The sequence below is a fragment of the Momordica charantia genome (genome assembly GCF_013281855.1).
Source record: "Momordica charantia cultivar OHB3-1 chromosome 8 unlocalized genomic scaffold, Mcharantia_2.0 BLBB01000008.1, whole genome shotgun sequence".
NCBI classification, from domain to species: domain Eukaryota; kingdom Viridiplantae; phylum Streptophyta; class Magnoliopsida; order Cucurbitales; family Cucurbitaceae; genus Momordica; species Momordica charantia.
The window spans coordinates 9,240,950-9,295,643 of NW_028275166.1; the positions used below are offsets into that span (position 1 = coordinate 9,240,950).

At 33.0% G+C, this 54,694-nt stretch overlaps 4 protein-coding genes and 4 long non-coding RNA genes across 10 annotated transcripts; 4 read left to right on the forward strand and 4 right to left on the reverse strand.

Moving 5' to 3' along the window:
• Positions 1-586: 586 nt before the first annotated feature.
• On the reverse strand, positions 587-1,719 carry LOC111016962 (uncharacterized). Its single transcript, XR_002602241.2, has 2 exons — positions 1,154-1,719; positions 587-967 (listed from the first exon to the last, which is right to left on the reverse strand). It is a non-coding gene; the product is annotated as an uncharacterized LOC111016962 (long non-coding RNA).
• A 10,995-nt stretch (positions 1,720-12,714) lies between these two features.
• On the forward strand, positions 12,715-14,591 carry LOC148209477 (uncharacterized). Its single transcript, XR_015792976.1, has 2 exons — positions 12,715-12,930; positions 13,308-14,591. It is a non-coding gene; the product is annotated as an uncharacterized LOC148209477 (long non-coding RNA).
• Positions 14,592-18,882: 4,291 nt separating this feature from the next.
• Positions 18,883-22,913, forward strand: LOC111016898 (delta(7)-sterol-C5(6)-desaturase). Its single transcript, XM_022292459.2, has 4 exons — positions 18,883-19,538; positions 21,073-21,378; positions 22,188-22,522; positions 22,610-22,913. The coding sequence occupies exons 1-3, from the start codon at positions 19,313-19,315 to the stop codon at positions 22,478-22,480; spliced, it is 825 nt and encodes a 274-aa protein (XP_022148151.1). The 5' UTR covers positions 18,883-19,312; the 3' UTR covers positions 22,481-22,522; positions 22,610-22,913.
• A 656-nt stretch (positions 22,914-23,569) lies between these two features.
• Positions 23,570-31,520, reverse strand: LOC111016899 (alpha/beta-Hydrolases superfamily protein). The gene is made up of 5 exons (XM_088127106.1): positions 31,029-31,520; positions 27,913-27,949; positions 25,159-25,395; positions 25,038-25,085; positions 23,570-24,243 (listed from the first exon to the last, which is right to left on the reverse strand). Exons 1-5 carry the CDS (start codon positions 31,331-31,333, stop codon positions 23,842-23,844), a joined length of 1,029 nt encoding a protein of 342 aa, XP_087983232.1. The 5' UTR covers positions 31,334-31,520; the 3' UTR covers positions 23,570-23,841.
• On the forward strand, positions 25,402-27,667 carry LOC148209478 (uncharacterized). The gene is made up of 2 exons (XR_015792629.1): positions 25,402-27,244; positions 27,415-27,667. It is a non-coding gene; the product is annotated as an uncharacterized LOC148209478 (long non-coding RNA).
• Positions 31,521-36,714: 5,194 nt separating the features above from the next.
• On the reverse strand, positions 36,715-43,950 carry LOC111016973 (LEAF RUST 10 DISEASE-RESISTANCE LOCUS RECEPTOR-LIKE PROTEIN KINASE-like 1.3). The gene is made up of 5 exons (XM_022292588.2): positions 42,961-43,950; positions 40,049-40,084; positions 39,634-39,954; positions 37,979-38,877; positions 36,715-37,187 (listed from the first exon to the last, which is right to left on the reverse strand). The coding sequence occupies exons 1-5, from the start codon at positions 43,865-43,867 to the stop codon at positions 37,161-37,163; spliced, it is 2,190 nt and encodes a 729-aa protein (XP_022148280.1). The 5' UTR covers positions 43,868-43,950; the 3' UTR covers positions 36,715-37,160.
• On the forward strand, positions 43,315-45,043 carry LOC111016974 (uncharacterized). Of its 3 annotated transcripts, none has more exons than XR_015793120.1 (4): positions 43,315-43,448; positions 43,533-43,831; positions 43,944-44,337; positions 44,533-45,043. It is a non-coding gene; the product is annotated as an uncharacterized LOC111016974 (long non-coding RNA). The 3 variants fall into 3 exon arrangements; XR_015793122.1 differs by having other exon boundaries at positions 44,047-44,337; XR_015793121.1 differs by having other exon boundaries at positions 44,052-44,337.
• A 974-nt stretch (positions 45,044-46,017) lies between these two features.
• LOC111016937 (phenolic glucoside malonyltransferase 2) lies at positions 46,018-48,601 on the reverse strand. Its single transcript, XM_022292533.2, has 2 exons — positions 47,855-48,601; positions 46,018-46,960 (listed from the first exon to the last, which is right to left on the reverse strand). The coding sequence occupies exons 1-2, from the start codon at positions 48,487-48,489 to the stop codon at positions 46,180-46,182; spliced, it is 1,416 nt and encodes a 471-aa protein (XP_022148225.2). The 5' UTR covers positions 48,490-48,601; the 3' UTR covers positions 46,018-46,179.
• Between the last annotated feature and the right edge of the window lie 6,093 nt (positions 48,602-54,694).

Here is a 54,694-nt window from a genome sequence, read left to right on the forward strand (position 1 = left end):
TTTGATTAGAGGTATATACCAATTACCGCTTAGTTATGCTCGTTTTGGCAGTATAAAAGACTTGCTCATTAATTTTAGGTGAAAATTGTTGCAAAAGTAATACAAAATTAGAGCGGCTATTAGTGTAATTGATTTTTCAAGATCACCATATAAGTGATACCTTAAAAATTAATTTAAAATGATTTTAAGTTTTCCTAAAATCAATTTTTTAATTTACCATAATGAAAATTGAAGTGATTTTAACAATGTCAAAAGTGATTTACTCTTAGACACGTCTTTAATACTTATTAGACTTTGGTATTAAGGATAAATTTATCTTTAGCCAATTGAAAGATAACTAAGTGGATTAACACAAATTATATTTTAGGGTGAAGACTCGACCTTTTGCTCCACAATTGTAATGATAAAGTAAAGGTACTTCTCTAAAGGAATTAAAAAGGAAAAATCAATTCACACTTTATCTAAAGGTTCCTAATAGTATCATTTGTGTGCATGATGTAACATGTTAATTTTATAGAAAAAGTATAATACAATATCGACTTCGAGTTTGAAGCATAAAAAACTCATTGTATCTTGGTATTGATACTTCAAGGAATGAAAATATGGACTGATATATTGTCAGTATATCGATAAAGTTGTAATATATCGATACTGAAGTGGAGAGAGTCGTTTCTACAGAAAATTGGAAAAGGGATATATTGGTGAAAAGTTGGTAATATTTGCAATATTTTACCGATACTGACTCATATATTTTGTTGACGTTTTATCGATACTTACTTACCTATGCTTATTGATATTTCACTAATATTTGATAATTGAAGTATTCACCTAGGTATAGTTGAGGTTATTCCCATGTTGGAAAGGGGAAAAAATCGAGCACCTATGAACTCGAGGTAAAGATGATTTTTGGAGCATGTTGATGCCGATGCAGGTGCCACCTACATCTTCATCTTTAAGGTATTGATGCCTGCATACATAGAAATCTAAATCAGTGTGGTGCTCTGTTAAATGCACTCTGATGTTTAAGTTAGAACTCAAGTAGGAAGCAGATGGGTAAAACAAATGGTAAGAAGACACTAATCTTGAAGGTGAGATTTTGTGTGAAAATGTGCGTCAAATCCTCATCAGAAGTATGTAACGAAATGTGGCTTACCTCAATTAAGGTTGTTCTTTTCCTTACATATGGAAGGAAAGAGTGGTGGAGCAAGATGGACAACCAATTGACGGTATGGGGACCCCTCCTGACATTCTGCCTTCTTTTTCCTAGCTACTGTAGAGTTGGTGAGGCGGCATCTAAGGTATGCTCTAGATACTATGATAGACACTTGCTGAGCGAGTTTGTTAGCACCTCTAACCACGTTTGTGGTATCTGTACGGTGCACTCGACGTCCCTTTTCGGTGCGCTCGACATCCTTACTCTTGATGTTATCTCGATGCACCTCTATACACCCACTCTGCGAGTGGAGGAGAGACTAATGTGTTTCTTCAATATATACATCCACACATGACGTCTAGTGACTTCTCCTCAATAGAGCCTAGACGTTGTAACATGTAGCCTATTACATTTGAATTTTAAGTTATGTTTTTTATAGGAAAAGGGGGATCGGATTGAAGGAGGTAGCAGAGGAAGAAGTTTTATAGGCAAAATCTTTCTTCTTTTCTTTTTATTTCTTCTCATTATTCGATAGATTCTAGCTTAAGTTTGTGTTAGATTTCGCTTCTAAGGTTACATGATGTATCCTAAACTTTGAACTCTTGGATTTCATATTCTACTTTTTATTAGCAAAATTATTTCTATCGTTGAGTGTCTTTTTGTCAGTACAATATGTTGGGGAGGGAATCTGAACTCACACCATTTTGGTTGGAGACATATACCAAATACTACTTAGCTATGCTCGCTTTGACATTTCTATCGTTGAGTTATCATTCTTGGTTTAAATCCCATAATTGTTTGATCACCAATGACATGATTTTAGACTTAATTTAATATCAAGATAAGATGAAAATTGAATTAGACCTTAAATATTTTATTTAGCTATAAAATCACATTCCTAAGATAGAGATATTTACAAATTTTTGTGTAGCACATTCATGAATCTTGTGCCTAATGCTTTTTAATAGGTTCTAATTCGTAAGATTTTTGTTTATGAAATATTTGCTAATACTTGGAAAAACTTAATAATGGAATAGAGCGAATTCACCATGATCAATGTAATAAATAAACTAATTTTTTTTCTTTGAGAAAAGTAAATTTTACAGCAAAAAAAAATTTAAGAGAGATTTACGATACGAAAGTTAAGACGTCTAAGCTTTTATTTATTTGATTTAAATCATCTTTCTTTAGTTTAGTCATTATCATCCTCTTAGATTAAAGTTAAATTTTAGTTGGTACGTAATTATCGATCAATTAACAATATTTATAGAGAAAATAATTTATTCACAATATTTACAGAGAAAATCATTTATTCACCTTATTATTTATAATGATTCGTATACTTATAAAAATCACTAAACAATATCTGTGATATTTTTCACCAACTTAAAAAGATAAATGTCAAAGTGAGTATAACTCTACGAAAATTGACATATATCTTCAATCGCGAGGTTGTGAGTTCAATCTCCTACCCCAAAAAGAAAGAGATATCTTATTATTGTTAAATGATATATTTGTTTGCAGGCACACGTTTATTTGCCCATGAATCAGCCAAATTGACATTGATTATTATTAATTTTTGTAATAATGCAAAGGTTTGACTTCTTTCTTTAGAAAATTTCTGGTACTAGAGAAATATCATATTTCCTCCCATTTACCTACTAAATAGAAGAAATATATCCCACAACATTTTTAATAAATTGTTGACGTGTCAAGCAATAAATGTAAGGGAGTATGGTACATTGTAGATCCTTCTTCTCTAGCCTACATGTGAAGGTGAGGAGGATAGATCCTTTATTTTAGCTCACGTGTAAATTTTCAATTTAATGAAATCACCTCTTTTGGAACGATGTTAATGAGATATGTTCGATTTTTTAAAAACTTGTTATTATAACTTTGAAGTGATGTAGCTATTATGTGAAATTACTTTTCGATCCTCCCCTTAATCATGTTCTTTCTCTCACTTCAATCTTGTCCATTGGTTTTTTAATTATTTTTCTCTTCATGTCTTATTTTTCTCTTTCTGTTTTCTTCAATTCCTTATTTTTCTCTTACAAGTTTTGTCCGACCTTGATTTCTTATTTCTCTCTTTCAATTTTTTTCCGACTCTAATTCCTTATTTCTCTCCTTCAAATTTTTTTTTTAACTTTGATTCCTCTGTTTTAATTCTCCCTGTATCTGTATCTCTACTTAGACATCTGTATTTACCTCTACCTATATTTATACTGTGTATTTCTATCTCTACTTTAGCTCTACCTCTACCTATATCTATGCTTTATTTTTCTCTCTCAAAATTTTCCAACTCGGATTCCTTATTTTCTCTTTCATTTTTTTTTAACTCTGGTTCCTCATTTATCTTTCAATTCTATTTGTACCTCTACCTCTACCGGTAACTCTACATCTACCTCTACCTCTATCTGTATCTATATTTGTATCTTGACCTCTAACTCTACGTGTATCTCTATTTGTACCTATATCTATACCTTATTTTTCTCTTTCAATTTTTATCCAAACTATGATTTCTTATTTTTCTCTTTTGGTTTTTTTCCAACTTTGTTTCTTTTACTTTTCTTTTTCAAACTTTTTCTAAGATTCCAATTTTGTCATCTCCATCATTCAATAGTACACAAAATATAGGAGGATGACTATTATTCTTCTTCTTCGAATACAGGTTGAGGTAGAGGTAGAGACATATATAGATATAGGTAGAAGCAGAGATATCTCTAGAGATAGAGGAAGAGGTAGAGGTAGAGGTAGAGATACAGAAGTACAATTATAGGTAGAGATATATGTAGTGATAGAGGTAGAGATAGATCTAGAGATATAGATATAGATATAGATAGAATTGAAAGAAAAATAAGGAATCAAAGTTCAAAAAAATGAAAGAGAAAAATAAGACGTAGATATAGGTATTGGTAGAAATACAAACATGGATATAGGTAGAGGTAGATATAGGTAGAGATATAGATATATGTGTGTATATATAGAGACAGGTAGAGGTAGAGGGTAGATATACGAGGAAAAAAAGAAAAAGAAAACTATTAAGAAAAATGTGAGAGAGAGAAGCGAAAAGTGAGTATTCGAGTAGAAAAAATAAACTCGAGATTTTGATTTTGAGAGTAGAGAAAAAAAAAGGAAATAAAAGTGAAAAAAATGAAAATGGAATAAAATTAACCGAACAAAAATTGTGTTATTACGTGTAGAAATTTGAGTTGAAAAAGATGAACTCAAAAGGAAAAAAAACGAACAAACGTTAATAAATAAAAATGGATAAAATTCACCGAGAAAATAGCCAATAAATTTTGGGAAGAAAAAATTGGAGATTATGGGAAAAAAAACTTAACTAAAACAAAAAGGAAAAAACAATAGAGAAATAGTTGAGAGGAGGAGGGGTAAAATGTAATTTCACAAATAGATGGCACATTGGAATAACAAAATTTTACAAAATGAGACATATCTTATTGGTACACAAAAATTTAGACCATCCAATCCAATTTCAAGTTTGATTAAGAAATTCACTACAATTCTATATAAAATTTTGGTGATATCCATTATTAGTCTCAAAATATCCATCAATATCTAGATAACCCTCTTAAATTTTTATTTTATTTTATTTTATTTTTTGAGAAAAAGATATATATCCTTAAATTTGAGTTATACCAATATTAACATGACATTTTTTTTTTAATTTTCATCCTTGTATACGATAAATGATTGCTCCCTTAAAAGTTAAAAGAAAATATTAAAAGCTTAGTCACAAACTAATATAATATAGATTATACTATAAATTTAATCATTAAACTTTGATAACTGTGTCTAATTAGTCTCGAGATACTAATTAAAAAGTTTTAATTTTTTTAGACAAAAAAGTTTCAATTATATATCCATCAACTTTTAGTTTTGATTTTAACAAGTCCGTGTCATGAACATCATTACTCACACTTACTAATAGGTGATATTTTAGTATAGTTGAGAATAGATGAGTCCAATAAAATACAAGTGAGCAAGTTAAGGAAAGATAGATAATAGACATAGAACATACTATTTTTTTCTCTTTGTTTGCTTGCTCGTACTTATTTTATCAAGCTCACATACTCTTTTGTGGTACATTGTATCGAATAATCACGTGTCAAATTTACACAGACTTACTCTATTAGGCATGCAAAATTAACAACTGAAATACGTAATTGAGATTTTTTCAAATTCAGGAGATAAATAGACATGCAATCATCAAATTTAAAAATTAAATTTGTAACCTAACTTACATGTATTATCCTATATCCTTATTTATTTATTTATTTATTATTATTATTATTATTATCATCATATATTTCTTTTTTAGTCTGTGTGTAATTTTTGGTAGATATGTTTGAAAAACTGTTTTGTTTTCAAATCTTTTTACCTTTTTGCTGAAAAGGTAAAGAGTGACTTATTCAATTTGAACATTTATTATTGCATGATCTTATCCCCAACTAAGCTAGCTAGTAGTTAATACATTAAATGTAAGATATTTCAAAGCTAAAATTACTGAAAAATTCAATTCGAGAAGTATGATAAAGACATCTAATAAGTCACTAAACATCTAAATAAAAAATTTAATTTTAATTATTTAGAATCAATTTAGTTTCAAAATGGAGAATTTTAAAATCAAATTTCAGATTTGAGCCTAAACGAAAACTCAATACAAATTATAATTGTTTACAATCTATCGATAACATATTAATAATTGTTTAGCATCGACCGAAAATATCTTCTTATTATTAAATGATATATTTGTTTGTAATCACACGTTTTTATTTGTCAATGAATCAATCAAATTGACATTAATTAGTATTAATTTTTGTATTAATGCAAATGTTTGACTTTGTCCTTAGCTCACGTGTCTCGTTGAGGAGATAGATTTTGTATAGTAGCCCATGTGGTAATTACTAATGTAATGAAATATTCTTTTGGCCTGGAAAAGAAGGTTCATATAACTGACCTAAGTTTGACGGTGTTGATGAAATATGTTTGTTTTTGAAAAACTTGATATTCTAACTTAGAGTGACGTGGCTATTACATAAAATTATTTTTCACTCCTCTTCCCAATCGTATTTTTTCTTGATATTCTGATTATTTATTTATCTTTCAATTCTACATCTCCACCTCTACCTCAACTTTAAGCAGAGGTAAAAATACATGTAGAGATATAGGTAGAGGTAGAGATACATGTATAGATATAGGTGGTGGTATATATATTGGTAGATGTAGAAATTAAATTGGGAAAAAATTGAAAGAGAAAAGCAAGAAATTAGAGTTGGAAAAAAATTTAAAGAGAAAAATAAGGTAGAGATGGAGATACCATGTATAGATAAAGATAAATAAAAATAGAGATATAGGTACAGATGGAGGTAGAGATGCATGTATAGTAATAGATAGAGATACAAGTAGAGATAGAGATAATGATAGAGGTAGAGGTAGAGGTAGAGATAGGGATAGAGATAATGATAGAGGTAGAGGTAGAGATAGGGATAGAGGTAGAATTGGAAGAGAATTAAGGAATCTTGGTGTAAAAAAAATTGAAAGAAAAAAATAAGAGCTAATTTGATAATCATTTCGTTTTTAATTGTTGGTTTTTGATTTTTAGTTTTTGAAAACAGGGTGGTTTCATAACCAATTCAATTTTCTGTTTTTTTTTTTAAATTCTACGTAAATTTCAAAAAAAAAAAAAGTTGTATTTAGATTTCTGTTTTTCAAAATCTGATTTTTTCTTCTAATACTCAATTTCTTTTCTTTCTCATATTTATCCCTAAAAACTTTCTTTCCAACTCTAAAATTTTTTGTTTTTAAATTTCTCTGTACGAAATTTATTTTTCTCTCCTTAAAATTTTCATATTTTGAATATTTATTATTTGATCCTTTTCCTCGTTCAAGAATCTCCTCCCTTCTCCCATTCCGTCCCAAAGAGTGAATATTTGTCTCTCTCCAAAATTTTCATGTTTATGTTTTTTTATTTTTTTTATTTTTTTCCTAACAGATCAGTTTCGTTTCTCTCCCTAAAAATTTAATATTTTTCTGAACTTTTTTCTGTCTAAAATTTCGGCGTTTTCTAACTTGTATTTCGCTTCCTAATCTATTTTTTCCTCTAAAATTTATATCTTCTTTTCTCGTTCAATTTTCTTTCACAGTAACTTTTGTTTATCTCTATATTTATTTATTTTATCTAAAAATTATATTTTGAATCTTGCTTTTATCTCTAAATTTTTTTTTCCACTATAATTTTTTCTCTTTCTTTCTAATTTCTTTTTTTTCTCCTTTAATATATATTTTCCTCTCGACTTTACTTTGTTCTCTAAATTTTTTCTCTCTTTTCTCTTTTGTCTTTAATTTTTCTTTCACTAATTTTTTCTAAATCTTTTTATTTATCCCTCTAAAATTTATCTTCCAAAACTTTATTTACATCTCTTTAAACTTGTATTTTCATGTCTCTACATCAGGGATGACAAAAATTTTCGCTGGATTGGTCCCCAAGAATAGGAAATGCATGCCCCGACCCCGTCCCCAATTCCAGTTCTTAAATAATGAATATATATTTATTATTATTTTAATTCTAAAAATAATTAAAATCAATTATAAAACCGATAATTTTTCTTGAGAACATCTTTCGGACCAAAGAACGAGGTAACGACGGGAATTAAAAAATTTTACAAGTACGAGAAAGGGAGAGAGAGCATCCTTACTCGCACCCACACCATTGTCATCTCTACTCTACAAAGAATTTTCTCTCTAATATGTATTTTCAACTTAAGTTGTCATCAGTTGGACAAAATATGAATGAGTAAGCTAAACAAAGATAGATAACAGACATAGGTACTTACAATTTTTTTCCTACTCCTTTATGGTACATTATATCAAATAATCACATACCGCATCTGTAGACTTACTCTATTAAACAAGCAAGATTAAAATTTTGAAGACGTAATTAAATCTTTTAAAATTCAAGAGCTGGATAGATACGCAATCATTATAGTTTAAAGATTAAATTTTCCTAACTTTTCCTAACTTACACGTATTATCCAATATCATTATTTAGGTTGTTTGTTATTATTATTATTATTATTTATTTTTTGTCGGTGTGTAATTTTTGGTACATATGTTCGAAAATTTGTTTTGTTTCCAAATCTTTTTACCTTTTCCTTGAAAAGCTAAAGAGTTACTTATTCAATTTGAACATTTATTATTGCTTAATCTTTATCCCTAAGCTAGTCGTTATTACATTAAATGGATGTGCATATTTCAACGCTAAAATTACTCCATAATTCAATTCAAGAAGTATGATAAAGACATTCAATTAATAAATCGTTGATTTCTATAACCAACTAAACAAAAGCGCAGTTTAAAAGTTTAAAATCGGCCCAATTCTTAATTTGAGCCTAATTTAGTGGATGAAATATTCTATACCTTTTCTTTATAAGATTTGATTTCCATGGCATTTATTAAACTTGAAGAAGAAAAAAAAAAAAGAATATTGATCCAACTTCTTAATTATTTAATATTATAAAAATAAAACATATAGAATAGTTACTTTACAACTTATATACAAACATTTTCTAAAATTTTTAAATTCATCCTTTGTGTTTATGTATTGATTTTTTTTTCTCAATCAAGTGGTTACGATTTTAAAATATAAAAATATATTGACAAAACGATGATATGATGTAAAAAAAAAACTTTTTTATTAATTGAGTTGAAAAAATATTATTTTGTATTACCATAGATTTTGAGAGGGTAGTATGTGTCTTATCCAGACACACTATATTTTAATTTAATAAAATAGACATGCCCACAACTATAAAATACGAAATCTACCATTTTAAATTTACACGTCATCTTTTGTTTTCCAATTAATTATTATCTTGCTATTTGTATGTTTATTCTGCATATATAAATTTTAAAGAACCACTTCAATTTTATATAGAACCACTTCAATTTTATCTATTATATGAAATATATGTGAATATTTCAATTTTGACACTATTGCATATCAATTTTTAAAAGTATCATTTATGCTTAGGAATTTATACGTGCTAAATAATCGTAAAAGAAAGGGAAAAAAAAAAGTCAATTTCACCATTTATTGAAAACTTGTAGAACATAACATCTAATTAACTTTTATATCTTTTCTCAAAGATAGAAGGTTTAAAATTCACGCTATATTTATTACATGAATAATAATAAGAAGAATAGAGTGGGACCCTCAAACAATTAAAATTCGTATCATAAAATTTTACACTCATCCTAATGTAGTCACGTTCTAAATTTAATTTAACTTTTACTTAATTAAATTATAAAAAACTTATTGATTTAATGGCAAAATGAACATAGTCTAATGGTGATTGGCACCTCAAATTAAGAGACTATGAGTTCGATCCACTGCCCTATATTTTACTTCTATATTTTACTAAAGAAAAAGGCTTATTGATTTAGCTAATTCCAATTTCACTTGAGAAATGGGTATTATTTAATTACTATTAGATGAAACAAGTTAATTTTATCATTTTGCATTACGTGTTTTTTTCCCTTTTTCGAGATAGCCTATTACATATGTTGGTGTATATTCATTTACTTATGTGTTGTACATACTTTGAGTAAATGTGTACCCAAAAAAAATGAAAAAATGAAGTAAGAGAATATATATAACCAAAATTAGAAATTTTCTTTTTAAGATATAAAAAATAAAAACTTTACTCAATAGCATATTTCATATTGCAAAATTTCACTCCATAACGTAAATTTAATTTGTATTTTTAAAATTTCCACATTTTTCAATCCTTTTCAAATAGAAGATAAATTTGACTTTTTATTGTGTTTTTACCCGAGGTTTTAAATGTTGATTTTGATAGAAATGTCGGTAAAATATCGATGTTGATGGATAATTATGAAAATATTAAAATAAATAAAAAAAATTAATAAGAAATATTTAAATTAAAAAATAAGCATCATTTCTAAATAAGTTAAAAATGATTAATATTATTATTACGTCTGATATTTTACAAATATTTTTCATATTTTTCATATTTTGTCCTTTTACCTTTTGTAATATTATGGAAATGTCAATTTATCCCCTATGGACACATGAGAATGTCGATGGGATGTCGACATGTGAATGAAAATTTATTACCCTTGTTTTATATTATATTTGATTTTGACTTTAATTACATTATTTTTGTAAAGTTTTAAATTTTCTCCTTAATTTGAAAATACATATTTATTTTATGTTATTTAAATACCTCTCATTAACCTGTATTCTAAAAAATCTCAAGTTTTTTTTTTTCAAATATATATTGCATAGGCATGACTTTTTCCTTTCTACTATTTTTATAAAATTTTAAACTTTTTACTATATTTGGAAATATTACTTATTTTATGCTATTTATATAAACATCTTCTAACAGAAAATGACTTATATAATCGAATGTATATCTATTGCTTTTAGATTACCCCTAAAACTCTAATTCCACATCAAACCTAATTGCATCAAAGTTGACATTATATTATTGTGTATCAATTATATATTCTTCTTAAATCTTTACCTAGTACGTATGCACTAAAAAAATGAGCTCAAAATTTGTTAGATATGAAAACCCCCAATAAATTAGAATCTGGAACTCTTTGGTTTTATGGATCCCTAACTAACTCACAAGCACTAAAATTCTCAAATCGAATCGATTTCGACGATAAAGATTAGGTTAGACATGAATTGCTTTAAAGATCAAAGCTCTCTAGACAAAGGACAAGTTCCTTGGCCCAACAGTCGAACACTTCGCTTCTTCGAAGCTCTCAGTTGAGAATCCTCTCTCGCCTAGCAAGTTCTCTCCTTCAACTCTTCGAAGTGCTCTCAGCATCAACAAATCGCTCATACTATGGCTCTTCTACAACAATCTTCGCTTTTCCCTTTCTACTGTCCTGGGCACCCTCTTTCTTCTTTTCCTTCTCAGCTTTCTCTTTTACCTTCTTTTTCTTTTCAGCTGGCTGTTTGGACAAAGCCTTTCTCTTCCTAGGTGATTTTCTTGTAGGCACTGGGGCTGCTTCTTCCTCTTGCTCGCTCTGGAACTCCTCATTCTCTTCCTCAATTCCTTATGTATTGTTAGCCCCACTTGGCTCATCCACCTTGTCAAAACCCATTAATATCCGCTCATTCTCAGATAGGGTACACACAAACTCCTCCACCACCTGCCGTGTTTCAGGAGAGAAGGTCGGAGCTTCGTCTTCGTTCCTTTCTTCAAGCAGTGCTTCCTCGTTTACAACAGGCTGCTCTTTTGTGAGGATTTCTTCCTCTGGGGTTACTCGCTCTTCCTCTACAATGGGTTCTGGAGGCAGCTTTACTTTGGCAGGTTTTTGCCTCCTTTTTGCTGGTCTTTTCTTCTTTGGAGAAGAGTGTTGGGTTTTATGCCTTAAACTCGTGGTTTGTAAACATAAAACAAATATTTATTCAATAAACTTGTTATTGATGTTTCATTTAGAATTGCATTAACCCAAATCCAATAAACTAACATCCGAGGTTATGTCATGTAACTGGAACAGTATATAATAGATATACTGTATATATTTAATATACAACGTATATATTTGATATACAGTGTATATGTATACAATATATATTTGATATAAAGGTGAATACTGTTCCAGTAATAACCTAAAGGCTCTATGGTATATGGGTAAGGTTGGTACCTTATCCTAGTAACACTGTGGATACGACTCACTTTGTAATAGTTACAAATGATTGGATCCAGGTCGTTCGTGTGGAGACATACGAGTGAGGGTATCATATACGATGAGTTTGTATAAGACCGGACCACGAAATAATTAATCTTTAGCTGTAACACCGTTGGCTAATAGATTAATATTTCAATAGGATGACCAGACAACTCAATCTCAATCCTGAGTGAGTTACGGACTCTTGTCTGTTAAGACTCGTGAAGGATTGACTTACCGTTAATGGTCGTACATCCGTGGACACGAAAATATTCTGCAGTGAGAAGAGTGCAACTGCGGATCTTTAGTGAAGTGACCCACCGTTAACGAATGTTGATTAACTCAATTAATGAGTTTGACTGATTAATTCCGTATCGTTGGAGCTTCTGATCTGTAGGTCTATTAGGTCCCCTTACTAGCTCACAACGGGTAAAACGAGGATCAAAATTATATATCAGGGAATATATGATACATTATATGTATAATTTATTTTTTAATAAATATTCAATAATTAGACTATATATTATGAGAGAAATATTTGAATAGGATTCAAATAATTAATATGAATTTGATTCATATTAAAACTACACGTTATACAAGAGAGATGCATTTGAATATGATTCAAATATATAGTTTTAATTTAATTAAAAGTTAAATAATTAATAATTAATTATTTATTTAATATTTGGATGGTAATTAATTAATTATTAATTAGATTAATAATTATTAATTAAATTATTAATTGATTTAATTAATTAATTTATTATTAATTAAAGTTAAGAAGAAAATATCGTGATGCCTTGGGATTTCTCCTCGATTCAAGATATCCTATATCGAAAAGATAATATGGGTCTTAGGATTTTCTCTTCCATAAATATAACATTAAACTAAACCTAAAGGATGCTAAAGGCTTAAAATCTCTCTCTTACCCTCTCAATCCTTTGTAATTGGATCCCACAATCTGGATTCTCGACCGAGAGACCTAGCAAGGCAGATCAAGTGGTGTTATCTCATTGGGATTTCACGAACAAGAATCTTCAAAAGTAAAATCCAACATTCTTCCTTGTTTTATATTTTTTTGTGTTTTTAATTTCAAAAGAAATTCAAGAACGCTTCCTATTGCTTCCGCTACGGGATTCACATCCCTTAACGTCCTTAATTAAGCAATTAACGTCAAAATAACCATATCATCAGCTCAACTCCATTCAAAACAAGTATATTGAGAATTCTAAACAACTCAGATTCCTGGTTTGCTAAATTCTATTCTTTTCTTGCTATTTTATCAAGGACCCTCACATTTGCACACCAATATTACATAGCTTATACCACAAAATACTCTCTTATCAAAATTCTTATATTTCTTTATTTTATTGATTTTTTTAAATTTCTCGGTTATTTTTTTTTATTATTCTCATGGTAGAAGTAGAAGATTTTTTCCCATCAAAATGTGTGGTCAAAATTCTCAGAGATCCAACGACATACACTCACACTCAAGGTTGGAGTTAAGGCCTCGTTCTCTCTCTGTTTGGCGAAGCAGACGAGGCATAAGGCGATTTCTGCCAGAGCCGATGAGATTCTTGTCAATCGATTCCTCGATCGGGAGAGGTACAACTTTGAGCGGACAACGACTATCGAGCTCATTTGCCGAAGGTCCAAAAGGCTGACTCAAACTGCTGGATTTCTTTTGGGTTTGTAAGGTGATTGCAAACAAAGTCTCACATTGACTAGGGAAGGAAACGATCATGAGTATATAAAAGAGAACAATTATCTCCATTGGTATGAGGCCTTTTGGGTGGGGTACCGTTGTCCTTAACTGATGGTATCAGAGCCATGGTCTAAAACCTAGCTGTATCGGTGAAATCCTCGGGTGCCGAACAAAGAAGTTGTGAGCCTCGGAAGAGTCACATTTTCCAACTGCTAAACAGGTATCAAATCAGTTTAAGCTTAGATTCTCATTTCTCTCTCTCTTTTTTTTTTATGGAAATCTTCTTTTCTTCGGTGGATAACCTTTTTTTTTTAATTAAGAAAACCTTTTTTTTTTAATTCAATGATAGTCGGAGTAAAAATTCGAATATCAAATCTTTTGATCAATGATATGTCTTAATTACATATTGTATACTCAAGTTAGTAAAATGGTTCTATGTTAAAATATAGACGATGAAGCACAAAATTTATCAACTCTTTCAAAATTAATATATATATAATTTTTATACAATTGGATGAGGGTTTGAACCTTCGATTTCTAAGATGCCTTAATTGCTAAGCTATGTTTATGTTGGCAAAATGATATGTTTTATACATATATAAATTAATTCATGAGCAAAAAAATACTTTACAAGTTACTGAAAACCAATTAAAGTTTTACCATACTGCATAAATGTTAAGGATAACAATACCTCAAAGTATTTCCACAATAGTATGATATTGACCATTTTGGAATTAACCTTCATGGTTTTGCTTTTGGTTTACCTAAAAAGACCACGTACCAATGGAGCTAATTGTCTCCATCTATATACCATAGATCACCTACTTTCTTAATTAATATGAGACTTTGTTTGCACTTATTGCAATCATAACAATAAATACTTATACTGTGTAATGTATTAATTTGTTATGATTTGTGTATCTAAATGTTTGTGATGGCCAAAACAAGCATATATATGGTATATATCTCCAACCAAAAAGGTTGTGAGTTTGATCTCCACCCAATGAAGCATATGGTATGCCAAAACGAGCATATGGTACCAAAATGAGCATATGGTACTGAGAAGAACTTACGACATTTTTTAATCAAAGATAGATCTCTTAACCAGTTATGCTTAGGTCGTTATATTTTTCATTCTCGTTAACTAATATGGTAAACCAAGATATTCTTTTCCATTAAATGTAAGCCACGTGGCTCAATAGTTTCCTTTAATGAAATTGCTATTAAAAAAAGTCTCTCACAATAAGGTGTCGTGTGAGAGAAATAATGGTTTTCCTTAACAACCTTCCTTTCTTCCTTTATTATGAGTTAAAACAAAATTTTATTATCATTGTTTAGCAATGAAGATACATTATTTAAAGTAACATTTACTGTTATAATCAACTTACCATTAATAAGTTAATAAGTATATGTGAAAAAAAATTGATCAACATCAAAATTGTTGTAAATCATATTCAAATATGTAAAATAGATTTTTTTTTTTTTTTTTTTTATAATTGAGGTCATCAATTCTATATAAATTAATTTGATATGTATTTAGATACTAGTTGATTTTTAAGTTTGGTATTAAACTTTAAGAGTTATGTGTATTTACTCAGACTTTTTAAAAGTTCTTCTAAGTTGCTAAAGTTTTAAAGTTGGTCATGCTTGTATTTAGAAAAGTTTCTAATAGTCATTCCACTCTCAAATTTTAACTTATAAAAGTATGTGCAACTGAAAAGTAAGAAAAAAAAAATCAATAATATATTGACAATTTATTAAGATTTTATCAAATAACATAAGTTTTTTTTTTGTTCTAAATGTTAATGTTGTTGGAAATACAGGGATATCAAATTTATAAAAATTTTAAGATACTGATGTTGTTGAATATCTTTAGGAAACTTTAATAAATTTATTAAAAAAAAAAAAATTTAATTAACGAATAAACATTTTATTCTTTTAAATATGTTAAAATTTCGTATTATTTTTTTTTATGAGTACAAAATTTATTGTTATTAATACTATGTTCACCTGGGTAACCGTTTATTAATATTTTATCGGTGTTTTAATGATATAATAAAAACGTTGATTTACCCTTTCTCTCGATGTCTTGATATTATGAAAATATTCACTCTCATTTTTATTACTTATCATGAAATGACATGTTACTTTGTGGTTAGTAACAATATTACATATACATAAATCACATTTTTGTATCAAAACAAACATAACTCAGCGGTAATTGACATATACCTAAAAAACAATCGTATCTTTAACATTTCTTAAACTGTCGCCCAATCAAAATTTATTTTCAAGACCCATTGTATAGCAATCTTTTTATTTTCATTTATTAAAAAGTATGTTTATTTACTATCTACTTTGTTAATTTTTTAATCTATTGATGTTAAGTATTGTTAAAGTATACAAAACTTTTTTTTATATATATAGAAAACTATTAAAAAGTATATAGAAAAGTAATTTTTAAATTTATTTTTTTGTTTCTAAAATTCGTTTACTCGTCTATAATTAAGCATAATTTTTTTAAAACCCAAAGATGGAAATTGTATCTGTCAACTGAAAGAGAAATTTTGCCTAATATTAATTAAGGCACCTAATCATACATGATACAAGTAATGATTTCCAATTTGTTAACGATTTTATTTCAAGAACTCATTTGAGATTCATCTTGTTTTTTTTTTCCTCTTTTTTTAAACTACACTTGTTCCTTGATAATTTTATTTATTTTGTAATCAATTCTTAAATATGTTTCTAAAATCTTAGACAAATTTTAAAACAAGCAAATAAGCATAATCTTTAGGGCACAATTATAGCGTTTTTAGTTTTTAGTTTTCGGTTTTTTGCTTTTTAAAAATTATACTTATATTCTATTGTTTTTTTCTTTGTTTTCTAATATACTTTTGAAATCGTTTGTGAAATCATAGGAAAAATTATTAAAAATTTCAACATTCAAAAACCTATTTTACATATGGCTCTTTAAAAATATATTTCTTTGATTTCGAAATGAAAAATGAGATAACAGAGAGGATAAGATCAATTTCTATCTATATAAGATATTTTCTATTTATATAAAAAAGATTTGAAATGTAGTTTTTTATTCCATGGACAAAAAGAAACACTTTCTGTTGTTATTAAATGGGACCTTGAAAATTAAAGATGAAAATTGTATATCTAATAAGATTTTTAGTTTCTCTTTTTTTTAAAAAAAAAATGTCAAGGTTGTGTGAGAATTTGAACTAGTTATATATATCTTCATGGCAGGCTAAAATTTAAAATGGTGTGTTTAATCATTTATTTAAAGTTATATTATTTAATTTTATGAAGTGTGAGGATTTTGGACCAGTTATATATATGTCAATCTTCATGACAGGCTAAATTTTAAAATTTTGTGTTTAATCTTTTATTTAAAGCTATATTATTTAACTTTAAAAGTTTGACTATGTTTTAGAAACGATTTTTAAAATAGCAACTAAATTAACATAATTTTTTAAAAATAAAAATTAAAAACAAGATGGTTACTATTTAAGGCCACCCATTTTCTTTTTTCTAAACTGATCCGTCTAAGGGATAACTTTATCATGTGGGCATCATGTAGTCGATAAAATTTCTCTTAATGTTTAACTTTTTTAATTTTTGGATAATTACATTTTTAGTGAGTGAAGTTGGACTTGATTTTTATTTAGTTAATGGAAATTTTAAAATTGGCTCTTTATAGTATTTGGGGTTGAATTTAGTTTTTATTTATTCTTCGTGATTTAAAAGCGATACTTTTTGGTCACTAAAATTTAGATTTGATTTTTACTTGGTCTCTGAATTGAGTTGACTCAATAGGAAAAACATATGATAGCTCATATGATGACGTGGATTATTGATCTCGCGTCACTATTATTAAATCCACCGTTGAATCTTCGTTGTCATTAATGTTCCAAAAGAAGTAAGTTGATGACCTTGTCATGAAAAAAAAATAAAAAATCTTTCATTCCCATTGAACATTCCTTAGAAACACAATCCAAACCTCATGAACTAAAATTATCACTTGAAAATTTTGAAAGACTCCTAAATCCAAACTTTAAGGGCCAAACGTGTTATACCAACATTTAATTCAATGATAATTGACACTTACCTCTAACCAAGAGATCATGAAAAGATCAAATAAAAGCTACATCCAAATCTCAAAGATAAAAAATGTCGATTTTGAACTCTCAAATACCAAACAGAAACTAAGTCCAAACATAGGGACTAAAAATATAATTTATAAATTAATGCAAATATCAAAACAGTTTTTAGGTTAAAATATTATTTTGATTCAATACTTTCAATTTTGGTTCATTTTGGTCTTTATACTTTTAACATTGGTTCATTTTAATTCTACTAGTTTCAAAATGTTCGTTTTGGTCCCTATTTTCAAAATTTTAATAAAAATTTTATACATAACGAAAATTGTTTAATATAAACTATGGTTACATTTCAAGAAATAAATTGAGTGTAGTGCTGTCTTAAAATTGTGATAGAAAAATGAGACTAAAAATAAATTAAGGGACCAAAATGATAACTTTTTAAAAATACATGGACTAAAATGAATATTTTAAAAATATTAGGACTAAAATAAAGTACCATAACTAAAATAAACCAAAACTGAAAGTATGACCTAATTTTCATTTTAAAATTTGGGGGACTAAAGTAAATATTTCAAAATTCAAATATCAAAATAGATAAATTTAGTTAAGACACTTATTTTTAATGGAAATGTTATGAATTCGAATTTCCAACCCCACGTGTCTCTAGAAGAAGATAAATTTTGAAACCATAATAAAACAAACCTAAAATTTATTAAAATTTGAGTGGTTAATAAAAAAAATATGATAATTATTATTATTTAGAAAGAAAAATAAGTTCAAATTAGAGTGATCTATTTTTCGAGGTACAAAATGTGAGAATTTTTTATATTTTCCCTTTAGTTTCTCTGTCACATGAACTGCCCAAATCTGCGAGGCTTTGACGTTAACATGTGGACTTCCAATCCTTCAACTTCAATTGGCCTTTTATTTTTCATTTTTTATTTCGAAGTTTGACCAACACCAAAAAACAGAACTGCCCATTAAAACCATGAATCAAAATCAACCGTTTCTTCTCATCTGAGATAAGAACGAGAAAGAAAGAAAACAAATCAACAGAGAAACAGCATTGATTTCTAGTAAATCGCAAATCCCATTTCCCATTTCGTGTAATAATTGCAAATACTTATAGGCCATGGCTGGCACCTTCCTACTCTACAGAATGCGCCCACAGTGTAGAAAGTCGAGCCCCGGGAAAAGGAAAGAAACCCCAAAATTACCATCTGCTAAGAAAAATGGAAGAAGGAAAAAAAGGAAAAATTTTGAAATCTTTTTGGTGGAATTAGCGAGTGAAATTTGAATGGAAAAATGGGGAAGCGATTAGAAATGGAGGGTCGGCTCTAATTTGGTCTGGTCTGGTCTGGTCCGGTCCTACCGGCGGCAGAGTGTAATAGCGACTAGCGAGTGATTTTCAATCTCTCCTCAATGTAGCAGCAGAGCACTTTGTGGATTGTTTTTAAGGCTCCTCTCTTCGTATAAATACCCTCTCCGATTCCACCTCAGATTTTATCTGTTTTCCCTTTTTTTCTCTGTCTGGAATAGCTCTGTCTCTGATTTGACTGTATTTCCTCTGTTTTCCGGTGACCGGGCGGGGAAATTTCGACGGCCATGGGCGGCCGGCCACCGTATCTGGAGCTCTTTCTGGAGGAGACCACTTTCTACAACCGCATTATTCTGGGTTCTATTTTCCCGGCCTTTGCTTCTGACCAACTTCCTCATATTGTTCAGACATGGCTCCGCAACTGCATTGGTGGATTCTTAATTTACTTCTTCTCTGGCTTTCTTTGGTGCTTCTACATCTATTACTGGAAGCGAAATGTCTATGTCCCTAAAGGTGTTTCCCTTTTTCTTCTTCTTCTTGTTCTCTCTCTGTTTACTCCCTTTAGTTGTTTCACCCCTCTTTTGTTTCTCTATCTCAACTTACTTTCCAATTAATGAGTTCCAATTCTGGTCATTTGGGTTCTGTTATTTCACTTGGTTCTTTGATGGGTCCCTATTTTTTTGATCTTCTTAGTGTATCTCTAATTGTGCAACAGATTGTGTGTCGTTGGGGAGAATCTGGATGTGTGTATCTCTTTTTACTAATTTGAGCCACTCCTGCCAGATTGATATAGCTGTATTCTTGAATTCTTTGTTCCTCTTCTTTTATTTTACTGCATACTGCATTCTGTATCTGAATCATTTTTGGTTCTACTGATTGATTTAGTTTTAGAAAGTTGAGATAAACTTGACATATCTTTGATGACGCAGTTTCCTCCTTCTGAGATGCTGATGTTGCTTGTCCTTTCTAGGATGGAGTTCAAATAAATGATTCGTAAGCACAATAATTTTGGATCATCCATAAGTTCTTGTCAGAAAGACTTCTCAAAAAGATTGTTTTATTTGTGCAAGCTGATGGTTCATCTTTCATGTCGTTTCCTAGATGAATTGTAAGAAAAAGAGCTGAAATAACTAACATATAGCCATAATACTTTAGAACTGATGGATGGTATGTTATGTTGGGATTCTTACCTATAGGATCTTCTCAGTCAAGACTAACTAAAAAGAGGGTGTTTTATTTGTTCAAATGGATGATTCTTCTATTCATGAACATATATATATATATATAAATAGGGCTTATTTAAAACGTTAGAATTGTAAGGACTTGTTAATCTTTGGTTCAATTTTTACCTTTCTCATGGCCCTGTATAGTCATTGGTATTAGTAATATCTTTATTGTAATTTTACTTAGGTTCTCATAAACTTTTTCGCCTGCCTATTATGTAGTTTCCTTTTGATAACCTTTTTATCATATAATTTCATTTAAATAAATATGCTAACATAGTATTTCATTAAAGAATCTTTGTAAATCAAATATATATGTTCTTTCAGATATCCATATGTTTGTGATTTGGATATATCTTTTTTACTATATGGTCTCTAGACCATCTCAACTAATTTCATGAAACAATTGTTTATTTTGTGTACATTTGAAATTAGGAAACTTGTGGAATATTTGAGATCGTAGGTCGGTGGCTATTTTGAACTAAATGTTAAATCTACTCTATTTTGAAATATTGAACTTGTTGAAGTCGGCACGCTATTGAATTGGAAAATTTTCTCAAATGAATAACTATTTTTTCCAATTCAATACTTTTGTATGAATGTTATATGCCATCTTTTGTTAGCACTCATTTTGGGATAATTCGGTTTAGTACCATTTAAACTCATAAACTTCAGAACTCATTTGTTGATCATCTATCTGTCTGAAAAGATGTTGGGACTTTAGACTAACCATATCCTTCGTGTCATGCCAACATTTATAAGTTACAAGTGTCTATGGCTCAGCGCTTGTATAATTATTTGACCTATCAGGCACTTTTTTGCAGATTCTATCCCGTCTAATAAATCGATGCTCTTGCAAATCTATGTAACAATCACGGCCATGCCATTGTACTGCATCCTCCCGACGTTTTCTGAATACGTGGTCGAACATGACTGGACAAAATGCTATCCAAGAATACGTGATGTCGGATGGCTTGCATATGCCTTCCATATAATTTCTTATCTCACATTTGTAGAGTTTTCTATTTATTGGATGCATAGGGGGCTGCATGATATAAAGCCTCTTTACAAATATCTTCATGCGAAACATCATATATACAACAAGAAAAGTACTCTCTCTCCCTTTGCTGGTAAGTTCTTGTCCTACAATCTCAATTTTTGTAACCACTTGCTATTCATGTAAAAATATCTTCTTTGAAAGGACTGTATGTCATATGTCATTCTTGTTTGATTTCCTTCAGATGTGTTGAACTTTATATGAGAAACCGAAATAAGAACCAAGAACCGGTCTTGTTTGAACTATTTTCCATTTTTACAGAAAAAAGAAAGTATACTTAGCGTTAAGTTGTTGTGTAAACTGTTAGGACAGTAGCAAGTGTTAAAATAAAAGGTGCTAGAGCACTTTTGTCTCCTTAAAACCTTGTGAATTTCTGAACTATGCCGATTGGTGAACGATATTGGCCTTCCATGAAGGTCAGGAGTGGCGATGAGTCACTTGCCTCTGTAGGAATCACATTACCTCGCATGAACCCGACTTTTGCCGTGCTTTCATGTATCATTTTTGCATACCATGTCTGTGGGCTAGGACTATAATTTATTTATGTAAAATGGTAATCTTTTATTTTTAAGATGAAAACGTGCAGTTAGTATAAGTCGCTTCATTCTGAGAGAAACTTCAGGATCTGCTCATCTGCTGGCTGATGTGGCCAGATAAATATGGCCATTTTGCTGTCCATGTTATAAATAGAAATTGACTTGGCATATGACTGACTATATTTTGATGATTAAGTTTATGAAATCCCAAAATATACTGATGCTGAGGATACCTCTCTGCATTCTGAAGTAGTTGGGAGATCTATCAAATAGCATCATTTCCTCTTTGGTTTGGTTTCTCATTATTATGAAAAATAATCTGATAAATGTTCTCTTTTCATGTCAGGTCTAGCATTTCACCCTATCGACGGGATATTGCAGGCTATACCTCATTTGTTTGCTCTATTTCTCATTCCAACCCATTTTAGAACACATGTCGTGCTGCTGTTCCTCGAGGTGGTATGGACAACGAACATTCACGATTGCATCCACGCAGAGTTGTGGCCAGTTATGGGTGCTGGCTACCACACCATTCATCATACAAGATACCGCTACAATTATGGCCATTACTCCATATGGATGGACTGGATGTTTGGGACGCTTCTTGACCCAAAGGACACAGAAGCCAAGGTGTCGTGATCGATTGCTTTGACGTCGTCTCCTGATCCGTCATAGTCTTGGGTGATTCTTTCTGTTCCTAATGATATATTGATCTTCTAAATGTAAATCAAGGTGGTTATTGATAAGGTGTCATGTCTTCTGGAATAGTTGCGATTGCAGGGCACTTGGTGAAGCCACCATCAAATATTCAATCTCAGAGTTTAGGAATCCACAGGGCCTGTGTTCTGCTGCTGCTTTTGTTGGTAAGTAAAATTTGTGGAGGAATTTGTTGTATCTTTGTATATCATAATTTGAATGAAAACTTGTGGTGTGACAAAATATCAAATGATCATATTTGGGGAATGGAATTCATGATTTCCCCAATCTTCAACCTGTGCAAGTTTTCAAATGTAATTGTACTGAAATCAGAAAAAACAACAGCTAGTAAGTAATATTACTGTCCTTCCAAACACTCCCAGTTCCAGGCTCGTTTCGCTCATTAATTTCTCGAAGCCGACCTTTGGGTGGGTGAAGCCTCCTTAAAATTTAGTAAAAGGTAGGTTATAAGCATAGAGTGGGACGCTCATACTCTCGTGATTTAAAATAAAACAAAGTAGCAGTAATCTTTTGCAGCTTAAGTGTAAAGTACAAAAGAAAGAAAGCTTCCTCATAACATAAAAGCAACCCTAAAATTAGGCCATCTCCTGCCATACATTACAATGTGAAATGAGGGCCACAGAATTATGATTAGCTACAACTTTCTGCAACTGGGAAAGAGGAAAATTCAACTAAAAGCAAAAGCAAGTAGAACAGTAAAGGACAATGACAACTTTCTCTTTTCCATCTTTCTTACTTTTCAAAACAATACCACATTGTCCAAAACAATCAAGACCTCCCACCTTTCAATGACAAAAGTATTCATTCACTTCCAGTACAACAAAATAACAAGTGGTGCACACAATTCTGACATTAGAAAAAGGTGGTGGGCCCACCTCCCAAGACTTCCAACTACTAAATGAAAATGCTAAAAGTTAGATACAGGGAATTTAAAGCTCATCATGGTACAACATTTTCAGCCTTCATAACCTACCATGTGAATGTGCAGAAGGAAATTCTCTAAGCAAATAATTGATCAGCAAAAACTGCAGAGATTTTGCTCTTATCTTGTTGCTGTTTGTACAAAAGTAATATCAAATGAAAAGGGTTCCTCCATCTGTGAAAATACATAAAGATGAAAAAGGGGGAAAAAGGAGAAAAAAGCAGAACCACACACAATTGGTACATTGCTGGTAGAATGGATGCATCATTATACAGGGGGAAAGTAGTACCTCCTTCCCCCAACCGCCACAGTTGAGATTAGTGCATAAGCTTATTTTGAGATGAATTTCAATATAATTGGATTACCAAACTAGGCCCTTTCTTTTCCTAAACCTATCGACACGATCAGTGCTCATCCGAGATTTCTCAGGCTTGTTTAACTTTTTCGACTTCTCAAGCCGACTATCCAAACTGTTCCGGGAAACTTCTGGAAGATCAGCAGCTAATTCAAATGTATCTGAAGGCCCACTTTCAGATGGTTTGTTCCGACTGTCGATTTCTACTTTAGATTTCTCAGAACCATTTGTTGATGCTTTTGATTTCCCAAGTGACTGTACAAATTTCTTTAAATGTTTAATGAACTCAGGGTAGAGCTCAAGATTACAATGCCCACCTCCACTTAGCCATAGGGGTTCATATTTTTGCTTGCAAAGCTCCCAGAGCTGCTTTCCATGGGACCAATCAACAACTTCATCAGCTGTCCCCTGCAAGACAAACACATTAGGCCAGTAGTCAATTTCTTTCTGCTTATAATTTGAAACTATTAAGCCAATAACCATTGCAGTGGATCTGAGGAGACGCAATGATTGGATTGGATGGGTAACATGATTAGGGAAAAGAAAGATATCATTGCACAATCAAGAATATGGGCTGTACATAAAAAGCTACGTGCAAGTCCCCTGTTGCCACCCCATCCCCACGACCATCTAATAATCTTTAATTGTTTGCTTCCTTCCCCTGATATAAGTTTATTCGAGTGAGCACTGTGAGGAATCATTCCTACATGATGATACTATAATAACTGTGTGTTTGGATTTTGGAATGCCTTTTGAAAAAAATTATTTTTAAGTGAAACACCAACTATATGAGCACTTTTGGGAGAAAATAGTTAAATGCTTCCTTCCTAAAATCACTTTTAAGTATTTTTTATCCGTGTAGAATTTCTCAAACCAAAAAGCAATTTTATGGATCAAAAGCACTTTCTATCACACTCCAAAATTTTAACCAAAACCCAACAAAATTTCTAAGAACACTTTTAGATCCATGAGCACTTTAAAATACAGGCCAAACACACATTAAATTCAATTTACATGACTGCTTCTGATCTCACATACAGATTACTGATCTCAAAGCTTTAGTGTTTATTAAACCTATACAATGCTGTAAAAGAGGACTGCCTTAAAGCTAAAGTGTTCATAGATTTAACCTTCCTAATCATGCTCATCTCTGTATGTATGTGAGAGATAGAGAGGAAGATATTTAAAAATGAGAGACTTACATGTATGATTAAAACAGGACAGTTCACCAGCCCAATTTTGTCGATGTTCTGAACAAGGAAACAGAACTATAAGATACTATATTCTGAATCAAATAAGTGATAACAAGGTAGAAAAACAGACCTTGTAGATATCGAACCAATAAGTCCGTTTGACGGGGTACAATACCCTCAATCCAGATAAAATTGGGCTGTGTAAAACTACACCTCTCAAATTTGACAATCGTGAAGCAAGATCAAGCGTAGGGCCGCTACCAACTGACTGACCATATAATATTAGTTGTTCATCATTCACCCCATACTTCTCCTTGAGGCATTTATATGCAGCATCAATGTCTGCATATGTGTTATATTCAGTTGGCTGTTTCAAAAGAAAAGAGAATGACAAGTTTCTTTGTAAGGATTATTGAGAAGGGAAAAACCACGCTGCAGTCATCAGATTGACAATCCCAGTACATAAGTAGAGCTAAAGCAAAGTCATATTACAAAGGTTTAATGTTTTAATTTTAAGTTTCCTTTATCCAAAATATCCAGATCTCGTGGACCTCTACACTACTCCAATCAACAAGACTTGAACATTGCCTGTTCAGGATTAGTAATTTGTAGGCCTCTTTTGATTCAGCATAGTAAACATGGCTGAATAACATAGTACGACTGACAAGAAGCATCATTGAGATGCAATGCTACACCAACATTCCATTAACGAGGTATTTTCAAATCGGAGCAATATATTATTTGGCAAATAGGTAGTTAAGAAACTAAAGCCGTAACTATCTAGGTTTGCACCGGTAATAATGATGCTCAATCATGCCAACAAACCTCACACGGCTAAAAAAAATTTGCAACATAGACAATATAGCAAATTAATCTCTTATTCAATCAACAATATGAACAAATCTACAATAATGGTATTAAACAACTGAAATTGATGTATTTATATAAGTCAAAACATAAGCAAATTTTTATTTAAAGAAACTACAATTTCTGTTGCAATCACCTACAAATTAGGAGCCTGGTTAGACTGTTTATTTAATTTTTTGGATTAAGTTCGAGCCCTGTTCCCTTGCAAGATTGTTGATGCTATAAACTCTAGAAACTATACTTTACTTCTTTTTGTTTAAATATCCACGGTATCAAGCCTCACTTCACTAATTCATTGAGAGTCTTTTTAAGTTGCGTAGAGACTAAAAAGGTAAAAGAAGTTTGTCCAATAGGAAACGACAGATGTTGTGGTTCTCTTGTCTTTGTTAGGAGGCTTTTTTGAGGTAAAAGAAGTTTGTCCAATAGGAAACGACAGATGTTGTGGTTCTCTTGTCTTTGTTAGGAGGCTTTTTTGTTAATTCAGGGAGAAAGGATATTCATTTGTGGGCTCCTGATCCTTCCAGGGCTTTTTTGTGTAGGTCACTTTTTCTGTCTTTGTGTGATTCCTCCTCCTACCGTCTTATTATGGAAGGTTAAGATTCTAAAAAAAGGTCAAATTTTTTGTTTGGCAGGTTTTGCATGGAGGGCGAACACTTTAAATCGTGTTGGGTTCTTTCTTTCTCTTTGGTGGAGTCGCAGTGGTGCATTCTTTATAAGAGTGCATCTAAGGACTTCGATAATATTCTTTAGAGCTACCAATTCAACTGCTAGATTTGGGATTTTTTTTTTGGAGTTGTTTGATGTTTTTTTTTAATATCCATAAGTGTCCAGGCCACTTGCAAGTTGCACGCACCTCAACTAATCTCACATAATCTCAAAGGATAACCGCCTAACCTTACTACATTGTGTTGCCAAGATAACTTGTAGGATATTAAATACTAGGAAGGTGACCATCATGGTTTGAACTCATTCCTTCCCTCTAAGCCCTTTACTATTTACATTAGCTCTTATTGACTACTGCCTTACTATATTAGGTTACCGAGATAACTTATAGGATATTAAATATTAGGCAGGGGACCATCATGGTTTGAACTTGTTCCTTCCCTCTAAGCCCTTTACTATCTACATTGGCCCTTATTGACTACTAGGTCAATCTCAATCCATGATGGTTTGGAGTTAATTGATGTTGGTTTGGCACGAAATAAAGTGTAGCTCTATTGTGGACGAGGTCCTAATACATCTGCTGTTTCTTAACAAGGGTCAGATCTTGCGGCATTCTGGCATTTTTTGCCATCTTGAGAGATCTTGAAGAAGTTTGGTCTCTTGCTGGGTCTTATGCTTCTATTCAGGTATCAGTTTCCAAGAATTTTTTTTTATAATTACCCATTAAGTCTTATCATCTTGGATTGGAGCCAAACCCCATTATAACTTTTAAGTTTCCCTAGAAATGAATTTAACAGCCTTGTCAAGAGGAATGCAATGTTTATCCATCTTGAAATCATCCAATCTATGTAATCAGGTACCCCAGAGAACGCCATCCCCAAGTCTTATATCCATTGACTAGAGCATCCGACCCAAGCTGGCTTTTCACATTTTTGTGATTGGGAGGAAGGTCCTTCAACAAGCTAGGGCAGCATCAACTGGGGCATTTGATCTCATAGCAAAGGACTATTGATAGAATTTTGCTTCCAATTTTCAAAAATTTTAATGAGTTACTCTAAGCTTACAATTTTTCAGAATTAAGAAATATAAAATATTTACACTTCACTAGAGATACACACCAACAGTCTCATTAAGCATTTAAGATGAATGAGAAGTAGGCTTAGCTAATAGTCCTAAAATAAGCGAGCACCAAAACATAAAAATATGAATCTACATAAATATAAATATAACACAGCTATAGGCATTAACTCATTACTTGTTACTTAGAAAGAAACATCCAAAATAAATAGATATTTGGATAGACAATACTAAAATAAATTAAAAAACTAGAGAGAATAGGGAAACGGCACCGTACCTTTCCAGTTGATTGTCCATAGCCAGAATAATCATACCTACATAAAATACAAGTTACAACAAAGGATCATGAGTCAATTTTGCAGTTGGGTGCAATGTATATAATACTTCAAGAAATTCACTGTATTATGAAGATAGCAAAGCAACTTTCCTCGCTTTCAGCAGTTACAAATGGTAAAGGGGTGTTTTATTTATTATGAAAAGTTGAGCTTCCATTGAGATGAATGAAAAAAAAATCAATAAGGCATACAAAGAATAGTTTAGTAAGCCAAAGTAAGCATAACTCAACGGTAATTAGCATATATCTCAAACCAAGAGATTGTGAGTTCGATCCCCCACCCTACATGTTGTACTTTAAAAAAAAAAGTCAATCTAAAAGAATGGACTCCAATCCAGCAAAATCAAACTGAAGGAGTATACAAAATTCTTTTTGGACACCAAAGCCAATACTCTTTTGGTCCCTGTACTTTCGGCTTTGGTTTATTTTAGTTCCTGTGGTTTCCAAATGTCTATTATGATTCCTATACTTTTGTTAAGGATGAATAGACCATCACTCAACCCAAAAGCTTAAGCTGGCGGGTTGGATAAATTTAATTAATATATGGATAACTCAACAACTTTCAATTTTTGTTCATTTTAGTTCCTTTACTTACAAAACATTCGTTTTGGTACTTGTATCTTAAGGGAGTGATTTTAATAATCCCTTCCTTTTCATTTTTATCTTACTTATTTCAATCAAAATTTTGGCATGACACTTCACTCACTAAATTTGTTGAGATGTAGTTATAAATTTGTATTAAAAATTTCCATTGTATATAAAATTTAAGTTAAATTTTGACAAGTAGGGACCGAAATTGTCACTTTTCAAAAGTGCATGGACCAAAACAAACGTTTTAAAAGTACACGGACTAAAATGAACAACAGTGGAAAGCATAAGGACCACAAAGGACTTTTTTTTTCTTTTTTTTTTCTTTTTTGTGAAAGAAACAATTTCATTGATGTATGAGATTACAAAAGCCCAAAAAGAGGAAAGACATTTAAAAATACAGGGACTAAAATGATACAAAACATATTTAAGAACCAGAAACCTCCTCCCAAGACCCATCTACACCATTAAACCCTTTTGATCTACTCTAACTAAATGTTCCGAAATTTAGTGAATTGCCAGCCTGTCAATGGATTCTCTCTTTGTCAGTAAACAAAAGAATTCCAGAGAACTTCCTCCATCATAGCACAAAAATCCGAGTAGGAATCATTATCATTTCAAAAGCCCAACAAAATTCATAGCAAATCTCTGTGTTTCATATCACTGCCTTACAGTATTCAAATTCCTCCCTCGTAAGCTTACTCCACTATATAAAATAATCAACATATTGATCTTCATGAAAAGCATATAGAACTTATTTATAATCTGTCACCCTTACTCTTTATGCCTGGTAGCACAGCAAACACACAATAGCTTCCCACCCATTTTCCTTAGAAACTAACCACTGGGAAATATGATATAAATGTTCTGGAATGGGAAGGTAGGAAAGAGTACTCTTGTAAGGACAAAGCTAAAGTGCTGTGATCGAACATAGCCAAAGCGATTTTGTGGTTGACTTGGAAATAAAGGAATGCTAGAGTTCTTTCAGATAAGTTCAACTATTTTGAATACTTTTCTGATCTTGCACAGTTTACAGCCTTCAACTGGAGTGCTCAACACAATATTTTTTGTAATTACTTGACCCGTACTATTGGATTAGATTGGAAGGCTTTTATGTAATCCTCCTTCGGAGCAGAGACAAACACCTTGTCGAGAGGTCCTGCTAGTGCTCTTTGAATTAAAATAAAAAAACAGATAGGAAGGACTACTCTTAAAACCGTGTTCAAGCACATTGTTTAGTAATGCCATCATGTGATCAGAATAATGATTCCCAATGTAAACATGATCGAGAGGACGTATAAATCTTCGTAATGACGGCTTCTAAAGTATAGATTTTGGCCATAACTGTTAGAGCAATAAATGCCTAATTGCTTTGAGAAAAATCCACTATTCTCCCATCCAGCCATCCCTATTCCCCCACTTCCACGGAGGAAAACGAAGCTGAGACAATCAATTTACTCGTTTCATTTCTATAGATGCTATCTAAAATTAGAAGTTAAGATATAGCTCCACCACCCCTCCCACCCACAGAGTCCTCTAAAGGGAATGATTTAAAGATGGAGGAACAAAGACAGGTTTCAACTCTCAAGGGAATGATTTAAAGATGGAGGAACAAAGACAGGTTTCAACTCTCAAGAAAGAGTCACATATAAATGCTCTAAATGTGCTCCAAATGTAGCTTCAGTTTTTTTTTTTTTTTTTTTTCCTTTTGATAAGAAACCGAGCTTTCATTAATAAACATGAAAGAATATATAAGAGGGATACAAAAAATAAGCCCAACAAAAGGGGAACCACCTACAAGAAAGGACTCTAATCCAAAAGAATAACACTCAACTTGTAGTTACAAAAGGCCTTACAAACCGACATCCATAAAGAGGGATTAAATCTAACTAAGTCTCAAATTTCCTCCCAAGACCTCTCCACCCCAAAAAATTCTACTACTCCTCTCAATCGAAATACCCAAAAATTTGCAAAAAAAACAAGCTTCCCACAACTGGGTCCCTCTATCCCATAAAGGGGCAAAGCAAAACATCCTCCACCATCGCCCTACACTCCCTAAAACGAGCCAAGACACCCCAAATGTAGCTTGTTAGTTATACATTTAGAAGCTAGCTCCAAATGTAGCTTCAGTAACTACCCAGTGAAATTTGCAAACACAGTTTTGCTTCTGCATCATTTCCTTATAAGTCGGAACAAAACTACCACCAGTACATGTCTTTGTTAGAGTATCATTCCACTAATCTCAACTGAAGAAGAAGTCCAACCAAATCTCTACCACCAGTACATGTCTTTGTTAGAGTATCATTCCACTAATCTCAACTGAAGAAGAAGTCCAACCAAATCTGTACCATGAATGAACTACGGCACTTCCAAATCAAGAAGTGATATGAGTTCCTATATAACGAAAATTTACTAAATAAAGCAGTACCCACATGCCTAGAAAGAAAAAGAGAAGGAAAGAGGAAGATTACCCCATAAGATTAACGCGAAGCCGAACGCTCAATTCAACAAAGAGCTCGAACATCTGGCCCAAATCAGCAGCATTTCCATGGGAATAAAGCAGAGTAGCGGATGCCTTGGGATGCTTGACATGGACGGCGACGATATCATTCCCTCGGCGGGTCCGAAGGCGAAGAACATCGACGTCGTCCCGTCGGGAAATCTCGGGAATGCAGAGGCGGCCGTCGCGGGATTCGTCGGCGACTACTGTGTACGACGGCGGCGTGGGCGGGAAGAAGGCGAACTTAGCGGCGATTGAAGAAGTGACTCCCCCCATCTTCCTCTTCTCATCAGAGGCGTCGGATTCATAAATGAAATCCAACCCAGAAACCCGCCACTCAGATCTCAAAGCTCCAGCTCCGAAATTCGTAGAGAGAAGAAGAGGGAAGTGGATTTTTGGAATCCACTCATCCGAAAAAAGAGGAACAGTGGAGCCAGCGGAGCCAAAGTAGAGAAAGCAAAAGAGAGAAAGTAGAGGGAGGACACAAAAAAAAAAAAAAAAAAAAAGACAACGGTGGGGTGGGGTGGGGGCGCGTGGGGGAGACGGCGGCGCGTGGGAGAATAAATAATCAAACTTTGATTAATCCCAACTTCTAAACTTCGTCAATTTGTCTGAGTTTGAAGTTTGAAGTTTGAAATTCCATAAACGAGAAGAGAGAGAGAGATTTGATCTGGCACATCGCATCCGTATTAAGATTCATGGTATCTCGTTATCTTAACGGAACAGTGTGGGTCCCACCTGTCCCCCTCCCTCCATTATTTTCGTCCTACTTTTTTTCTTTTTTTTAATTATATTCTGCTGTTGCTGTATATTCGGTAGTGGCAGTGGGGTCCACTGGGATCGCTTGGGAACTCAGAAGACGTTTTCTTTTTGCTGTTGAAGCCAGAAAGAGAAATTTTTAGAACAAAATACGTTTAAAATTTTTATAGATGTTATTTTTGAAATTTTTATTAAAATTCAGATAACATAGTATTAAAATTTATGAAATGATATTTTTGAAACAAATGATAAAGTCCAAAGTGTATTTTTTTTTTATAATTTACTATGCATATGTATACACACATCAACTTTATATTATATGTTATGAATCAAAATTAGTCTTTGTCACGTGGAGAACATAGGAAGGTTGGAAGGACCAAGACTCCTCTGAAGACCAACCAAGAGGCGGCCGATCTTCATACTTAACCATAAAATGGCCTCATTGGAAAATTCTTACTCGGCTGGAAGTCTTACTCATCCTCAAAATTATACACTCGATAGGCAGACCTTCAAAATGACAAAAGAAATTGTTGGTCGATCAACTTTATTGGAGCCACCACCTATAAATAGAACGTTTCACTCCATTATCAGATATCGTATTCTAACTTTACCTCGATACTAAGGTCGAACTTAAACTGACTTGAGTTTTGAAGTGTTTGCTTTTCTTGCATGAGTCTCCTTAGCCAATTGATACTTAAATTTGTTCCAGTCACCTTCATTAACTAGCTTCCACCTTCACCGAATTTGTTGCATTATATATGTATATGTATATATGCTAAATATGCTAAATACACACACATCAACTTTATGTTTTACGTCCTATAATATATATGTTATATCCTACTTTTAAATATAATAAACCTTTTGAGTTGTACAAGAGCATTGGTGTCTCATCTTAAAACTTCCAAACATGTCATGAGTCTCCTAATTATTTCGTTGTATTTTGGCTGACAACTTTGGTATCTATATTTATCATGCAATTGAATAAATGTATGAGATCATTGTTTAGTTTTTTTATATAGCTAAGTTGAAATCATACGTGGTGGAGGCAAATTGTCGCTTGCCACGTGTCAACACCGTAAAGGTATTTTAATTGAAGGCTGTTTTTTATTATAATAATTTGTGCAAGTTTCTTTTTCGTCAGGATCTACATGCCAAGCTGAGCTAGTCGTTCTTTATCATAAGTCAACCTAAAGGTTCAGAGCCGATCTAAGTGCACGTATCCGGAGAAGCGTTGAATGACGCACTAAGACCGACAACACATCGTGTTTTACGGACGGTCGGATGGCCATTAGCCCCATGTTGGGACTCTTGTCGGATTTCATCCCTATAAACAGGGATGTCTGTCCTCTATGCATGGTACGCGAATCCATTTGCATTCAGAGAGTTAGATTGGACAGAGACTAACTTGTTCGTCAGTGTTAACCTTGTTTTGCAGGTTCTTAGGAGGACAAGGGATATCATACCATACAATCCAACCTACGTATATTTCGAACTTGGTCAATTTTTGGATCAAACAATATGCTTGCAACCATAAACAACAACCAAGCTATAGCTAATTAAGATGAATGTATAAGGTCCAACCTATATATGCATGGTTTTATACTTTGTATACACATGTATCCATGCTCATAGTAATACCACATACATTATGTCGAGATGGGTTAATAATCAAAGTTCTGCAAGTGAAAAACTATATTTATCTGGTAAAGGTGTACACTAATGAGGTTCATACAAGTTTTTTTCCTATTCGAAGAAGTGTTGTTATATATGAATGACGCTTGTATTGAGTTGAAAAGGAGGCCGGTGAAAAGTAGGTAATAATTCGAATTTGAACAAAAATGGATCAAAACAGAGCTTAGAGATTAGGGTTAAATTAAATAAGAAAAAGAGTGCTTTTTTTTTTTTTACTACTTGTAATCTCGCTCTCTAGTGTCCAAAATCATCTTTTTGTGTACGTTAGGACTCTAATAATTTAGCTTTGGGCTTAGTACATGAAGAACCAGAACTTACTACCAAATAATAAGCGCCTTTAAAAGAATATATGGCTATTTGGACTAGGATTAGAATCCATTATGTAATTAAAAAGCTAGCGCGTGGGATTGATAACATCATCCGTTGTTAAAGAAATTGTGACACTTTCATATTCAAAGTTTGTATATATTTTCTAATATCAATCACGGCGTTAGGGGTTAAATTGTCGTATTATGTTTGTTTGAAGTGAGGTTAAGGAAGAGACATGTGTCAAACTGTCTATAGATCAAGTCAACCACCAACCCAGTCGATCTAGTCAGTCCCCTTGACCCAACACCAGGAGATCACCAGGCCTAGAGCACAGGATATGTTGTTCATTCAAAGTCTAATGCCAATGAAAATATTGTTTATATTTATATATCATAGATCTTCTTAGACTCACGTTAACTTCGCATCCCTAATAATACAAAGACCATTTAAACATGCAGTAGTATTGAAGGTTGTTGAAATAGTAGAGACCCTGTAAACAACCAATGTAATTTGACCAAGAAATATTTTTTAAACAAAGACATAATTAATTAGGTGATATTAGGGTGAAAATAAAACTAAAAAGCCCAAAAGACATTTAAAAGAAGACAATATAATTATGGATAGAATACAAGTGTGTGTGTGTGTGGTAGGCAGTAGACATGAGGAAGTGGAGTTATGGGGACCAAAAAGCCATGCCCTTTTACCACCCTTTACCATTCTTCTTCTTTAATCCTTCTAATTCCCACGCGCCATTCCACCACTCGCCCTCAATCTATTTTTCTACTCTCACATTATAATTTTATAATTATAGGTTAACCTATCGTGAATGAGTTTGGGCTTTATAAATTTGCTATATTTGTAAATTGGAATTTGTTGTTGTTATATTTGAAATTAATTATGCTTTTTTTCCATGTATGTAAGTACTCTTTCTCTTTTTATTAAAAATCAATATAAATGTGTTTGTAAAATTTTTTCTTTTTATTATTAAAAATCTATGTTTTACATGGAAAATCTTTTAGCTATGCTGTATTTAATTTTAATATTTATTATACATTTTAAATTTAAAATTATAAAAAAAGATGGTTTTATTTATATTTTTTAGAAAAAAATTGAAATGAAAATAAAAAATAAATAACTCAATTTTGTTGTTTACAAAGTTTATATATAATTACAGTATCCGAATCAAAACACGAAGCAGTTATCAAATACTTGTAGTTCGAAGAAAAAGAAATAATGTACTGAAATATTATCAAGCAATTATTTAATTACTATTCATACGTGTTTAATGACTCAAGAAATAATATTTGGCTTGTCATTTTAATAAGTTTAATTTGGGTGGATTTTAATTTAGGAGATAATGTTTGAGTTCAGATTCCTTTATGCAGGAAAAAACATAGATACAAATCCATTACTTGTTTATCAAACTAAAAAAAAAAAAAAAGTAAAATATCCTGTCTAAGTTGATGGATTTGCTTATATTAAAATAATTTACTTGCTTGGATTTCTTCATCCTAACAAAATAAAGATTGAACTTTAAATTTAAATTATTAAAAAAAAATCTGACCCTGGTTAAATTCAAAATGGAGCATTTGGTAGCTTATAATAATTGTATGGACCTATTAATTCACGTCAGATCAGAAAGCCAATGTTGACAAACTATAGCAATTTAAATAATTTAAGTCTAAATAATATTTTAATCTTATTCTCGACTTTAATTCATTTTGATCTTTGTACTTTTAAAATATTTTATCTCAGTCCCTGTGTGCTTTTGAAAAGAACAATTTTCATCCATTCATTTTCATTTTCATTTTCATCTCATTCATTTCTATCTATTGGATGGTTTCCATTTTATATATAGATTAAAGTAGTCGATTTTTAAAAGTATAAAGACCAAAATAGAGGTTTTGAAATTATAATGACTAAAATGAACACGTTGAAAATAAAATGATCAGAATGAACATTTTGAAAGTACTGCCACGAACGTGAATTAAATTGAAAGTACGAGGACCATAATAATATTTATACCAATAATTTAAATATATTATCAATATGTCATGCATGAACTCTATATTATTTTGACTCATGGGTCTCTGTAGGAGCTATTAGCATGAGATACGAGCGAAAATTAACATTTAACAAATTCAAGTTTAGGATATTTGTATTCATAATCGTATTAAATTATCAGAAAATCCAAGGAAATGAGTCTTAGGATCTCAAAAAATAAATAAAAAATAAAAATAAAAAGTCAGAAACTTGAGTTTAACTAAAATTTGTTTGGTGGGTTTTATGATTTTGTAAATGTCAATTCTTTAGGCTGCGAGATTAGAAAACTCATAATATTAAATTTATTAATTCAAGTTATACAAACCTAACCCGCAAACATCTCTAAAGAAGGTAATTCTTTTCCGGTTTAAACCGCAGCAGGAAATGCTATTCAGGCAGTAGTGGATCGAGAGTATGCAACCTACTATTTTAGTTCATATAATTTTAACTTTATTCATTTTGGTTCCTATACTTTCAAAATATCTATTTTGATCTCTATACTTTTAATTTTTGTTCATTTCAATCCCTATACTTTTGACTTTTGGTCCCTGCTAAATGAATCATTTTGGTGTCTTCATTTTTATTTTTATCTCATATATTTTTTGATCAATATGCATGACACTTCATTCACTAAATATTCTTGAAATGTAACCATAAATTTGTATTAAACTGTTTCCATTGTGTATAAAATTTGTGTTGAAATTTTACTAATAGAGGGATTGGTCACCCTTTAAAAGAACGGGTATCAAAACGGACGTTTTGAAAGTACATGAACTAAAATAAACAAAATTTGAGAGTAGAATGACAAAATAAATCAAAGCTGAAGATCTAGGAACAAGATAGTACTTAAACCTTGTTTTTTATTAACATGAAAATTTACAAAGAAAGTTCAGTACACTAAGGAACCATATGGAATATACTGATCAAAATGCCTTTGTAATATTTATAGTTCAAACAAAAACCTAAGAGTCTACATAATCTCAAGCTATATGTCAAAAGTAATCTCAACACAACATTTACAACTCTAATTTTCTATCATCTGACTCATGGTAAAAATATGAATGTGCAAATCTAAGAACCAACAGAAATCTATCTCATCATTTACAGGTATATGAAAAATGCAAATGAACTAATTTACCTTTGGAAACAGCCTTTCAGTATCTCCGATTCATCTTCATAGCGATAAAACTTTATTTCCCCATCGAGGGGTGGTAGAACACTGTACAACGAGTAAGCGAAAACTTGTCGTCGCCATTTTCTGGATCTCAGAACTGTTGCTGATCTGATATTGATTGCATTAAGCTGTTCTGTTCAAGACCTTCGTCTGTTCAATTAAAGAAGAGGTGAGCTTATGATACATTAATGCTTTATCATCACCGGATTGGCTAGGCAGACATATAAACCAAAGAAAATAACTTGGACACCGAAACACGAAGTACTACTAAATAGTCAAGTACGTACTCAATAACTAGACAACGAGTACATACAATCACAATATCACTCAGATTATCCCCATTTGATAACCATTTTGTTTCTTTTCCAGTATTTTAGTTTCTGTCATGCCCCAAGGGACAGCTCAGTTGGCAAGGCTTTTGGGATCTTTTGGTCATACTGGTTTAGAGATGTCAAGTACGAACCTTCCAGTGAGTTTAATATAAAAAATTCTTATTGTCTCCAGATCTTGGCCTTAAGACGGGTGTGGGTGCCTAGACTCCCGGTTATCATAAAAAGAAAATAATAATTTATTTCTGTTTTTGAAATTTGATCAAGAATGAAAATGTGTTTTTGTAAAAGGGGAAAAACATATCAAAGAAATTGGGAGGAAATCAGAAAGTAGAAAACTAAAAATGAAATGAATATATGGGTCTTAGTTGCCTAGCAACAGTATGAACTCTGCCTAACTTTCACTTCTCTGCCTATATTCATTGCTAAGACAAGAGATGTCTTTCTCATTTATAACCAACAATGAAAAAGGTAACTCATAGGGAAAATATAGTAAAACTAAGCATACTTCATATTATCTATATCACAGAGAAATATACGGTAATTTCAGCTGAAGCAAATAAGATTGAAAAAGAATGAACTTCTAGATCAAGGTATAATAGAGTTTCTAACCCATTTATCTGTCACAGGTTCGGAATCTGGTGAAAGCAGAGATGATGTATTCCTTAAAAGCCTTACATTATCAGACCCTATATCCAACACTTCTGCTTTACGAGCAGCCAGTTCTTCATTCTCCACTTCTCTCAGAACTTCCAGCACGTCATCCATCGAAGGCCGTAGATCCCGTGCCTGTTGAAGGCATCGAAAAGCCAACTCTGCCACTGATGTTATCATGGACCTTACTGCATAGTCCCTCTCAAACCCAAGTTCTGAATCTACTAATTCACCTAAAGCATGATTTTGAATTCTATCGATAGCCATATTCGACAAATTTATATCGTTTCTCTTCCTGTTGATGTCCACTGCTTGCAGCGACGATATAAGCTCAACCAAAACTACTCCAAAGCTATACACATCGCTTTTATCTGTAAGTTGGTAGCACTGATAATATTCAGGATCAACATAGCCTGGTGTCCCCTGAGGAGCAGTTGAAACATGAGTTACATCGACAGGAAATAACCGCGATAGGCCGAAATCAGCCACTTTCACTTTGAAGTTGTGATCTAGGAGAATGTTATTGGTTTTGACGTCGCGATGAATGATATCGTTGCGATGGAGGTAAGCAAGTGCATTAGCAGTCTCGATAGCGATCTTCAGCCGAACGGACCAACTGAGCAAACCTGAATTAGCTCGGTTTCCATGCAGATGATCCGCCACTGTTCCATTAGGAATGTACTCATATACTAGAAGGAGTCCCTGACTATGTCTTGATGTGCATCCGTAAAGCTTAACAAGGTTTGGGTGATGCAGTCGTGATAGAATCTCCACTTCATTCATGAACTGCTCCACGCGTTTGCAGTTGTTTTCATATAGGCGCTTTACTGCAACTATCCGCCCATCCTTGAGTGTTCCTGATTAACAATCAAACAAATATTTTAGGTAAAAAATGCCATGAAGCATTCAATCTAATCTAGAGCTCTTAGGAACAGTTTGTAAATAAACAATACAACTCGGCTTAAATCCCATTTTGGTCCCTAAACTTTCAAAAGGTGTGTTTAACCATTCTAGTTTCTAAACATCCATAATATCTATTTTAGTCATTGCTGTATTATTTTGTCACTTGTTCTCCACTTCCCCTATCGGATGTGGTTTGAATATATGCTCACATTAACACATACTTAGAGCCATATAATCATTATCAATATGTTAAAAGTAAATAAAGGTAAGGACCAAAATGGTTAGTTTTTAAAAATTTCGAGGGTAAAATAGATACTTCGAGAGTTCAGGAACAAAATTGAAAATTTAAGGACTAAAATAGGAATTTCGAAAGTTTAAAGCTTGTTTGGTAACATTTCGTTTCTTGCTTCTGTTTCTTATTTTTTAATAAATAAAACAGAATTGCATGGCTCCCAACACCCATAGATTCAAGAACGGTGAAACAAAATCTTAATTTATGTTGGAAGAAATTTGAAACGGGAACAAGAAACAAGAAACTTGTTTTCGTTTTGGATCCGAAATTTCTGTACAATTTTGAAAATGTTTCGAAAAAATGAGAAACAAAAAATATAAGTAGTTGTCAAATGTTTAGATTTGTTAATCCAAAAATAGAATAATTTTGAAAGTTCTGTAACTAAAATGGATTTAAACCATAACATTTAAGTCCTTACCAGAGTAAACGGTACCATAACCTCCATCTCCAAGCTCCCTTGAACGGTCAAAATTGTTAGTTGCTTCCTCAAGTTCTGCATAAGTAAAGACTTGAGCTCCAAAGTAGGAGCTCCCTTTCTCGGGATTGGATCTTGAATAAGGATAGGAAGGAATACTGTGAGAGAGAAATGTCGAGGGAGTCGGAATGCCTGCACTTGAAGGAGGCGAAGGAAGATCTTTGGTTTTCAACTTCAGGACATGTTTCTTCTTTCGTTGTGTAATAGAGAAGACACAGCATCCTAAGAATAGGCCTAATACAGCTGCCCCTCCTATAGAAAGACCTGGAGACAAAACAAACGAGTACATCACTTTCAATTCTCAGCCCTTCCAAGTGATGTAACGCCAACGTACATTTATCTAACTCATAATTCATACCTACTACGAGGTGTGTTTTCTTAGATTCATTCCCACCTATGGCACAAGATCAAAACTTGTCAGTTGAAACTCATATAAGCATAAATCTAAAGTGAAAATGCAGTGGCAAAAAGTAAACTCTAAAAGAAGGAATGAAGAATTAAAGTTGAAAGCCAGAGAATCTTATGGATATATATAATGATGAACAAGTAGAGGAAACCACAAGACCATGCGTTTTCTCATGTAAAGTGTGTAGGGAAATCAAACCATCTAGAAGTAGCAACATCATATACCATAAAACATTCAAGCTTAAATTACAACTTTAGTTCCTAAACTTTGATGTTGGTGTGCCTTTTTAGTCCATAAGCTTTACAAAGTTTCAATTCAATTCTAGAATAGTGATTCTATTATGTCTCGAAGAAGATGAGGTTGTTGACGTTAAGGATCCACATTGGAAAAGGGACCTTACAATGGTTTATAATAGACATGAACTACTCTTCTCATTGCCAATTGATTTTGAGATGGAATCCCATCAATATTAATAGTCAACAACGAAGAACAAATAAAATATACTAGGACAACTATGATTGATACACATGTATGATATCATTCCCCATATAATAATGAAGTATTGATATACGAAGGCATTAATAACATTTCTCATAAATCTTCATCCCCATATTTGTAATATTATGTTCTTAAAAAAATTTAGACCAAATTAAATACTAAATTTAAATTATAGGTAGGAATTTGGAACTAGAAACATAATTTAACCTTTTTAAGGGAAGTATGTGATTTTAAAGAATATAGTGAAAATACATATATGAGCTTTGAAGAAAAATATAAATATGTTTATTCATAATAGAGAATAAAGGTGTACTTGAAAAAGAGAGAGAACAAATATACTTAGTTCAAAATTTAAATAAAATCGTTGTTTTTGTTTTTAACTCATAAATGAAAAGCATTGTCACTCTAAAAGATAAAAGATAAATTTGAAATTGAAAGCTTGCTACTAAATATATTTTCATACTAACAAACGATGTTTTAATTTTTTTTTCTTTTTAATAAATCTATTAGTACAACAATTGCTATTTCTATGACATCAGATTTATATTTATAAATTTTTTATCAATAATCTAAGTTAATAAAATTAATAATATGTTATAAAATCTAATCCAAAATTATATTTGTTTGAAAATTTTAATTACTCTTTTTTTAATTTAACGAGCTTAAAATATAATAAATAAATTTGTTAATTTTTATACACAACAACTACCTAATGTTTTTAATTAAGGATACAATTTTATTTATTAAATTAAGTTTATGGTTGTTTCTAGTTCTTGTAAAGGTTTTAAAAGACCTTCACAATTAAATAACTTTTGACTAAAAAATATATAAAATTTTGAAATAAGATACTTACAAGTTCTAGAAGGAAAAAATAATAATAAGAAGAAGACGACAAATTCATGAAATAATTTTTTAATGGCAAACTAATACTTTTCCTTTTTTTTTTTTGTTTATTCGTGTTATATTGTTGTTTTATGAAAATATAATTTTATAATATTCATTTGCCAAAGTCTATCTAATTTAAATATTCTTACGTAAGGTTCTATCTAATGGTCCAAATTTTACTTTTATAATTTAATTAAGAAAAAAAGAGATAAAAATTTAAACCCATCGGATCAAGGTTCTATTAAAAGGTATCTTGTAAGTAATTTATTTTTTCAAATAATAATAATAATAATACATAAATGGATAAAAATAAATAAATATATGTATAATAAATAAATAAATAAATAGAGAAAAAATATATATATACATATACATACATACATATATATATATATATATATATTTGAAAGGGACATGTCATCCAACCAAGAGAAAATTCCAACCATTAAAAATTGGTCCACTTTGTACTTGAAATTGAAACTTGAAAGGTTACATTTTTCTTCACCAACCAAATCCATCCTATTTTTACACAATAAAATAAACTATAATATTGATTTATTTTTTCCCTAAAACAAATATTGATTTAATCTTTGTTTGAAGAAAAAAAATATTGATTTAATTTTCCAATTAGCAATTCGCCTAATTTCTCATTTCTTTTAGCCCTAAATTCAGTGTCTTACAACTTACAAGGCAACGATCTTCCTAATCCTAATGATTACCATTAAAATTTTTTGATAGTAATTTTAAGATAAATAGAAAATCTGGCTTCTCTCTTTCTTTTTTATATTACTCTCCCCTATTTATCAAAAATGGTGGTCAACTACATTTTTTTCTTCTTTCAAAAAAAAAAAACTAATTTTTTTTCTTTACCTTAATTTGCTATGGCTAGGTTGATTAGTCAAACTAGAGATTCTTACTTAATTACTCACCAATAGAGAGGTAAGTATCATTTTTGTTCATAATTTTTCACATTATTTCAATCCATTAAATTTTCAAGTTGATTATACTTTTTTTTTTGTTTCAATTTGGTCGTTGGAGTTTCAAAACATCCTTTAGTTCTTAAAATTTACTAGTTTAATCATAAAAATATAATATGTAAAATTATTAAGTGATTAACTATCCATTACGAATTTCAATAGTTTAAGGCTGCTAAGATGAGCGTAGCTGTAATTAACACATTTTTCCTATTTTAATAGATTTTTTTCTAGTTGGAACTTTTAACCCAAATCAGTATGATTATGCTCGTTTAGAAAAAAAGAAAGAAAGAACTAAAACCCCAAATAAGTTATTTGGGATGTAAACTAAAAATGATTCAAATGATTTTGGACTCCAAAAAAATAATTAAGAAAAAAGCCTCCCATTTTCCTTTTTTTCATTTTTGGGCGGAATATTTAATGAGAAGAAGTCGAAGATGAAAAGTCAAGACGTGCAAAATCCGCAGAGAGGGACCAAATCAAAGATACGAAATTAGGGCTACGTACCCGGAGAAGACGCCGGACCTTCGCCGGCCGGCATATTCCGGCAACTTCTTACACCACCATTACCACCGCCACGACAGAAGCAAGTCGTCCGATTCGAACCGAGGTCGTAACCGCAAACACCCTCCGACGCCTCACAAACTCTACATCCGCCGCCGTCCTCCTTCAATCGCACCTCGAACCCCTCTTTAATGGCGTTTAAAATCTCCGTAGAGTTCACAAGAGCGCTCACCGTCGCCACAGAATCCAAATTGACCGGCGTAATCACGCTCGCATTGCAGAGCCCAGGGCCGGCGGCGGTGTCCACTTGAATTATGCCGAAGTTATATTCAGTACAGCTAAATTGTCCGGCGACTTGTTCAATCGGAGAAGAGCAATAGATCAACGTGATGTTCCGATAGCCGGGAATTGAATCGAAGAGATTGTAATCGAGAGTGGTGTTGACGAATTTGTTAGGGCAGAGGCCGTCCATGTAATCGGCTCTGGCGATGGTGAGAATTTGGGAATCGGCGCTGAATTTCAGGATTTGGTATTTGACTTCCATTAAATCTATGGTGGTGTTGCCTCCCTCGCAGGTCAATTTCAGCGCCGGATGGCCGCAGTTGGGCGGGCGGCCGCCGCCCCAGAACGGGAACCCGACGGCGGTGGTTTCGCCGCAGTTGAAGTTATTGCTGCAGGCTGTGTAGAAATCCCCGAAAACGACGACTCGGAGAAGGAGAAGGGGAAAACAAACGAGCCGAAGGAATAAGAAGATTGGGGAATTCATTTTGGTAGAGGATCGAATTGAACAGGGGAGGCAATTCCGGAATTTTATGAAATCAGAATCAGTTTCAGGAAAATGGGTTAGATAAATCAAGGCCACTAGTTCAGTTTTGTGAGTACCAGAAAACTTGACTTCGTAATATTGCATTCATACAGTTGACTAGTAAAAGAATGATAAATATTTGTTTTAGTCTCTGATATTTTATTATTTTCTTGAATTTGAGATTGGTTACTTGGGTGATGATCTTAGCTTGGATAATGTCAAACCATACCTCACTCCTATTGAACTCAAGGTGACATCTTCCGTATTTGATGTGTGTTCTTTAGTGCAGATGCTAAGTTGTAAAGATAAATGGCTGGGGTACTTCAATATCTCACATTTTCTCGCCTTGATATTTGTTTTACTGTCAATAAAGTTTGTCAACGGATACACAAACCTATTAGTACTCTGGATTCGGGCGACGGGGACCTCTCCCCCGTCGTTGTTCACAGCCTGCCTGCTGATGCTCACCCACTGCCACATTGCACGTCGATGTCGATTTCTATACCCCGCCGTTGCCACTGTTCTCGCTGCCGATACATCACTTCTCGATCACCTTTGCTCCTGTTTTTTTCTTGGTGAGTCCAAATATTGTAGTCCAAAATTTGTACCCTTCCATGTATAGTATCATTTTCTGGGTGGTGGTTGGTTTTTAGATCTTTTTGTGCAAATACATGATTGTATACAATTTGATAGTTAGTCAAATTTCCTTTCTACGCTTGGACTAATGCAAATTAAATTTCATATCTTGTTTACATGGAATTGTATGACAGGCACACATTCCCGGGCCAGAGTTCTTGAAATTCTGCAAGAGAGTCAGTGCAGTCCAATTCGAGCTTGGTATCTTCTACATTTTGAGGATTGAAGGCCTTCATTCACTGCATAAGCTTGGTATCTTCTTATTGATTTGTACATCTCTGTTTATTCTTTCAGCAACTCTACTCTCTTTTTGATCCTATTCGTGGAGCCCAAGAAGTTGCAGTACAATCTATCCCCTGATGAAATTGAAGTGCTAGAACAAAATTCTTTAGCATACTTGTTTCAAGTTTTACCACTTCCACTCCTATTTTGTTTGTGACGATAAATCACAATCACCAATTTGGGGTGTCGGACACCTTTAGGTGGCCTAAAGTACTTTTGATGGTTTCAGTTACTTATATACATGTCTTCAAAAGTACATTTTGAGACTTTTTAGGCCTTTGGAGACTTCTTGAACGTTAAAGGCCATTTGGACACTTTTTTGTCGCGCTTTGTTTTTTCAAGTAATTTAGATGTTATTTTCAACTTCGATTCGCGAATCTTTTGCTTTTTGTATAGTGATAAACAATGCAACTTGCATTGCAAGAGATGCCTGCTTCTCACCCGAAAGAACCACTCACTAGCTAGTCGTCCTAATAAGGGCTCTATCTGGAGACATATTAAGAATCATGTCTTTTGAATGCAATGCCTGTCTTCTAAATTAAAAGGGAAATGTGCCTCGTTGGAAAGAAAGATGGAGTGTGACTTGTAGTACTCACGATTGGCTCAAACCACTATGTTATCAATGTTCTGACTCATTCATATGTTCATCCTACTAATGTCGAAATGCGTTTATGTGGAGCAGTTGATTGGACATCTAGGGTTAAAAGCACTGTTTCAGTGCGGGCCCCAAAAATGGTACCAAATCGAGGAAAACTCTGAGTAATAGATATGATCTCAAAATAACAGGGGTCCAACTTTAATTTTCATATAAAAAATTTACCTTTTTTTTTAATTTGAAATGGTAGAGAATGATGAGCAAGAAACAATTACCAAATATGTCTCTCCCCTTTTCTAATGATAACCCTAACAATAAACAAAAGAATAATTATCCAGATTTGTAGTAAATATTTAAAAATATATATATATAAGATAAATATCATAATGCATGAGAGGACCAATGAGACATAACACTTTGGATGCATTCCTTCGCCGGGAGGGCTAAAAACCATCTCAATTGATGAGTCTTTCGGTTAGTAATCTCATACTCTCGACTACTTGAATCACTACGTTATTCATGTTCCGACTCATTCGTTCATCCTATTATGTCAAAATGCGTTTATGCTCAGCAATTGACTAAACATCTAGGGTTAAAGCACGGTTTGATCTCAAATTAACAAGGAATTTAATTTTCATATAAAAAATTTACTTTTTGTTTTAATTTGAAAGTGTTGAGAGTGAGAAGCAAGAAGCAATTATCAAATGCCTCCCTTCTTTTTTTTAATAATAACACGAACAAAAAAACAAAAAACAATTATCAACGGAACAACATTTCTTGTTTCTATTTATTAAAAAAGAGAAAAATAAAAATCTACTCAAAATGAGATTGAACAAATCAGAAATGAGAATAACAAACATACCTGTAAGTTAAGTTGTAAAGCGAATCAAGAATTGAGAATAGCTCAAAGGCATTCAAGCCCCTTGGAAAATAGAGCAACAAAATTTTCAATTTCATCCTTGTTCTTCACAACTCCAATCTCCATCCCACCATCGCCATCTCTACTCTCACTCAGAGCAATAGTTTCCGACGACTCAGCCGACACCAATTCCACCTTTATCGGCCTCCCCCACCCAAAATCAGCACTATAAACTTCAAACCTTGGAGACCCAGCAACCGAAATTGGTTTATAATTTCCTCCAAAATCATCACCATCAACAGTTGCTGTGGCCATCATCGAGCACCAATTTTCCACCCCATTTAGAGCTCCTTCTTCCAAACCCTTAATGCCCTCTGATATCGCCTCACTAGCCACAACCATTCCATTTTCTCCCAAAAGCTCACTCCTTTCAATAAAAATGGCACGACCCGACAAGCAATTGCCAAAGTAATTTGAAGGCATTGGCGGTTTCAGACGAAATCTAGCATCAGCCACGAAAGCAAACACTAATTTGCCCTCTGTTAAGGCCTCAGATTTGGCTGTGCACACACAAATGTAAGCAGTTGCCAGTGCAAATGAAGATATGTGAGAATGATGATCAGAATTTTTGCTGTGTTGGTTGTTCTTATTGTTCAGAACAGATTGCTTCAGATTTTGCAAGTGTTGGCGTGTGAGGTGGAGACTGCATCGGATTAAGCCCTGTGGAGTGTTGGGTAAGTGGAGGTTCAAGCTCCTGTTGTTGGGTCCCTTGTCCTTCAGCCATACATTGGCATAAATTTCTGCGATGCCCCTTGGATCTTCAATCCTGTGTAATGAGATTTGTTTTCAAATTTGACTGCTGTTAGAATAATTTAAAAAAATATTGAAAATATCTGGGCGGGAGAAATTTTATCCTTACCGCTATTAAATATTTGATAATTAAGAGAGAAAAATGCTTAAAACAAACATTTTAAATGAGATGAATGGTCAATTTTTCAACGGTGATAAAGACAAGGTTTGATCCTTACTCTCAAGGAGTCAAATATTATAAAAATTAAAAAAAAATTAAAAGCTGTGGCGTGATAATTAACTATTTTATATATTGTTATTCATTTATTTTTTGGGTTTGAAATTCGGTTAAAACTGAAAAATGTGTCTTTGAGAATAGTGGAAAAGATAGAGGGAATGGGCGAAAAGTACAACGAGAGGGAAGATAAGATAAGTTTAGTAGAAGCATTGCAAGACAGAAATTGAAATAATAATAATAATAAATAAATAAATAAAAATAAAGGAAAAATGAAGGAAAAGAAAACGGAAAATTTGTAACAATCAAACCTTTTTTTTTTTTACATCTATTTTTTGTTTACTCGAAGTCGAGATGTTAACAAAAACACTTATTGTAAAACCAAAACTTTTAATCCTTAATTACCATAGTATTCAAATTTTATATAAAAATTTAAAAAATTCATTCAATTATAACAATCACACAGTTCTAGGATTCCTTGTAACAATCTCTATAATTTAGACATCGTTTTTGCAATTTCTTTTAAAAAAACTACATATAAGAATTTGTAAATTAAAATTCAAAACAAACAAAAAAATCATAATTAAAAATTAAAATATCTATTTGCAGTGTGAACAATAATGTAGCCAAATATTGAAAGGATCATATCATATATCATAGTTTAATCTTTTGAGTTCAATGTAGTTGTGAACCGACCTATTATAGAATGGCATCGGCTCAGTTGTCAGATCATACAACCCTCCCGCAACATGAAGCTTGCAAATACGAGCCCATAACTTGACGAAGGAAGTTGCAGTTCTTCCATCAAGAACAGCATGGTGGTTAGTCATTCCAATGGAAAACCCACTATTAGGGAACAGAGTTACTTGGAGAGCAATCACCGCAGCACGGTCATGAGAAACCGGCAACTGAGGGACAAGAGGATGATATTCCGTAACTCCACGAAACCCATACCCCGAAAGATGGCGAAAGTGGGCGTCGGACTCAGCCACCGTCAGCAAGACCCCATCCCCCTCGACGAACTCGACGGTGGGGACGACGGAGTGGGGGGGCCAAAGGAGGTTCCCGGCGAGAGGAAGATAGCGGCGGAGAGCGAGAGAGAGGGAGGTTTTGAGCTTTGGGAGAATGGCGTCAAGAGATGAGATCGCAGTATCTTGGTAGAAGAAAAGGCGTTGAATAGGATGAAATCTGAGCCACAGGAGGTCGAAAAAAGTGAGAGGAAGAGAGTGGGGAGTAAGTGATTGTTGCTCGGGTGAAGAACAAGGAGAAGGAGTTACTCTACAGACTTCAATTATGTCGACTGGGGATGGAGGATGAGCAATAAGATCCATGGGGTATTGAAGAATTGAATTGAGTTGAATTTGTGGTGTGTGAAGATTGAAGAAGACAGTTCTTCAAACTTTGACTTTGTGGCTTAATAGGAAAGTGGGTTTCCCAATGCTATTCGTGATGCGATTCCAAATTGGTCTTTTTCCATGGGGAAACACACATTAAAGAAAACACCAAAACTATTACGTCGTTGCCGGCCTTCCCAAAAGTACTTGGCTCCTCCGCGATCTGGTAGAATTTCGAGGAAAATCTTGTGTTTTCTGTCATTAAATGTTTGATAACTAAGAGGAATAAATGTAAAAATAGAAATATTTAATAAATAATAATGAGTTGTTAAATATTTATCTTCCGAAAGCCGAGTATTATTTGTAGATTAATATACAAAACACCTTACTTTTCATGGAGGTGAAAAAGAGGAAAGGTAAAGTACTAGAGTTTATAATTACATGTAAACTTGATGGTAAAGAAATCCGTTTTCATAGATGGCAAAGAAATCAAAAGGTTGGACACATTTTTGTCTATTTATTGAATGTGTTCGAGAGTCATCTTGACATGTGTTATTGTCCAAATCACTTTCTAGATTATGTTTTTCAAATTAAAAAATTAATTTTAAAATATTTAAAATCACTCAAAATATTACTCGCTAACGCATCTATAATTCATTTAGTAATGTTTTTATCAGGGATGACCCCACGTGGATCGAGCAGGGTTGGGTGAGGGTCTGCCAACCCAGTCCCCACTCCGCCCCAATATTTATGTTCTCTTTTTAATATTTATTTAAAAAATAAAATTTTAAAAAGTTTCAGCCCAATCAATTCTCAAAAGCCCAATTTCCAAGACCCATTAGATTTTTAAGATAGCCAAATGCTATTCCAAAGGGATAAGTAGACCATTTACAGAACCTATTTACACAAATGGGTTAAATCTTTATAATTTACACTTTGCTAAATATAGAGACCTATTAAAATGGTACCCATTAAAATTTAACCAATTGTCCATTGTAATATATGATTAATAAAGGGATAGTCGCAAGGATGATATAAATTTGGTGGCGCCAATGAGATATGACCCGATTCTATAAAACTTGTTATTCTGACCATGGTGACATCATCATATCGCGACAAATTACTTACTGTTGGGATAATGGAGTCAAAACAGATGACTCGTGTCCTACAAGGAAAAGGATTTTCAAACACTACTACCAATTCCTACAAGGAGTATGATATTATTGTCAAATAAGGATTACAATATTGTTTTCTTATAAGGATTGGGATATTTGACCTCTTATAAATAGAACCCTTTTGTTAAGGCATTGGTACAGAGTCAAAATAAGACAGACTCGAGTGGTTGTGGACAGTGTATGAAAAAAGAGTTTGTATCTCGTGGGTTTAGTGAGGGTATTTTCAATTGTGTAATCCTAGGTAACCATTGCTAAGGTACTTAGAAGCAAGAGAGTAATATCTTGAGTGAGATCTCCATTGTAATATTCTCAAATATAGTTGAACCTGCTTTTTTTGCAGAAGACTGGACGTAGTCCCAAGATAGGGGCGAACCAGTATAATCCGTGTGGTGTTAAGCTTTTCTATCCCTATCTCTTATTCCTTTGTTATTGTTACTTACTTATCTGCTGTTAGCCTGTGGAAGGGGAAAATCAAATAGTTCCTGTTTGAAGAATTTACAGGATGATCGATTAATCTATATTATTTTTCCCAACAATTGGTATCAGAGCGTTTGGTTCAGAAATTATGGGATCAGCAGAGAAGTCAGGTTTTGAAGGAATCATGAAGTTCAATGGGGCCAATTTCGAATATTGGAAGATGCAGATTAAGGATTACTTGACCTGCAAGAAGTTGAATAAAGCTTTAAAGGAACGACCAGCAGGGATGAAAGATGAAGATTGGGTGGAGACGAATGAACAGGCAGTTACCTTTATCAGATTGTGTTTGTCGATGAATGTGGCAAGTCTCGTAGCAAATGAAACGACAGCAATAGATCTGATGAAAGCACTGGAGAATAGGTATAAGAAACCCTCAGCTAATAATAAGGTATATCTCGTAAGGAGGTTCTTTAACATTCAAATGGGAAGAGAATACTTCTGTCAATTCCCACATAAATGAGGTCACAAAATTAATCAATCAATTGGCATCAGTTAAGATTACTTTTAGTGACGAAGTGAAAGCTATTCAGTTGCTAACATCTTTACCTGAAAGTTGGGAAACGATGAAGACAGCAGTGTCCAATTCGTTAGGAGACAAATCTTTGAAATTTTCAGAAATTTATGATGCGGCAATTGCTGAAGAAATTCGCAGAAAGAGGAGTGGAAAAGAGTCTACTTCCGTACAAGACTCAGCATTGGCTGTCGAAAAAGGTAAAGAGAAAGTTGCGTTTGATGACAGGCAACAGAAGCATAGTATGAGGAATTCGAAGAGAGATGTTGAATGTTTTCCCTGCCACAAAAAAGGTCACATCAAGAAAAACTGTAGAATATTAAAAGAGCATCTGAAAAGATATATGGCGGAGTCAAATGCTGTTGTAGACGATGCCCTCGTCTGTGTTGACAGCAACACAGAAATAGGAAACCAGTCATCGGAGTGGATAATAGACAGCGCAGCTTCAGTACACATATCTTCAAACAGAAGATTATTCACATATTTCAGAAAAGGCAATCGCGGCCACGTGAGGATGGGGAATGGAAGACTTTCCAAGACTAAAGAGATTGGAAATATACGATTGAAGACCAATAGTGGAACTGAGTTATTACTGCGAGATGTTAGGTATGTACCCAGTATCAAAATGAACCTTATCTCTACAGGTAAGTTGGACGATGATGGTTATCAAAGTGAGTTTGGTGGGAACCAGTGGAAGCTCACCAAAGGATCCAAGTTGGTGGCAATTGGCCATAGAAGATCTACAGTTTACACGTCGCAATTGAGTGTTGCCAGAGGATCATTGAAACAGTGGATGCAAGTTGCAGATGGTGTCCAAAAAGGTAGGACTAAGCCAGCAACGAAGACAACTAGAACAGATCGGGAGGATCTGCCATCAATTCAGAAACAACAATTGGGAAGTCAAAGAACGAGAACAAGTTCTTTAGGTTGTCTGGGATTATCTCCAGTTGTCAGACAAAAGGGTGAATTGATGAAGTCGCGTCAGCGAAGAGTTGCATCAGAGAAGATAAACTCAGTAGGTGCTGAGGTAAAGAATGGAGTTTCAATTCTGGCAGCAGGCTTGAATATAGTTGTCAAGTCATCAATGGGAAGTTCTTTCTTCAAGAATCAGTGTTTGAGAAAGAAGAAGGAAGCTTCAGATATCACCACTTAGTTTGAGTGGGAGTACGTAACTGTGTCTCTTGCGTCTGGAAGACAAGACCACGTAGATTGCCCGACCTCAGGGCAAAGACAGATGAGACTAGCGATTTTTGATATTTTGTTTTACAAGTTTTTAAACTTGCAGGAGAAGCCTTGAAGATTTTTTAAAGAAGATCAGAAGTTGTTGCAGTAGAAGCCTTGGAGTTTTCCAAGATTATCAGACTGTTGTTGCAGTGGGAGACAAGATCGATGTTTTGTCTCCAAGTGGGAGATTGTTGGGATAATGAAGCCAAAACAGATGATCCGTGTCCTACAAGGAAAAGGATTTTCAAACACTACTACCAATTCCTACAAGGAGTAGGATATTATTGTCTTATAAGGATTACAATATTATTTTCCTATAAGGATTGGGATATTTGACCTCTTATAAATAGAACCATTTTGTTAAGGTTTCATTGGTACAGAGTCAAAATAAGAGAGACTTGAGTGGTTGTGGACAGTGTATGAAAAAAAAAGTTTGTATCTCGTGGGTTTAGTGAGGGTATTTTCAATTGTGTAATCCTAGGTAACCATTGCTAAGGTACTTAGAAGCAAGATAGTAATATCTTGAGTGAGATCTCCATTGTAATATTCCCAACTATAGTTGAACCTGCTTTTTTTGCAGAAGACTGGACGTAGTCCCAAGATAGGGGCGAACCAGTATAATCCGTGTGGTGTTAAGCTTTTCTATCCCTATCTCTTATTCCTTTGTTATTGTTACTTACTTATTTGCTGTTAGCCTGTGGAAGGAGAAAATCAAATAGTTCCTGTTTGAAGAATTTACAGGATGATCGATTGATCTATATTATTTTTCCCAACACTTACTATGTCCCTCACTTATTTCTTTTAATTATAGCGATAACTGTAAGGTAGTGATAGCGATGATAGAGAATAACGACATAAAGGTAGCACAATTTATATCATATTCATATGACCTGATTCTATAGTGATGACGCAATTTCCTCGTTAATAAACCAATAAAAAGAAATACGAAAATGGAAAGATAAAAGAATATGAAAAATATCATTCAAATTAATTTGAAATCTCTACGGGACTTGAACGTCTTCTATATAATGAAACCCTAAAATCTTTCTCATATATTCTTCTTCCCCTCTCATCTTACTCTAGCCGCCAATCATGTTGAAGCTCTAAGTACCACATGAGTGGATATATAGGAATCCAAATCTGCCGAATCACTCATGTTATGATATTCTACATCCTAGGTCTTCCCGTTCCTTCATCTGGCTTATGTTCTTCATGTAGCATTCAGACCGAATGACTCTATGAAATTACGTCGATACTTCCACATATTACGGGTAACGTAGGAGACATCTCTATTTTTCCCCTCGGGAATCCTTAGAATTACCACTGCTTAGCTTTCAATTTGCCTCTGACCATCAAATGAAATGTGAATAACCCGTCCTCCTCTCTTTGAAACAAGGGACGCTTCTGGTTCTGTCGGTGCAAGTCGCCAACCATGCTAAAGGTCAAGATGTGTTGTTCGTCATCTAGAATCTCGAGGCACTCCGTGCTACAAGCTGTCGAAAGGTTGGAGATGACATGGACTTCCCAGATCGTTTCGATGTCGTCGTCGCCAATGAGCACATGGCAGATCTTGACAAAGTGTTTATAGTCGCGACACTGTCCTAATGGGGGCGCATGCAGCTTTTGTCCGTCCGTAGAGCCATAGAGTCTTGGACAACATCATGGCGTTGTGTCGTTGCCTATAAATACACAGTTTCAGATTTTAGGGTTTTCAAGCCAAAAAAGAAGATTTAGTAGCCAATTTTCAGAGTGTTTTGGCAGCGCTCGGGTGTTGGCATCACACATTGGAGAGATCAATATCATCATTGTTCGGGGTATTGTATCTTGATTCTCGTGGGTTTTCATTCATGTACCTAAGTATTATTGAGTTTAGAATATTTAGAAGCAGGGACTTTTGTCGGGACAGTTGTGCGTTTTTTTTTTTTTTGCACTTTACGGTTTTCTTCATTATTTGCATATTGTGATTGCATTTTGATATTTCTATGGAAGGAAAATTATTCAGGACAATTAATTTCCAAACACCTAGACGAGGAAAATACAAATGTGGGCTTTGCACAAGTTGGTGTAAAAATGATTACCCTGGAGAAAACTTAACTTGGGGTTCACCCGTGCCTTCCGATTTATTTCTTTTCACCCCCACTTAGGCAAAACCTCGCTCAAGATGCCTTAGCCGAGGGATTAAGGCAGATCCTTGGCTTTGAGGCAAACTTGGGTCGTGTTTAATTTGTACCAAGTTTTTCGACAGAAATATCTAAATTGCATTTAAGTGCATTTTTTGTGTGAATTATTTTGCCCAAGTTAGAGTAGCACATAGCATACTTCTTTCCTTATTTGACATCACGTAACATACATGCACAAATTTCTCATTCGAGCTTGGGATAAATCCGTACAAGGTTTTCGCGAAATCTTTCACATGATTTCAAATTGAAGGTGCTGTAAAAAAACCGGGTCGAATTGGTCACGGATCTGGCCTGGTTTTTATCTAGAAGCTTAGACATGGTAAGAAGTTCAATATTTCTCACCAAATTCTTCATACCCTCCCAAGTTTGTGCCCAAGATTTTTTCCATAACATTTCATGTCATTCAAGTTACGTCCCGTAATATGTTATTTTTAATCCAGAATATAGAACAAAGTATGATACATAGTAAAATCCAACCGTAAACTAACTTTAAGTTGTTCTAAGGGGATGTATACATGGCTTTTAGTTGTGTCTTATGTTCTCATAACGATCACATTTATGTACGTGGTAAGGCACCAATTAAATCTAAAAATATTTTTATTATTGAAAGATAAATATAATTACAATGGATTAAT

Excerpts from the sequence above, each read along its gene's own strand:
- LOC111016937 (XM_022292533.2), bottom strand. The coding sequence starts at position 48,489 with ATGGATCTTATTGCTCATCCTCCATCCCCAGTCGACATAATTGAAGTC. Across the intron at positions 46,961-47,854 it reads CCGATGCCATTCTATAATAG|GATTGAAGATCCAAGGGGCA; the intron begins GTCGGTTCACAA and ends CTCATTACACAG.
- LOC111016899 (XM_088127106.1), bottom strand. The coding sequence starts at position 31,333 with ATGGGGGGAGTCACTTCTTCAATCGCCGCTAAGTTCGCCTTCTTCCCG. Across the intron at positions 25,396-27,912 it reads ATGGACAATCAACTGGAAAG|CCAACTGAATATAACACATA; the intron begins GTACGGTGCCGT and ends CTTTTGAAACAG. Across the intron at positions 25,086-25,158 it reads ATTGGTTCGATATCTACAAG|AACATCGACAAAATTGGGCT; the intron begins GTCTGTTTTTCT and ends TTCCTTGTTCAG.
- LOC111016898 (XM_022292459.2), top strand. The coding sequence starts at position 19,313 with ATGGGCGGCCGGCCACCGTATCTGGAGCTCTTTCTGGAGGAGACCACT. Across the intron at positions 19,539-21,072 it reads AAATGTCTATGTCCCTAAAG|ATTCTATCCCGTCTAATAAA; the intron begins GTGTTTCCCTTT and ends ACTTTTTTGCAG. Across the intron at positions 21,379-22,187 it reads TACTCTCTCTCCCTTTGCTG|GTCTAGCATTTCACCCTATC; the intron begins GTAAGTTCTTGT and ends TTTTCATGTCAG.
- LOC111016973 (XM_022292588.2), bottom strand. The coding sequence starts at position 43,867 with ATGCAATATTACGAAGTCAAGTTTTCTGGTACTCACAAAACTGAACTA. Across the intron at positions 40,085-42,960 it reads AGGTCCGGCGTCTTCTCCGG|GTGGGAATGAATCTAAGAAA; the intron begins GTACGTAGCCCT and ends CTTGTGCCATAG. Across the intron at positions 39,955-40,048 it reads GAAAACACACCTCGTAGTAG|GTCTTTCTATAGGAGGGGCA; the intron begins GTATGAATTATG and ends TTTTGTCTCCAG.